This window comes from Sesamum indicum, linkage group LG5 (assembly GCF_026168435.1).
Source record: "Sesamum indicum cultivar Baizhima isolate 11 linkage group LG5, ASM2616843v1, whole genome shotgun sequence".
NCBI classification, from domain to species: domain Eukaryota; kingdom Viridiplantae; phylum Streptophyta; class Magnoliopsida; order Lamiales; family Pedaliaceae; genus Sesamum; species Sesamum indicum.
In genome coordinates this window covers 4947241-5019329 of record NC_142661.1, presented here as the reverse complement: position 1 = coordinate 5019329, position 72089 = coordinate 4947241, and the positions used below count along the sequence as shown (strand labels likewise).

Here is a 72089-nt window from a genome sequence, read left to right as displayed (position 1 = left end):
CTGTACTATGTCTTCGATTTGGTTATTACAAGCCTTATCCAGTGTAGTCGAATTATGGATTGAGAATGGTGGATTTCAAGATAGAATCTATCCCCTATCAGTATATGATGGATATATCTTCTACACGCTCTGAGATGGTTTAAACTCTCTAAGTCTATGGCCATAATAATTGGTTAAATAGGAAATAATTTCCTTTGTCGATCAATAGAGTATACATATCTCAAGTATTCTGCATAGTTTCTTAATCCAACATGAGAACCAATCCCCAATTCCATACCCTATACTAAGGTTCGGAGATGGTTGACGGAAGGACCGTACCTGTATGAAACTCGAGAGCCTAAATGTTCACGCCAACATTCACCTAGTCTCTAGTGCCATGGACCATTGCTAGACGACCAACCATGGTGACGGGCGTTTCTGATTAATTGTTAATCGAAAATAATTAATGAAATTAGATTTAGTTAATTAATTATGTTGGACACAATGCCCAAGTCTAGTTGATGGTGAATCTAAAGAGTCAGACACAAATCAATATGGAATTGGTGGAATTAATTTAGAATTAATTCGAGAAGAAATTAATTAATTTAATTGGATTAAATTAATTCAAGGAGAATATATAAACGATTGGATCATTTATTTAATAATCTATTTGATAGGTTGCTAAAAAATTAATTAATTGGATTAACTAATTTTGGCTCAATTTATTAGGTTTGGCTTAATTAATTAATTGGATTAACTAATTTTGGATCAATTTATTAGGTTTAGCTTAATTAATTAATTGGATCAATTAATTAGTGTTTGGATTTAAATTTATTTAATTAGATTAAATAAATCTTTGGACTTTGTTGGGCTAAAATTAGTTTAATTAATTATTATCCAATGAACATTAGTTGAGCTTGATTTAATTTGATATAATTAAGCTTCGTGCATACTTGAAGTCCAACCCCATTTGAGGGAGGTTGGAGGAAGTTAAGGAGTTGAAACTCCTCACCATGATGAACATAATTGAGTGGTTAGTTCTTCATACTTGAAAGTTATATGCATGCGTGTGCATAGGTTGCATTGGAGGCAAAATTGATAGTTATTGAATTTTCAATTCAATTATATGTAATATAGAAAACTACACACAGATCAAGTATAACCATGAGATGAGCCACGAAATCTGCTCCTTTTCTCTCTCAAAGATATTCTCCTTTTTATTTTATATTGAATTGGTTTCATGTTAGAACATAAACAATCAGAAAACACTAAACAATAGTGTTAGTTTGGAGTTATTTTTGTTCTTGTTTTTTGTTCTATCTAGCATTAGAAAAGAACTACATCTTTTCCATTTTTTGGTGTGGGCAACTTAGAGGAATTCTAGTTTGAATTCTAAAGTGAACGGAATGGGAGAACGTAAAGGGAACAACGCATGTTGCTGCTCAACTATAGAAATAAAAAGGTAAAGTTTCATGTTTTGTTTCTATGCTTTTTGTTTCATCCTCTAGCCACTTTTCCAGTATGTTTATTTTTCATTATTATGCTTTTGACAAACACCAAACACCACAGAATTTCAAAGGGAACATCCTTTTGAACCGTTTTAATTTTTTTTATTTCACCCTTCCGCCGCATTCCCGAGCCATACTCATTTATTCAATCAAAGCACAGTTCGATGCGGGGGCTGATGGTTATGTGATATTTGCATGTTAACATGCTTTCACGAATTTTGAAGCATGTTTTAACGCTTTTCGTTAAGTAATTTTGAAGCATGTGTTTTCTTTGTAAAATTAAGTTTTGTGATTGGATATCCTGGAGTATAATATTACATGGGATGTATATTAGGTGATGTATGGATGTTGATCATGGAGCCCACGACATCTTGTAAGTTTAAGTTTATGGTTGGGCTTGTATGCCCTTGTAATGTTTCTTCTTTCTCCCTCTCGTTTTTAACCTTAGAATAATGGGGCCTGCTATCTCCCTCCTTATGCACTCCCCGAAACTTCTGATTGGGGTTTCTTTTCATTTGTAATGGGAGTAGTATCGGAATTTTTTTTGTGAGGGTTTTTATTTTAAAGCTAGCCCATGGAGAAGAAGGTCCAAGTATAAGGAGGCCCACGAAGAAATTACAAGGCCCATCTACATGTTGATGGGTAAATTGCTTTGTAATAGCATAGGGCCACCTTAGACACACCATGGATTCACGGGCTCAGTAAGTCGCATAGGTAGCACTTGTGATCATCCCACAGGAGTATGCTTAATTATGTAGCATGTGGCGATTCCTTTATTGCTCTTTAGCATTTGATGTTCTGCATGCAATCAAATTATGTGATGAGGTCTCAGTCAAAACACTCAAACATTAACTCTTACTTGGTTGGACCAAGTTAAATATTAGGCCTAAAATGGACTTGGATCAAAATTGTCCTGATCTGACCAAGCCTTCCATCCACAAAATATGGTGAGGAAGCTACCGTTACGCAAGTGTGGTCTCATGAGTCCTGGCACAGTTGGAATAGAGGAAAGCTACAACATTGTTGTGAACAAACAACACGTCCATCATTTTCCTATCTCAGGAGTTGTGGGGGGCGACGACTGAGGTGTAATTTGGTCGATGGGTCGAGCCTAACATTGAGTAACATGATTCACTTGCAGTCCTCAAGATCATGTGAAGAGGTGAGGCAAAATATCTTGGGAATCTCATGGAATGAGAATAGCATAAGTTGAATCCCATGGGGCTTTTTCCATGTGAATAGTAAAAGCAGAGCATGGTAAACTGTTCTTGTGGATACCAAGCCCACTAGGAAATGACTTCCGAAAATCCTAATTGAGAGTGGTGGGCTTTAATATACATAGTGAGAGACTCAAAGACTAAAACACCATGTCTTGAACTTATTAATAATACTACTATCATAAGTCGAAATCTGTTTCACTTTTTATCGTATAACATGTTTAAGAACCCCTTAACACTAATAATGAAGACTAATAAATTTAATGGCATGAACTACGACAACTAGCTGGAAAATCTAACGATTATCCTAGGCTTCAAGAACCAGGCTATGTCCTCGACAAATCGCTTCCGGCGATGTTGCAGGAAGGGTCTTCGCCAGAAGAACGTGTGACGTTCGAGAAGTAGCATGAGGACAACAACAAGGTCGCAGTATCATATTAGCTTCGATGACCAATGACATCCAAAAGCAATATGTTAGGCTGGAAAACGTTCCCTCGATAATGCTTCACATGATCGAAATTTGTACAATTCCTGATAGGAATAATAGATATTAAAATATATTTTAGGACAAGTTGACTGAAGGATCTTCTATGCAAAGTCATGCAATCAAGATGCTATCTCTCGTGTAGAAGCAAGAAGACCTCAAAACTGGGCTTGATAATGACACGTAAATCAATGTAGTTCTCCAATCACTTCCTGCCTCCTATGACCCGCTTATCATAAACTACAACATGAATTGAAATAAAAAGTCTATTAATGAGTTAATTAATATGCGGGTCTAATATGAGGCAATGACCTACAAGTCTGCACGAATATTACTAATAGGAGAGGCTTCGAAAGGCAAGAGGGCCGAGCGCTGGAAGAGGAAGAAGGAAAAGCAAAAGCTGTCGCAGCCACTGCTAGCGCTCCAAGCGCCCCTGTTGCTCTGGTCGAAAAGAATAAAGGGAAAGGGAAGAACGGCGATTCACAGCGGGTCGAGGGCAAATCATGTTTCCATTCATTGCCGAGAAAAGGGGCATTGCAAGAGGGAGTACCCATAACTTCTCTCCAACACAGGTATGTTTGTATTGAAGTAAATTTGATAACTAATTCTGCTTCTTGGGTATTGCATACTAGCTGTGGAGCTCACATCTGCAATGATTTGCAGGTGTTGGAAAGAACCAGAAGACTAAATAAGGTTGAGATGATCCAAGGCTCGGTGATGACAAGGTCGTTGCTGCAGAATCGGTGGGATCTCTCAACTTAGGTATTAGTGATCATATTAGGATAGTATTAAAGAATCGTTATTATGTACCAATCATGATCAAAAATATTATTTTCGTTCTTGTTTGAGACAATGATGGTTATGCATTTAAGATTAATAAAAATAGTTTTTTATTTGATGATTGATAATAACCATCATCTGCACGGTACATTAACGAACGGTTTTAACATTTTCCAACAGATAAATTGTATTATAACTGCCTAACACAAACAAAAATTAGATAATCATGAAAATGCATAGAGTTTGCATGTAAGGTTAGGTCATATAAACATAGAAAGGATGAGGAAGTTGGTGGAATCAAGGAGTCTAGAGGTAGATGACTTGGGTAAACTATCAACTTGCGAGTCTTGTCTAAAAGGGAAAATGACCATGAAAATTTTTGCTTGTCATGCCTGCCACTGGTCTGTTGGGCTTAATCCACACAGACATCTGTGGAACAATAAATACTCCGGCTAAAAGAGGATAGTCGTACTTCATAACCTTTACCTATAATCACTCACGGTATGGTTATGTTTAGCTGATGAGATACAAGATAAAGGCATTTGGAATATTTAAGTAATTCAGACTTGAAGTAGATAATCAAACTAGCCATAAGATCAAAGCCTTTCAGTCAAACTGAGGTGGGGAATATTCAAGTGGTGAGTTCATGAATTATTTAACAAAGAATGGAATTCTCTCTCAATGGACTCCTCCTAGAACGCCACAGCTTAACGGCGTGGCCGAAAGGAGAAGTTGAACCCTGTTGGACATGGTTCAATATATGAAGAGTTTTACTGAATTGCCCCTATCCTTTTGGGGATACGCTTTTGAGACAGCGGCCAAGTTCCTCAACATGGCACCGTCCAAAGCTGTACCCCAGACGCTATATAAGATATGGCACAGTTATGGTAAGAAAATATATCAAAACATAAGGTAAAAAAGAAAAAGACAAGTTTTGCTGAGCATGATTTTTACAGCCTCAACAAGGAGTTCGACATAAATTTATTTTAAAATATTTATCAAATAAATAAAACTGAATCTCTTGTTGAACCCTAATTACGGAAATTTTTTTTTAATATATTCAAATTTAAATATTTATTTTTTAAAACTTAGACAGAAAAGAAAATTAATTAAAAACAAATTGGAGAAATAAAAAGAAAAATAATTCAATATGTACCTGAGGCTCCACTAAACTTGCCCACAGAGCACAAGAGATGGGATCCGGCGATAGCACACTGGAATCTTCACAAGGCGAATTCGAATTTGGGTCAGATGAATAATCCAGCCAAAATCTTCAGTGTATGTTCTTGAAGAATTCTGTTGGCAAATTATACACGATGATGAATTAACAAATCGATTCACAAAAGGAATTAAAGAAGGAAAAAGAAAGAATCAAATGCTTGAGAAAAGGATTTGCCTGCATAGAATTCATCTTACACTGGAATCAAATGCTTGAGAAAAGGAAAAAGGAGTTGTCTCCATAGAATTCATCTTACATTTCTGGAGTTTTCCGCCATTTTTTGGCTACCGAAGGATTCAGATGTAACGTTCGTAGGGCTCTCTAACTGTAGTACTTTATGGACTTGAACAGTGTTCTATAGTGAGTGTGTTGAGGGAGAAAAGGCGTGAGCAAATGTAAAGTGTGAGTGGTTGAGTGAGATAGTGTGCATAAATGTTGTATGCGTATGTGTGAGTGTTTCAAAAAACAAAGCTCGACGGGATGTAGCAGAAGCCTCGAAAGTTACGTTCTGTCTTTTTCTGATAATATTTTCCTATTAATTTCTTCTTTTTTGGTTTGCCTTTACTTAATATTATGTAATAATTAGACAGAAAGCATTTTTAGAAAGAAATGTATATATTGATGCTAGAATACAATACAATTAATTATTCTCTATATTAGATTCCTCCAATAAAGGCAAAAAAAAAAAAAGAGATAATATTTATGAAAATCAATTAAAGAGTTCATCAATATGTACATATTATTATATTGTAATCAACCATTTGTCTTTACAAAATTCTTTATATACAACTCCAGTTTTTGAGTAAAATTGAAAAACTTAAAGTAGGATGAAGTAAAAATTGACACTCAAAAATGAAAAACTAATCATGTATACCTTTCTTGCAAGTTCAATCATTTTTTGCGTTCATTGAAATTTGACAATACTTTTAACTAAGGATCTATTGAAATTTGGTTTCAGAGGCTGGATATATTGAAAGAAATATATGTGGTGGGGTGTTTTAATCTGAAAAATGTAATTAATGGTTTGGTATATAAAGATAGGTACAGATTAATGTCACTTGATTCATAATTTTAGTGACTTTGAGAATTGGATTTCATTGATGAACTGTAGTCTAGTAATTTATGTTTGGAATTGAATTGCAATTATATTAACGTTATGCAGATAAACGAATGTGTGTAAGAATTTTTTGCACCAATTTATTTGGTTCTTTGCCACCACAGAACATATCACTTTCAAATATTTTGAAAAGAAAAATCAATTGACACTTTTGAATCCATTAATCACAATATATATATATATATACATATATATAATAGAAACTTCAAAAAACAAAAAGAAAAATAAAGACTAGAGGGTTGGATATTACAAAAAATAAAGCACCTTCTAGAATATCTAACCATCTAGGGTTGACCATCCTCTAGCAGCTTTTGGAACGTCTTCTGCAAAACAAACAAAACTATTAACACTTTTAAGCAAGAACTAATTTTTTTTTAAAAATAATAATATTAATACTGTAGCTACTTACCTCCACCTCCAATGCCCTCCGCCCGTTCCAGCCACTATTCACTTTTTTCTTGTAGCACCTCTCCAATAATTCCTTCTGCTTTGCTTCCTACAGAAGTAAAAACATTTAGCATCTTATTTATAAAATAATGGTAAAGCATTTAAAATACTATTATTTACTTACCAACTTTCTCTTGTGCATGCCGATAGAGGAAGATCCTCCCCCCCTCCCAAGATACACAATTGAGGACACCATGGAGTTTGGCGCCCGGTTCGCCTTCTATAAGGACTCCCGCTAGAAGTCGACTCTGGCCCAGTACGTCTGGAGCTGGAGCCAAACTTTGTTGGCCAGTCAGAGTGGCCTGACCAGGCTTGACAGGGCAATGGAAAGTATCTTCCAGATTTACTTATTGGTCAACATGTGGGACACACAGAACATGGACTCATCCTTGCAGTCCCACCAGTAGGTCATCTACAATAATAAAATTAAAGAAAATGTTAGAAAATTTCATTAAATAATTAGATTATTGCATAAAACCAAATTAATTAAAAATTGATTACCTTCATGCTCTCAAACCACAAATTCTGGTAGTATTCCGGCACCTACCTCAGATATGACGACGGGTGGGGAAAGTGTCCCCATCACCACTTGATGAGCTCGTAAAATCGGGGGTAAGATCTAAAAGGACATGCTATATTAGACATTTTCAATATAAAATAATACTAAAAAAAATTGATAAACAAATTTACCTTGCGTCATCGAGGTTGATGTACTGTGTGCGCTGATGGTGGGGGGACTGATAGTAGTGGTGGAGCAGTCGGGGTGGCAGACTGGTGTATCGTCTCATCAGCTGCCGGTGCAACTCTAGATGCTCCAGCATCATCTGGAGTCTGCGAGGCGGGAGACGGTGTGATCGTGTCAGGTGGTGTGGGTGGTCGAAGAACTGCTTCCCCAACTTGGTAAGCATCGGACAAAACTTGTAGAAGTGGCGGGCCACGACCATGACCTCTTGCTCGACCACGTCGTATAGGAGGCGTACCACTAAACATGATCCAAATAAATTATTGAGAAGTATTAGTCTAATTTTTACGATTATTCACATTAATATGTAAATAAAAAAGAATATACTAATTCTTACACATCGAAAAAATTATCATGAAGTTATGATTATTGTACTCTCAGTTATTTAAAAATATATAATTCTCTTGTGCACATATACAAATGGGCCAAGTATTGCTTTAAGCTTATTTAGCCTATCACATGAACTTTTTATTGTAGTATTCGTTATATTTATCCATTTAAATCTATCAACACTATCTTTTGTTGACAGATGAAGATGGATAAACATAACAAATTTTATTGCCAAAATTGAATTGATGGGCTAACAAGATTAAAGGCATGCGTGATCTGTTTGTACACTGTTTCCAAAGAAATATACATTTTTGAATAATTATTAATTATTGAAAATATTGTTCCCAATTTGTTTTCTATTTCTAATGATTATGTAATTGTACTTTAATTTGAAATATTACCTTAATATTGTTATTGTTGACATTATTTTGTAAATAATATTATTATCGGGATTATTGGTCTAATTTTGTGATTATTGAGATAGTTGACATTGTTATGAAAATAATGTTATTACTGGGAATATTAGCCTATCTTTTGTGATTGTTGACAATATTATGTAAAAGTATTATTATTGGAAAAATTGGTCTAATTTTTTTATTATTGACATTATTATGTAAAAATGTTATTATTATCAGGAATATTGGTGTAATTTTTGTGATTATTTACATTACTATTTAAAAAGATTATTATTGGAAATATTGATCTATTTTTTTTATTATTTACATTATTATTTAAATAATTTTATTATTGGGATTTACTATTGGTCTAATTTTTGTGATTGTTTACATTATGATGTAAAAATTATTTTATTGGAAATATTAGTCCAATATTTTTGATTATTTACATTATTATTTAAATAACTTTACTATTCGGATTATATATTGGTCCAATTTTTTTTTTGGTTATTTACATTATAATGTAAAAAATTAGCCTATTTATAAAATAAATTACACATGTATACAATAAATTTGGCAAAAAATTTAAGCAATATAATATAATACACATAAGAATTGCATAAAGGGAAAAATTTTCAAATTCAAAGGAGACTAGTAATTAATCTCTTTCTTTCATATGATTTGACCAATTATAAATTCTTAATTTGAATATTTGAAGTATTTAACAACAAAGAAAAAGTAAAAGAAGGAAAAATTAAAAAATTCTACTTATTGAAATTAGTTAGTGCATATCTTCATATAGAATGTTACAGTAAATTGCACAAATAATTACACTATACAATTACTAAATTACACAATAATTGCATAAATTACATAACTATACAATTAATTTTGGAAAATTACACAAAATTTCTACAATTGCAGAAATTACATAAAATAAATTTCTATAATTGCAGAAATCTTATACAACTAAATATTTCTATATTTGCAAAACTTACATAAAATAACTTTTTTACAGAATTTTTTTAAAAATAAAAAAAAATTGACAGAGAATTTTTAAAAATAAAAAAAAATTAAGAGAAAATTATGAAAATAACAAAAAATATACAAAAATTTGGAGAATTACATAAAATTTACAAATTTTTTTTAGATTTTCAAAAATCAATAGAAAATTATTAAAATTACCAAAAATTATGAAATTTTTTATAATTTCATAACTGTATAAATTTTTTTAAAAATTACAGCAAAATTAGGTAATTATTTTAAAATTTCGGAAAGTTTTTTAAAATATTTTATTTTACACCAAAAAATTAAGAAAATAAAAAATATATGAAAAATTGTCCCAAACATGTTAATGATCAGAAAAAGTAGACTATAAATTAGTTATGGTCATTGGAACATATAATGCTATGAATTAAATTGATACATGTTCAGAAGATCAAATATATTTATATATATAAGACTGTTAATCTTACGTAGATTTAAGTAACATCTTATATTGTTGTATTGGATTGTCTAATCAGACCGTTAAAATTTTTGTCAAACTGCTGGATAGTATTAAATCGATAAAATGCTACATTCTATGAAGCTTTTTACATTTTTGTTATATGGATACTAAGATATCGTATCTAATACACAATCGATGAGGTTGAAAAAATGATGGAACTGTCCATCAGATAATTTGATTTTAGATCAGACCACTAGATATGTTCACATATGAAAAGTATTGTTATGAGTTTAAATTTGGAATTAATCAAGGTCCTTGATATTGAGACATTGTAATTGGGAAGTGAAAGAGCAATCTATGGGCATATTTAGGGACGATGATTGGAACACATTTCGAAACGTTTTTTTAATAATTTAAGAAAAAGATATTTTATACATTTACGAACGGTTTTATTTAAATTTCGTATTTCGCAACGGTCAAATATTAAATAACCGTTCCTAGGTTTGATTTTTCCTCCAGTTTTCTTTTGGTGCGAAACTCAATTTGTTGTAACTTATTTTGGAACGGTCAAAATAAATTAACGGGTCTTATATGTTAATTTTTCTTCCATTTTATTTAGGACATTGTAATATATTGAATGGTTAATTTTATTAATGTCGGTTCAAAGTTGGAAATGGCTTTGGATCGACTTCCCAATTTTTTGACCGTTCCTAAACAGAAAAAAATGTGTTTTGTTTTTTAACAAAAAAATTATTGGTATGGACAAATAGTTTGGAAATTGTACTTCTAAATTAGCTGGTAAACTATTTTTATAAATTATTATCAATAATTTTTTAATTGATACAGAAAACAGTAAATGTCAATCAGAATAATTGTCTTTTTCAGTCTCGTAATCCTCATCAAAGCTATCCTCGTCAGACTCGTCATCCAATTTAAAGTTCCCCGATCGGGATGTGCCTGCTCCCTTTTGATTAGCAATAGAATGGTCAATGGCTAATTGTATACCATTTGTGCATGCAGGTCATAATTATAATTGTCTGTCACAAATTGTGGAGTAAGTATTGTCTCAACGTATTTAAGTGCAATGTCGGTCCCATCGAGAGTCAGGTTATATATGTCTTTGCGCATCACGTTCGGCCTCCTTTCGTCCAGCTCAAGCTCCGGTCAATTACATATGATATTCAGATCCTTCCGTGTATTTAGAGTATCCTTCGTTGTTCCTTTTATATCCATCACGATATTGAATATATTGTCAGCATGTTCTTCTCAATGTGTATGACATCAAGATTGTGTCGTACCAGATGCATTGACCAATACATCGAGCTCCCAAAAGATGCTTTTCATTGTCCACTTATGCTTGCTACCATACCCATCCGGGAGTGACAACGATACTCCAACAGAAGGACCAAACTCTTCAACCTATTTGCGGATCTATTCTCCCATTAATCTTGGCCGTGCAACATTCCTTGTCACTCAGTTCTTAGTGAACACTTTCTTCCTACCGTGCAGATGGTCCAAGGGAAGGAACTGTCTATGGCAGTCAAAGCAGCACGCCTTCCTACCGTTTTGCAGGTAAAATGAACATATGTCTTTCATACAAACTGGACATCGCATAACACCAGTGGAACTCCATCTAGACGCCATTCCACAAGCGAGTAGGTGCTTACACTCCACATCAACACGGCGTGCATTGGGAATATCTCGCTTCTCAGTGTCGCATGTCAGTATACCTACATGTCGCAGATTCTGCAACTCCCCAATCAGTGGCTCCAGGTAAACATCGATGAGATGTTTTGAATTGGAACGACTGGGGATCACCATCATCACGACATATACTCAGCACTCATGCACATTCCCAATGGGAGATTGTACGGTGTAAGTATAACGGGCCAACATGAGTACGTATGACCGTACTCTCCGTGCGTTGCGAGCCCATCCGTGCACAAACCTAGTCTACAATTACGGAGCTCTACTGCAAAATGAGGAAATGTCCGGTAAAAATGCCTCAATGCATCTGAATCGGACGGATGGCACATGGTTCCCTTTTCCGTTTGATTGTTGGCATGCCATGTTATTTGCTCGGCAGTCGCTTCTGAAACGTACAACCTATGCAGCCAAGGGGTAACCAGCAGGTACATAAGAATGGTATACGATGTCTTTTTGTGATTAGGATTTTGCTCCCTGGTTGACTTGTACCTAGCTTCTCTCCAAACCTTGCAATAGTCCAGATCAATGTTGTCCTTCTTTTACAACATGTAGCCATTTTTACACACATCAATATTCTGAATAGGTAAACCCAAGTTTCTTAACAATTTCTTCATACTATAGTAATCTTGGGGCAGGGTGTGGTTGCGGGTCACTATATGATTAGCCCATTGGGATATTTGGTCACATATATGCTGAGAAAATGGCCAATGACCTTGATATTCAACAACTCAGCCACAACCTCAATTGAGATTGGGTGCAACCATTCCACAATGGTTGCTCAACTGCATGCACTACATTGTGAAACTGATCTGCCAACCCAAACACATAATCGTACCACCTACCATAATATAAACTAGGCCCTATATTAGTAGGACACGACCTTGTACCTTTATGAGGCACACCATCCCGATTATACTTAGAAGACCAGACAGCGGGCTTGGCGGCATAAAAAACCATTCTCTTTGTCGAATCCATCTCCACGGCATCACCACCAAGGCATACTGGTACCCTCCATAACATTAGAAATGGGAGTTTGCTCCTCCTACAACTAGGCCGCGGTGATGGCCTCAAAATACTCCTACACCCTCTCCCACCATGAGAAGTCCAATTATAATACTCCGGCATAAAATCTTACATAAATAAGTCAAAATTTACGTCGTCCGTGCTTTTGAAAATTTCATTTTTGCACTTCCAAAAAGGACACTTAATTTTCTCACCATCCATATATGCATGTTGACTTGGGTCATTCTATAAATGTAGCAACACCATCCTCAACGGAGTAAGACCCGCCCTATTTCAAAGATTCTTCTCACACATGCCTATACTCAACTGTCTTAACATGAAGATGAGTCCTACACAAACACAGAAACACACACACATATATATATATATTATAACATTAAATTTAATTGATAAAATTATAACAAATATAATAAATTGACAAACAAAGTGTTAAAGTTGTTACCTGATCAAAATAACTTCAAATATCAATAAACTTTGAGATAGGTTGACGAACAAGAGTAGAAAAATATTTGTGGGATAGTGAGAGATCAAAAAAATTCGAGAGAGATTGAGGAAATAGAGAGAAATTAAGAATTGAAGAACATAGTGACCTTAAATGGAAAGAGCACACATATTTAGATGTTAAAAATAGCCGTTGATTTAGATTTTGAAACGGTCCTTTCGACAAGTATAGGAACATTTTTTTTAACCGTTGAAATCTAGCCATTGTATTTCATTTGGAACAGTCTCAGTAATACTAAATAAATAATACAAGAAAATAGTTCCAATTTGCACCGAATTTTGGAACGATTGTTGAAACACATTACTTCTTAAATAAAACTAATAATTTGGAATGGTTTTTCGCATAATTGATTAAGGGTGTTTAAAAATCGTTCCAAATTGTATCTCATTTTCGAATACATTTTCTAACTATAATCTTTGGACATCCTTTGTCACACATATAGGAACGGTCAACTCAAGACCGTCCCTAATTCTAATATTATGTTCAAATAGAGTTCCAACCATTTACCGTTTCTATTTTATAATGGTATTTGAATCGAATTTTGTAACTGTTTGTTCGGAACTCATGTTGGAATGGTATGCCTGTTCCAAAATTATAACAAAAAAAAATATAGATCATGACATCATCTTTCAATATCCGTTCATTATGTGTTCCAAAAATCGTTCCAAGATGGAATGGTTTTAGGAACGTGACCATGCCAAATCTTACCTTTTTTTATAGTGTGGTGATGTGCTCTAGCCAAATCCCATCCATAAAAGTGGTTGGCGGAGCACAAGATCTACGATCCGATCATAGCACAAGAAATGGGGTCCGCAAGTTTTTTAGTTTTACAAGCTAGCTTAAGGTACTATCACTTTAAAAAGGTGGAATTTGGAGCGAGTTTAGGAACAGTTTTTTTGGGTTTGGAATGGTTTGCAGGACATCGAACTTATTTGGGGCGATTTTTGGAACGGTTGGAAATTCATCCTTACAAATGGCGTTACAAAATTTTAGGAACGGTTCTGGCAAGACCATTCCTATTTGTGAAGGAAACTGTAACACACTACGAAAAACGTTCCTAATATTAAATTTGTAAAGAAAAATTTTATTTTCAATTGGAAAGATTTTAGGAATCATCAGTCGTATTTAGGAACACATATATAAAACCGTTTTAGTAATGATATTAGCAACGGTCTTTCTGATAACACATACTTAAAATCGAAATAGCAATGGTATTAGGAACAGTCAACCACTATTTAGGAACACTTATTAGAAATGATTTTAGCAATGGTATTTGGAACAATCAATGCAGTTTAGGAACAGGGGTTTGGAACTATTTTAGTAATGGTATTTGGAACAATCATTTATTTAGATTTATAACACACTACTAAAATCGTTCCTAATTTTTTAATTTTTTAATTATATTTTATAATGAATTCATATATTTAATAAATCGTAATAAATAAATAAAATTATATACTTTAATATATAATAAAATTAAGTTAATAATTTTTTAATTAATTATATTTACAAATTTCATTAATTAACTAAAATTGAAATATAGAAAACACATTATATCAATATAAAAATTATCTAACTAAAAAAATGAAAAAAAATTAAAACCAAATCTAAACCCTCCTTTTCAACGACATCAATATTGTCTTGATTTGAGGCTGAGGGGTCTGTTGAAGGCAATTCTGGAACGTCTCCTGCAAAACATACAAAATTATTAGTACTTCTAACCAAGAATTATTTTTTCTAAAACAAAGAATATGAGTAATCTACATACCGCTACCTCAGCCGCTCTCAGCCCCCTCAAGTGGCCGTCCTCCTTTTTTGTGTAGCACCTTTCAAATAACTCCATTCGCTTGGGTAGCAGATCGAGCTCTGCCTCTCGTAAAAGAAAAAAATAGTTAACATCTTATTTATCAACATTGTCTTCAGTTGACAAATGAAGATGGATAAACCTAAATAATTCTACCGACAAAATTCACTTGATAGGCTAAACAAGCTTAAAGGCATGTGTATCTGTTTGTACATGGTTACAAAGGAACTATATATTTTTAAATAATTATTAATTTTTAATTGTATTTTAATTTGAAATATTACCTCAATATTGTTATTGTTGATATTATTTTCTAAATAATATTATTATTGGAATTATTGATCCAATTTTGTGATTACTGGCATTATTATCTAAAACTATAATTATTAGGAATATTTTCTAATTTTTGATTATTGACATTGTTATGTAAATAATGATATTATTGGGAATATTAGCCAAATTTATGTTAATGTGATTATTATGTAAAAAATTATTAATGGAAATATTGGTCTAATTTTTGTGATTATTTACATTTATTATGTAAAAATGCTAGTATTGGGGAAATTGGTCAAAACAAATTTATTTATGTGATTATGATGTAAAAATTTATTAATTGGAATCAATTCTCAATTGTTTTAATTATTATATTTATTATGTAAAAATGTAATATTGGTGAAATTGGTCAAATCTTTTGTATAAATTAAATATAAATTGCATAAATTACACAATAAATTACATATAAATTGCATAAATTACACAAATTGTAGAAATGACCAAAAATTAGAAAAAAAATAACAAAAAAAAGTTAAAATTAACAAATGTTTTTTGTCAATTTTGAAAAATAAAAAAAATATTAAAAAAGTACCAAAAATTTACAGAAATTTTTTAAAAATTACTTAATAAATTTACAAAAAATTAGAAAAATTACAAAAACATTACCAAAAATTAGGAAAATTAAAAAAAATTACAAAAAAATCAGAAAATTTTCAGAAAACCGTAATTCGTTTTTTCAAAAAACAGAAATTTTATATAGTTAAATGGCCAATTTTTTTTTCGAAAACTAGCCAAAATGTTTTAAAAAAATTGGTGTTTTACTTTATATGAAAGTGGGGGAAAAATGGAAGAAAAGTGTGGTAAAAAAAAAAAGAAGAAAAATGGTTGAGGGGAGGGTACAAAAAAAAAAAAAAAGGAAACCCAACCATTTCATTTGATTCCACTTACCTCTAGACGGCGGCGGTGGATGCCTGACGGTAGTGGAGCTAAGTACCAGATGAGGGAGGTAGTCGGTCGAGGAGAGTGAGGGAGGGCGAGTGAAGGAGGAACAGGGAGGGAGAAATGAAAAAATCTTCTAAGTTTTGTACGTATACCGATTTTTGGAGCGGGCTTTGGAACCGGCAATTTTTTAAAAACCATTCCTAAGACCTCTCCTAGAAAAAAAAATCATTTTTATTGACAAGCTATATTTAAAAACTCGTTCCTATTGTTTAACCATTCCAAATAACCGTTTCAAAATAAAAAAACAATGTCGTTTTGTTACGAAATGACGTCATTTTGGTATAATATTAATACTACCACTCCTAATGCTTACAAACAGTTCCTAATTCTGTCTCAAAATTATTTTCCCAAAAAATTCAGAAAAGTTAAAAATAGAAGAAAGCTGCCCTAGATATGTTAATGATCAGAAAAAAAATAGACCATAAATTAATAAGGCCATTGGAAACATATAATGCATTGAATTAAATTGAACTATGTTCGAAGATCATGTGTATTTGTATATATAAGATTGGTAGTCTTACATAAATGCAAGTAACATCTTATACTGTTGTATTGGATAGCTAATTAGACCATTGGATATTATTAAACTGACAAATACTGCATTCGTTGAAGTTTTGGACATTTTTGTTATACAGATACTGAGATATCGTATCTAATACACAATTAACGATGATAAAAACGACACAACTGGCCATCAAACCATGTAATTTTAGTCAGACTGCTAGGTATGTTCACCTATGGAAAGTATTGGTATGCGTTTAAATTTGGGATTAATCAGGGTCACGAATTGCATATCGAACCGAGAAGTGAATTAGGAGTCTGTGGACGTATTTTGGAATGGATAGTTTATAAATTGGAATTAATTTCATAAGATGTAAGTAATTCGATTACTCACACATGAGGGTACATTGGATGGATATCCCAAGTTTAAACTAATTTCATTAATTAAAATTGTGCATGTCTTTATTAATTTAATGAATTGGATTCCACTAATTAATAAGAGACAATTTGATCTTGAATATTTAATTGGATTAAATACCTAGTGGGATGAATTAAATGAATTTTTTTAAATTAGATTTAATTAAAATTCATTGGGCTTGAATTTACTTTACATAAAATCGGCCCAATGATTAAGGCCCACTAGCAAAATTGATGGAGGAAAAGTTGACCAAAGAATTGCATTTTGGAAAGTGTTAGTTTGGTCATAATTAGCTCTTCTCTATATGGAAATGATTGAAGAGTCGCCTTGTAGATAATAGAATGTATCTAAACACATTTTATTTATCTATTCAAGGTATATAAATATATTTTGTGTATGATTATTACGGTAATAATTCATTACACAATACAACACAAAAATTCCCTCTTCTTCTCCATCATAATTCGACTGCCCCCTTCATCTCACCTTGGGTGAGTTTTTTGATCCTGATTCCTTCCAACAAAGGAATCGAGGTCTCATTTTTCGGTGTGATGTGGATCATCTTTAGAGGATTCCTATGTTGGAATCTCTTGTGAACGTTAAACGATTTCATGTCAAATAAACATGTAAACATGTTTTAATATTTTTAAATCATGTTTTATTAATTATTTTATTGATAATTATGTGTAGAAATGAACTTGTTTAATTATGTGATTAATTGGATGATTTTAGTATTTAAGAAAATTTGAATATTTCTGTAAATACTTGAACTTTTTTTATTTTTTTAGTTTTATGTGTGGAATCAAAAAAATAATTTAAGCACTGTAGCAGCAACTGTCGGCCGGTGCTGCACAGTCGCCCGTTCGCATAGGCAGGATAAAATTAAATTTCTTTCTTAATGTAGTTTATTTTTGTGCATTGGATGCACATATATTTATCATCCTTTTGATTACAATTTTAAACTTGTGTTTTCTGCATATAATTATTTTTTGTAATGTTGGATATCATGATTTTTCTTATGCATGGAATGTTGGATTATTTTGCTAGTTGGATAAAAATAAATGATCATGGAGCCCTTGACAATTTGAATTTATTTATTTATTTTGTTTATGTTTGGTGGGCCAATGTGCCTTTTTATTATCTTCCTCCTTCTCTCGTTTTTTCCTTGGAAATAAGACTTGCTTTCCTCCCTATTGTGTACTCCCCTGGACAATTGATCAGGATTTCTTTTTAAATTGTAATGAGACTAGAATATATTTTACGTGAGAATTTTTAGTTTTAAATGGAGAAGAAGGTCCACGGAGGAGGAGGCCAACGGAGAAGGAGCCCCATGGAGGACTTACAAGGCCCATCTATTGTTAATGAGTAAATTAGATTTCTAATAGCTTAAGAACACCTTAGATATCCTTAGACTCACTGCGGTCTTAGTGGGTCGCATAGGTTGGGCTCGTGATCATCCAACAGGGGTATGCTTAATTTTGTTGCATGTGATGTGTTTAATATTTTTATTTAAATTAGTTTAAATATTTGATATTTGTGCATGCAAACTTTAATGTGATGAGGTCTCAGTCAAACACTAAAAAATTTAACTCTCACTTGGTTGGACCAAATTAAATTATTGGGACCCAAAAAGGACTTGGATCAAAATGGATTGATCTTTGATTAGTGCAAGGTTTTCATCCACAATAATGTGGTGAGGAAACTACCACTACCCAAGTATGGTCTCGCGAGTCGTGGCACATTCTGATTAGAGGGAAGTTCCACCATTATTGTGAACAAAGGAACACGTTCACTGTTTTTCAGTCACACGAGTCGTGAGGAGTGAAAATTGAGGTGTGATTTGGTTGATGGGTTGAGCACGATACTAATTAAATTTTAAGCCTATTGTGCTCTTGGATCAAAATGGCATTTCAATCTGTCCAGGCCTTCCATCCATAATAATGTCGTAAGGAAGTTACCACTTGTTACAATAGGTGACCTGAAAGCTAATTGATTGTCATTCTCGTAATCTATTCTGATAATAACTCAATATTATGTAATATTATTCAGTAAATAAAATGAGTATTCGCTATTGGAATTTCATTGTTGTGCTCATTACATTTATGTTTGCATTTCTTTCAAACATCACAACAAGACCCACAGACCACCACGAACAACCGTGCAACAGTTGGACTGCGCATTGGAAGGCAATCATGAAACTAACTGTTTAGGGTTTGGCCTGAAATGTTTCAAGTTGAGGACTTCAAAAATGGGCATCGAAGTGTCCTATGGAGACTTGCATTAAGAGTCTCATTCATTTGATGAGTGTCGTGTTTCATTTGCGACAGGCGTGGGACGTTTATGCGAACTTAATGGCTCGATTGACTTGGTGTCAAGTCAACTGAGCTAACTCACGTGGATCGTCATATGGAAGCCTTTGAGGCTTGATCGGTATGACTTGAGTCCCTGGCTCTGATAGTACGGGAGTAGTTCTCAGACTTGAAGAAATACAACAGTCACGTATATGCAATGATTCTATCTTAGATTTGTGTGAGAGGTGTTTGTGTCTTAGACATGGTCATCATAAACTTTGTTTAATCCATTCAAACTATATTGCAAGAACGGTGAGTTCCAAAATGAGGATCCGTCCCCTGTCTAAATGTGATAGAGGTATCTCCTATGCACGTGAGATACGATAGCGCTCTATAAACCTGTGGCCATAGTAATTGGTCGGATAGGAAAAAGAGGTTACTAGGTCGAGCAATTTGGTCTAACGCGATCTAAAGTATTAAGAATAGACATATAGTCCAGGATGGGAACTGACACCCAATTCCATGTCCAAAACTAAGGCCGAGAGACAGTAGATGGAAGGACCATACCCGTATAGACTCAGATCTAATGCTGCAGATTTAGAGCTCTGTACTCTAAAGGCATGTTTTGGGTCATGCTCCCTCAACTCGTGAGTCATCCTCGAAGGTGGCCTTCCGAATATGTTCTCATAGGTCGTTCCATAGCGAGGTGGATGCCAATAAGGAGCTACTTATTGCGACCTGGACATTATCTAGATTAACTCTTCGGAGTCCGACAACTTGGGCATTAACCGCTAGCTGTCCAAACTTTCTGTCAGGCCACTCGAGGTTTTCTCGAAGGTGCCTGAGTCTCAACATGATGGAGTTTGCTTCAGATGCCTCCATCTCTTGTCAGGAAATCTGCAAGAACGTTTTCATGAGATTTTATAGCGACAATAATATAACAATAATATTGGTATTCAGCTTGCTATCTGATAATATGAGGATTTTCTATTTTCTATTCTAATTTATTCTTTAAGAAAGCTTTGACATTAGTATTATCAACTTTTAAAGTAAATTCTTTGACAAGTAAAAATAAAGGCCATATTTTAAAAGCCTTCCAAATCCGCAAAGAATTCTTTGTCGTTGTTGTGCCAAACTTTGGCTTCTTGTTTTGAGAACAACCCTTCTGTATATCTACTAGGTTCTTCCCCTGTAGTTGTCTTCTTCATGAGTACTGATGCCCATCTGTAATCATTTGCATTTGTTTAGACTACCAATTCATCCTCGTTCTGCGGTATAGCAAGCTTTGGCAGGGTACTGCAAACCTGTTTCAGCTCACGAACCGTTTTTGTGTGGCTTTCTTCCCATTTCCACTTTGAACTTTCCGTTGTTTCAGAAGTGGTCGGAAATCCTTCTTGTATCATGCAAGATCTTTAATGAAGATACCTGCAAAATTAACAACTCCCAAGTAGCTCTGTAAGTGCTTCTTATCCTTGATTACAACTGGAAAATTATGGATTTTCTCCCCAATATGGTCCTGAAACTTAATTCCTGTCTCGTCAATAGAAACTCCTAGAAATTCAACTATATTGACAATAATAGTAGCTTTCTTTTCAAAAAGTACGAAACCTTCTTTGAGGCATGCATCAGAAAATATTTCAAGATGTTTAATATGTTCTTTTATATTTTTAGATGCAATCAATATGTCGTCAATATAAACAAACATGAATTCGAAATAATCTTAAAAAAGATTATCTATTTTTCTTTGAAATATCTGGGGTGCATTAGCTAAACCAATTGGAAGCACAATCCAGATATATTGTCCCTGTGGTGTGGAGAATGCAGTAAATTTCTATGATTCATTCTCCATCTTAATCTAATAAAACCCAGATTTGCAATTAAATTTAGAAAACACTCTTGCCCCTTTAATTAAATCAACTAAGTGTTCTCTACTAGGAATGTAATAACCATCAAACTCTAATATCTTATTAATGCGTTGATAGTTAATTACCAACCTGGGTTTACCTCTCTTAATCTCGGCATGGTTCCTTACCAGAAAACCAGGGCTGCTGTAGCTAGAGATTCCAGGTTCGATGAGTCCAAGATCGATATGCTCTTTGATAATCATCTACATATCTTTCTTGTCTTTCATGCTCGTCTGGATAGGTTTGTATCGAACGTACACGTACTTGCACTCTTCCTTGAGCTTTAGAGTAGCTTTGATCTTGTTCCTATCCCACCATGCCAGAGGGTTTTCACTGAAGTTCCTCTAGATAAACCTCTTGACATTCTCAAGAGAAATCCTGCTTTCCTCACTAATATCTAGCGATTTCATTTTTATTAGTGCTTCTTTAAGGTTCACAATCTCCTCCTTGGATTTCTTATAGAAGCTATCATTGTCTATGAGTCCTTGTTGTGAGTCCTTGTTGCCTGAAAGTCAAAAGGACCTTACCAAATTTCCTCTTATCCTGCATTTTTGGATGAGTTAATCTGACATCAAAATGACCACGTTTGCTGCAAAAATTTATTGGCATTATCCTTTTAAATGCCCTTTCTCTTCGCAACACCTGTATCTCACTACCACAGTTAGTGGTAAAAGATTAACAGATTCCTCTAGTTATCTTGCATATATCGTGCAAATGTTTGAATGAAATTGTTACCTAGCAAGACATCAGCACCTATATCATGAAAGTAAATAGGAGGTGTTCGAAGTGTCCTATTGAGACTTGCATTATGAGTCACATTCATTTGATGAGTTCCGTGTTTCATTATGGCCAGACATGGGATGTTAATTGTGATCTTAATGGGTCAATTGACTCGCGGAAATCGTCATATGGAAGCCTTGGAGGCTTGGTCGGTATGACTTGAGTCCCTAGTTCCGATTGTACGGGACCAGTCCTCAAACTTGAGGAATTACGGCAGTCACGTACGTGCGATACCTGTATCATACATTTGTGTGAGAGGTGATCGTATCTCAGACGTGGTCATCATAGGCCTTGTCTTGTACTTTCAAAGTATGTAGAGAGGACGGTTAGTTCCAAGAAGAGGATCCATCCCCTGTCAAAACGTGACAGAGGCATCTCCTATGCACTTGGAGATGCGTTAACGCTCTAGAAACCTGTGGCCACAGTCATTGGTCGAATAGAAAAAATAGGTTCCTCGTTTGAGCAAATTTGGCATGACGCGACCTTAAGTATTAAGCAAAGACGCCTAGTCCAGGATGGGAACTGACATCCAATTCCATGTTGTAGACTATGGCTAGGAGACAGTAGATGGAATGACTGTACTCGTATAGACTCGGGGCCTAAAAGTTCACATGGATTTTCGCCTAGTCTCTAGTGCCATGGACCGTTACTAGAAGGTCACCATGATGATAGGCTTTCTTGCTCAAGGATTGATCAATAATTATTAATTAAATTTGATTTAGTTAATAATAGTGGTGGACACTAGCTCAAGTCTAGCTGAAATGTGAACCTATATAGTCATACATAAATCACTAAGAAGGGACGAGTAATTAATTGAGAATTAATTTTATAAGTAATTGGAATACTTATATATGAGATGGATCCATTGGATGGATAAGCCTAAGGATGAATTATTTGGATTAATTTAAATTAGGCTTGCCCTTAGCATTTAATAAGTTGGACTTATTATTTAATAAAGGCTTATTGGGTTCATATATTTAAATGGATTAACTTTATGATGGACTTAATTAAGTAGGATTTAATTAAATTAGATTTAATTAAGATTGACTTTTGGAAAGTGTCATGTTAGTGATTCTTTATTTCGAATAAAAGATCTTATTAACTTATGGATGGTTAAATGAACCTAAACATATTTTATTTCATCCATAAAAGGTATATTTATGTATATTAGTTATTTGGAATAACTAATGAATACATAAAAAGGCAAGAAAATAATTTTCTTCTCTCCAATTCCACCTCTCGGCCTAACCCCCTCTTGTACACACTGGGTGTGTTTTTCGTCGTCAATTCTTTTCTAGCAAATTAAGTTGAGGAATCTCAAGTTCAAGTGTGGTGTGGACGTAGCTTTAGAAGGTTTCTACACAGAAGCCTTGCGTGAACGGATTAAATGAACGAGGTTCAAAATAAACAAATGAAAGGTTATTCTTGAGTTACATTTATGTACCTCTCGTTTTCATTCAACCAATAGCTCTGTTAATTTTATTATTGTCGTTTATTTTATTAACTACATCGAACTCCCTGCAACTCCAAGGGTACACCCCTTGGAATTATGGTCTCATTGCGATTTCGTTTTATTTACACAATTTATTTTAACCGCTTCCACTTGCGCGTTCCTGGGCCGATGCACTCGCAGTTTCCGGTGCCCTTTCACCACTATCCAAAATATGGTCTCGCGAGTCGTGGCACATTTGGAAAAGAAGGCAAGCTGCATTATTGTTATGAAAAGAGGTGACAGTTGTTTCCCTATCTCATGATTCATGGGGGGTGACAGTTGAGGTGTGATTTGGTAGATGGGTCGGGCTTAACACCGGGAAGCATGGTTCATTTGGAGTCGTCGGGATCATGTAAAGAGGTGAGACAAAGTATCTTGGGAATCTCACAGAATGAGAATCGCATTGGTTGCCTCCCAGAATGCTTTTTCCATGTGAATCATAAAAGTGGGCATGGTAAATTGTTCTTGTGGATCCCAAGCCCACTAGGAAGGGATGTACCAAAACCCCACTCGAGAGTGGTGGGATTTTGTTGAAATAGTGGGACAACTGAATGACTAAAAGATCAAGTCTTAACACAAAATAATATTGGAATAATCTACTTATTCTTTCTACTCTGCGTTTAGAACGCATTTCTTAGAAACGTTTTCCAATTCATTTTTTGATATTTATTTCATTATATGGAATGCAAAGAATTAAATTGGCTGAAAAATCGAAGGATTGTCCTCGATTTTCAAACCTGGATAATGTCATGGTTAAGCCACTTCCATCAGACTTGTGAATGGAGTCCTTACTAAAAAAGAATGTTAACTGAAGGACCGTACCAGTATGGACTCAGAAAATCTAAATGCTTATACGGGAATTCAGCTAGTCTCTAATGCCATAGATCGTTGCTACACGGCCACCTATGATGACGGGCTTCTTGATTAAAGGTTAATCAAGAAATACTAATTAATAATAGTGTTAGACACTATCCCAAGTCTAACTGAAATGTGAACCTAAAGAATCACGCACAAATCACTGAAAATGAGCATAGAATTAATTTGGAATTAATTCCATAAATAATTTGATTACTTACAAAGAGGGATCCATTGAGCAGAAAAAGGCCCAAGAATAAATTAATGGCATTAATATATATTTGGTTTGTCCTTATAATTTAATAAGTTGGATCTTATTAAAGAAGAAGGATAATTTGGGTATAAGTATTTAATTAGATTAAATAGAAATTGAGCTCAATGTAAATTGGATTTTTATTAAAGATTTAATAAAAATTCATTGGCTTGTATTTTTATAAGGGTAAGAATTGTTTAAGCTCAATTATTTTGAGCCAAGGAAAATTCCATGGAAGGAAATAAATGGCTAGCAAATTGCAGTTCTAGAAAGTTCAATTCTAGCCATTTTTGGGGATCTTTTTATTCGTAATAAAGAGAAATATACCTTGTAGATAATAGAATATGTTTAGAAACATTCTTAATTATCTAAACAACATATATATATATATATGAAATATAGTTATTTGGAAAATAATTATGATGATTATTACACAAAAAAAAAATAAAATCTCCTCCTTCCCCTAAAAACCATTTGGCCACCCCCTTCTCTCTTTGTGCACTTGGTGTAATTTTCTTCTCTCATTCTCATCTAGGAAGAGGACGTAGAGATCCCGACTACAGTGTGATGTGGAAGAATTGGAAGATTCCTATGTTGAAGACTCAAATGAGGAGCATTTCAAGGTATCATTTTTCACCCTTTAAGTTTTTTCGGTTTTGGTAATTCAACATCGGCCCAATGTACGTTTTATGTTTAGTACATCGAACGCCCAGGAACTCCAAGGGTACACCACTTGAACTCATTTATTTTCTGTATTTAATATTTGCTATTATGCGTTTTATTTATCGCTCCCGCTAGCACGTTCCCGGGCCGTACCACGCGATTCCCTTGAAGACCATGTCTTGAGCTTATCAATAATATTACTATCGTCTACATATTTCTGTTTAATTCTATCATGTAGAAAATGTCTAAGAATCCCTTAACCCTGATAATGGAGACTAATAAATTTAATGGCACAAACTACAACGGTTGGCTGCAAAATCTAAAGATTGTCCTAAATTTCGAGAATTAGGGCCATGTCTTCGGCAAGCCGCTCCCGACGACATTATTGAAAGGCTCCTTACCCGAGGAACGTGTGACATTCGAGAGGTGGCATGAGAACAATTGCGAGGTCCGCAGTATCATATTAGCTTTGATGATCAATGACTTCAAATAGCAATATGATAGGTTGGAAGACGTTCCATCGATAATGCTTCGCATATTAGATGTGCCGCTACAAAAGTATTTTTCGGGACAAAGATGACTAAAGGATTTTATGTGCAAAGACATGGGGTCAAAATGCTTCCCTCGCGGGCTCGAAGACCTCAAAGATGGGCTTGACAATGTCAAGTACATCAATGTGATCCTCCAATTACTTCCTCCCTCTTATGACCCGTTTATATTAACTACAACATGAATGGACTTGAGAAGTCTAGTCATGAGTTAATTAATATGTTCGTCCAATACGAGCCATCGATCCACAAGTTTGTGCCATCAGTACTGATAGGAGAAACTTTAACCTCCAATGCAAAAGGCAAGAAGGCCGAAAGCTGGAAGAGGAAGAAGGGAAAAGGAAAAGTCCAAGCACCCCTGTTGCTCCAGTGTAAAAGGAACAAGGGAAAGGGAAGAACGGCAGTTCACAACGATCAAGGAAAAATGATGTTTCCATTTATTGTCAAGTAAAGGAGCATTGGAAGAGGGAGTGCCCACAACTCCTCTGTAATCAAGGCACTCTGTGATTTAAGTAAATATGATAACTAATTCTGCTTTTTAGGTATTGGATACCGGCTGTAGAGCTCACATCTGCAATGATTTGCAAGTGCTGGAAAGAAGCAGAAGGCTACGTAAGGAAGAAATGGTCCTAAGGCCTGGTGATGGCAAGGCCGTAGCAGCTGAAACTGTCGGATCACTCAAGTTAGCTATTAGTAATCGTATTCGGATAGAATTAAAAGAACTGTTATTATATATTGAGCACAATAAAAAATAATATTTTCATTCTTGTTTTAGACAATGGTTATGCGTTTTAAGATCAAGAAAAATAGTTATTATTTGATGATTGATGATAACCTTCATCTGCTTAATACATTAAGAAACGGTCTTTATATTCTCCAACAGTTAAATTGAATTATTATTGCTCAATACAAATAAAAATTAGATAATCATGAAAACACACAGATTTGGCATGCAAGGTTAGGTCATATCTCCATAGAAAGGATGAGGAAGTTGGCAGAATTAAGGAATCTAGAGGTAGAGGACTTGGATAAAAATAAACTTTCGAATCTTGTCCAAAAGAGAAAATGACGAAGAAACCTTTTGGTTGACAAAGTACGCTTGCCACTGGTCCGTTGGACTTAATCCACACAGATGTCTGTGGACCACTAAAGACTTTGGCTAAAGGAGGATACTCGTATTTAATAACCTTTACTGATGATCAATCACTATATGGTTATGTTTACCTCATGAGGTTCAAGTTTGATCCCTTTGGAAGATTTAAAGTATTCAAACTTGAAGTAGAGAATCAAACAAGTTGTAAGATCAAAACCCTTATGTTCAGACCGAGGTGGGGAATATTTAAGTAATGAGTTCATTGATTACCTAAAAGAGAATGGAATTATCTATCAGTGGACTCCTCCTGGAATGCTGCAGCTTAACAGCGTGGCCGAAAAGACAAATGAGTTTTAGCCAACTACCCTTGTCTTTTGGGTATACGCTCTAGAGACAGCGGCCAAGTTGCTCAACATGGCTCCATCTAAAGCTGTGCCCCCAAACGCCATATGAGATATGGCACAGCAAGCCAGCATTCTACAAGTACTTGAGAGTATATGGTCGCCAACACACAACAAGAGGCTAGTAGGAGACAAACTAGAATCAAGGTCCAGTCTGTCCAGGTTTGCCGGTTATCCAAAAAAAGCTACTGGGTATTATTTCTATGACCCATCATGAAAAAAAGATTTTTATCTCGAGAAACACAATATTCTTGGAAAAGGGTTTTACCAATGGATAGCCAATGTGATGAGGAACTGCTTGAAGATTCATGTGAGATACCTCATCAAGATAATGCAACACCATCTGTACCTCCGATTCCTAGTATTAGTGCTCTAGTTCTCTGTAGGTCAACTAGAATATCTCAACATCCTGATAGGTATGGATTCTTAGGCTTGACTAGCCAATTAGACGATTATCCAACAACATACAGAGAAGCGATATATGACATCAACTCGAATAAGTGGCTTGAGGCCATGAAAATCCGAAATGGACTCGATGGTTCGAATCAACTTTGGAGCCACCCAGCTAAAGGTGTTAAGCCAACAGGTTGCAAATGGGTATACAAACATAAGCTTCAAGCTAGCGGGTGGTTACCGCCTTCAAGGCTAGGTTCGTGGTTAATAGATACACACAACGACCCGAGGTCAACTTTGAGAAAATCGATTTGCCCGTGGCAATGACTAAGTCCGTTAGGATACTGCTTGCCACAACAACATGGTATGACTATGAAATATGGCAGATGGATATTAAAATGTTTTTCTTGAACGATTTCATCGAGTAAGTGATCTACATGGATCAGCCAGAAGGTTTCACCTCTTTTGTAGAAAAATAAAAAGTTTGTCATCTCTAGAGGTCCATCTTTGGCCTCAAACAAGCTTCCCGTTGCTGGAACATGAAGATCAGAGGGAGCTCGGTTACGTACCCTCTACTTTATGTTGACAATTTGTTGCTTATTGGGAATGATGTCAAGATATTAGGAAACATAAAAGCATGGTTGTCCAGTCCATTTTCCATGAAGCATATGGATGAGGCTTCCTTCATCTTGGCATCGAGATCTACAGGGATAGAACCAAAAGGATGTTAGGATTAACTCAATCTTTGTACATTGAGAAGGTCTTGAAGAGATTCAAGATGGAAAACTCAAAATGAGGATTTCTTCCAATGAGGCATGGGATTAAACTGTCCAAGAAACAGTCTCCCAAGATTGATGAGGAACTTAAATGGATGTCAGACATTCTCTATGATTTAGCTGTGGGCAGTATTCAGTATGATGTTTAATGCAGTAGGCCCAATTCGCATACACTATAAGCGTAACTACCAAATATCTGGTGTGTGCTGGTGAAGCACACTGGAGTGTGGTCAAGACCATACTTATGTACCTGAAAAGGACTAAAGATATGTTCTTAATATATACATGGGTGGATAATTTATAATGGAATACGATAGCGATGCTAACTTTCAGTTGGACATAATGATGCCAACTCTCAATCTGGTTTTGTAATCAAGGTAAATGGTAGTGTGGTTACATAAAAAGTTACAAGCAAGCTACCACAGCAGATTCCTGTTGGAACAAGTGACCTAAAAGCAAATTAGATTGGTTGTTTTCAGAACCATTCAAGCAATATTTATTAAAACAATGTTGTCCCGACGAATATGAAAAGTATTCGTCCTGGCATATGTATCTGTTGTGCTTACCAAATTACATCAAGCATTGTGTTCACATCACAACAGATGTTCACATACCACTTTGTAACCCCTGTAGTTGGCGTATATGAAATTTATGTGGGTTAGTTGACAAGGTCATCATATGAAAGCCTTAGAGACTTGATCGGTATGACTTAAGTCCTTGGCTTCGATAGTATGGGAGTAGTCCTCAGACTTGAGGAATCACAATAGTCACTTACAGGCAATGACTGTATCTTTGATTTGCCCGAGAGGTGATCGTGTCAGAGGCATGGTCATCACAAGCCATGTCCAGTGCAGTTAAAGCATGTAGAGAGGACGGTGAGGTCTAAGAAGAGGATTTGTCACCTTCAAAACGTGGCAGAGGTATTTCTGATGCACTTGGAGATGTGTTTATGTTCTATAAACCTGTGATCATAGTCATTGGTCGAATAGGAAACGAGATTTCTATGTTGAGCAATTTGGTGTAACGAAATTGAAGAATTAAGCATAAATGCCTAGTCCAAAATTGGAGTCGACCCCAATTTCATGCCCTATACTAAGGCCAGCAGATGGTAAATGGAAGGACAGTACCCGTATGGACTCGAGTGCCTAAAAGTTCACATGGATATTCGCCTACTGTCTAGTGCCATGGACCGTTACTAGACGACAACCTATGGTGATGGGTTTTCTAGATGAAGAATTGATCGAAAATTATTAATTAAATTTGGTTAGTAATAGGCTTTGATACTAGCCCAAGTCTAGCTGAAAGGTGAACCTAAAGAGTCAAACACAAATCACCGAGAAGGGACGAGAAATTAATTGAGAATTAATTTCATAATTAATTGGATAACTTATAGATAAGAGGGATCCATTGGATGGAATAGCCTAAAAATAAATTAATAGGATTAATTTATATTAGGCTTGCCCTTATTATTTAATAAGTTGAACTTATTAATTAATAAAAGCTTATTGGGCTCATGTATGTAATTGGCTTAAATATATGATGGGCTTAATTAGATGAATTTTAATTAAATTAGATTTATTAAAAAATAATTGAGCCTGGTATTTTATTTTTAATAAAATTATCCATTGCAACCCTAATTAAGTTGTCGGAAAATTAAGGAAAGGAAATTATTGACTAACAATTTCACATCTGAAAAGTGCTATGCTAGTCATCCTTTATTTGGAATGAGGGATTTATTACCTTATGAATTGTAGAATGAACCTAGACACATACTAGTACATCCATACAAGGTATATATCTATATATTAGTTATTTGGGAAAACAAAATCCTACCCTAGAAGCTCCTAATCGGCCGCCTCTCTCACAAGCACACTTGGTGTGTTTTTTCTTCCTAATTTTCTTCTAGCAAAGACAAATGAGGGATTCCATATTTCGGTGTGGTGTGGACGTGTCTTTAGAGAGCTTCTACCTTGAATCTCATGTGAATGGATCAATGAAATGGAGTTCGAAACAAATCAAGAAAAAGGTAATCCTTGGAATCATGATTTTATTATGTTTAGATTTTAATTTACGAATTTTATAGTATTGCTTCCACTTGCTGGTTTTCAGGCCAATCCACTCGCATTTTTTTGGCTTTCAAGTGGTATCAGAGCCTGCTTCGGTGTAGGGGCTATATATTTATGTGAATAAGCATGATAATATGATTTTATTGTTTTTGAACCATGATATTATTTATGTTTATTCTTGAATGATTATATGAGAAAATCAACATGTTTAGTTTTTGCAATTTTGAATGATTTAAATATTTTAAGAAAATTGAATTTTCTGGTAAAAATACTTGGTTTTAGTTTTAGTTTAATGTGTGAAAAGAAATATAGTGTTATAGCAGTGGACTGCAGACCGGCAGTGCATAACGCATGAGCGCGGGCAAGAGCTTGCACGCAACCTGGATAGCGCAGGCCCTGCGGGTGCAGGCAGTGCGACTATTGTTCCAGTTGACGGCCGACGTCTGGGTTACTTTTTGTCGTTTCTCTAATTTCAGCACATTTTTTGAAAAATATTATTTTTTGCTGATTTAATTTTGGAAAAAATTATATTATATTTAGAATTAAATTGCTTTAATTAATATGGTTGATTTACGTGCATTAGATGCATGGGGCTTTATCATCCCTTTGAATTAAAACTTTTAAATTTTTTGTTTTCTGTATATAATTTTTTATCATGATATTGGATATCACGGTATTTTCTTGGGATTTTTATTTTCTTATCTAGCATGCTTAATTGATAGTATGTGCTAGTTGAATATGGTAGATGATCACGGAGCCCTAGACCGCATGTACGTCTTATAATTTTATTGGGTGGACCTGTGTGCCCTTGTACCCTTGTGCCCTTGTGATTTATTTTCTCTCTCATTTTCGTTTCTAGTCTTGGAATAATAAAGCTTGCTATCTCCCTCCTAATGTACTCCCTCCGACCTGATCGGAGTTTCTTGTTAAATTGTAATAAGAGTAGTATAGATTATATTGGTGAGGTTTTTATTTTAATTGAGCCCATGGAAGAAGGTCCACGGAGGAGGAGGCCTATGGATAAGGCGGCCCACGATGATATTACAAGGTACATCTATATGTTGAAGGGTAAAACATTTTTTGTAATAGCATAGGGCTACCTTAGACAGTTTTTAGACTCACTACAGGCTTAGTGGATCGCATAGGCTGGGCTTGTGATCATCCAACAGAGGTATGCTAGGTTTCATTGCAAACAATGTGTTTACCTAATGCTTTAAATATTGGATATTTATGCATTCAAAGCTATTCTTTGAATTGGTCTCGATCAAACAACTCAATATTAACTCTCACTTGGTTGGACCAAGTTAATGTTTTAGGATCCAAAATGGACTTGCATCAAAATTATTTGATCTGTCCAACATTTCCATCCACAATAATGTGGTGAGGAAGCTGCCACTACCTAAATGTGTTCTCACAAGTTGTGGCACATTTGGACTAGAGGCAACCTGCACCATTATTGTGAACAAAGGAACACGGTTACTATTTTCCTGTCTCACAAGTCATTGGGGGGACAGTTGAGGTGTGACATGATTGATGGGTTGAAAGTAACACGAAATAAAATATTACGCTCATAAATAGACTTGGATCAAAATCGCATTTCGATCTGTCTAATCCAGCCATAGCAATATCATGAAGAAGCTACCACTATCAAAATATGGTCTCATAAGTCGTTACACATTTGGATTATAAGGCAAGCTGTATTATTATTATGATCAAAGGAATACGCTGGTTGTTTCCCCATCTCACGGGTCGTGGGGGCGATAATTGAGGTATGATTTGGTTGATGGGTCGGGTTTAACACAGAATAACATGATTCGCTTGGTGTCCTCAAGATCATGTAAAGAGGTGCGAAAAAAAATCTTGGGAATCTCATGGAATTAGAATGCCTCAGTTGCCTCTGACAAGGCTTTTTCCATGTGAATTATAAAACTGGGGCATGGTAAATAGTTCTTGTAGATCCCAAGCTCACTACGAAAGGATTTTTTGGAACCCCACTTGAGAGTGCTGGGATTTTGTAGAAATAGTGGGAGAAGTTAACGACTAAAAGACTGAGTCTTTACTCAAACTCAACATTGCTATAATCTACTTATTTTCTACTTTTGTATTTTGAATGCATATCATAGATACCATTTTCCATTTTCTTTATTTTTGAGACTTATTTAATGGAATACATAATCGATTAAAGTTTAATGTGAAAATCGAAGGATTGTCCTCGATTTCCGAACCTAGGCATATATCATGAAAAAGCCACTTCCATCGGACTTGCGAAAGGAGTACTTGGTTAAGGAATGCTTGACGCTCAGGATTAAAGTATAAGGACAATAGCAAGGTCCGCAACATCGTACATGCTTCTTTCATCCATGAATAGTATGATAGGCGAGACATTGTTGGTTCAATAGATGCTCCACATAAATCATATTTATGTGGCACCGAACAGGCATATTGGATATGCCACGACAAAAGTATTTTTGTGAAGCCTAAATGACTGAAGGTTGTCTGTACACAAACATTGGGCTAAGATGCAATGCCTTGTGGAGAAGCTCTAAGACCCCAATGTTGATCTTAAAAGGAATGTACTTCATCACTCCTTTGTCCTACTTATCATAAACTCTAAATGGGCTTGAGAAGACCATTTCAACAGTTGATAAAATGGTTGGACCAATATGACGCAACGATTAAAGAATCTGCACAGACGGTATTGGATTTGGAGGCTTCAACCTCAAACGCAAAACGCAAGGGAGCTGGACGTTGAATGAGAAAAAAAGATGAAACAAAGTTAGCCGCTTCAGGCGCGTTGAGTGCTCCTGTCACCTTATTGAGCGAATGTAAAAGGAAAAATGGGATAATGGTTCAATAGTCAAAATTGACTTATGATGTTTACATATAATTGTCAAAGGGCATTAGAAGAGGGAGTATCGGAAATCCCCTTCACCCAAACTATGGCATTTCTCCGGCAAACATGATTACTGTTCGTATTCCTAAGTGTTAGACACTTGCTCCTAAAATGCATTTATGGAAATGGTTTACAGAAATGAATGGAATAGAACTCTAAGACAACTAATCTTAAAGCTAAGCAATGGCTAGGCCATTAGTGCAAAAGCAATAAGACTAAATAAACTTAGCTATTAGTATTCATGTTGAAGTAGTTTACGTTTATGTAACCTAGCATGATCAAGTCGTTAGTCAATTGTTGGACCAATTAGACTACAAAATTGATCAATAAAAGATTTTTTCGAGTCTGCTGAGTTATTAAATTGACGTACTACATAATTAGATTACGCATAATCAAAACAAATGACTAAAATGGATGATCAAGAATATAACTTACAAAAAATGACATACATGAACTAGGCCATATCCCTCTAGTTAGAATAAATAGGTTGGCAGATTGAAAGAGTCTAGCAATAGATGATTTGAGTTTACTAACTTATGAATCCTTTCTCAGAAGGAAGAAAACCATTAAAGCACTTTGTGGGACAAAGAATGATTTTAAAAAACAATCAATTGGATAGATCCACAATAGACATTTGTAAGTTAGTAAATACAAAAATACCAGTAGAGGGTTCACAAGTCTAAGGACTTGTGGAAAGTTCGGAGAAATTCAATTTGAGGTGGAGAACCAAACTGGTTACGGAGATAATCCATTCGGTGGGATTGAGGTAGTGTATATTTACTGGAATTTTTTGTAACATCCTAAATGAGAATGGAATTCTCATTCAGTGAAATTCCACTGAAAGAGACGATGTTGAACTTTCTTTGGTAAGGAAGTAATTGAACCTTGATTGAAGATGGTTCGATGGTGCTTCACTAGATGTGGAGTTTTGAAAAACTGTCGAGTTGTAAAACATTGTGGTTTCTTAAAGTCGTAATCCAGACAGTATACTTGATATGGTTAGGCAAACCTGTCTCGAACAAAAGTCTTGGCTATGAGAAATGGTCCTGCAACGTTAAAGGACTAGTAGGAGGAAAATTTGACTCAGAATCTAATTTATACAAGTTCGTTATGGAATAAAACAAACATCAATTGTAATCGAAACTTAACTTAACATGTCTATATTCTCCAAAGGATAGTCAGAACAATCCAATTACCTGAAAGGTTCGAGTTTTTGAAATCGGACAAGAGGAAGCGATGTAGCACATCTATCCAAATAACTGGCTTGGAGCCATAAAATACGCTATGGAGTTCAAACTAGGTTTGGATGCCCTACATACTTATTATGAGAAGTTGATGAGGTACATGACTTGGTCAAAAACAAGGTGGAAAGTTAATGGGAGCCCAATTGTGTTCCAAGTATTTTAGAGGTTCAGAATGTCTCGATCATTTGGAATGATATAAAGACATCTTGAAAGTCTAAAACTAGAACATTGTTTATCAAATTTTCTATAATAGGAATTGGACCCTATCTAAGGATAAGCTATGAAAGATTCAGTCATGGTAGACTAATGAGGAGCTTAGATATTTGATATCCCCTACGTCTTTGTTGTAAGCTGCATGGAATGTTATTCGGTGTATTAAGCCCGATGTTGCTCATGCTTTTTAAGCATAAAAATGTATATCGAGTGTGCACCGATGAGGCAACAGACAGCTATTGAAGGGCTATCTTTAATACCTGAATAAGGATTAGACAAGAGCTCTTGAAGCATATTAATGGAGGTTGGTTTTGGAAGGCCATAGCAATAGTAGCTTCCAGCATCATATGAATAATATTTAATCTAAAAAATGAATGCACATTTGAGGTTTAATGATAATGTGGTAATATTGGAAAGATTCGAACTGAAACATCACAAAGAACCTAATCATGAAAAATTGAATGTATGGCAAACTTTGAAAGTTATATTGGAAAAAGGTTAGGATTGAAAAACAACGCTCAATTATTGGGTGTTCTACCTAGCATAGTCGCGCTAGTAGTCAGCTTGGAGGATGACATCTGGGCTATGACACAATATAAAAGGCCCGAGATCTCATGACAGGTCTAAGAAAAAATCTTAGACACCATCATCTGCTAGGAGCGATGATAGAAAGATGTAACGTGCGGTTGGACCGCAGAACATTGACAAAAACGAGAGTAGACCCATAAGACCTAGCCGGTATACCAGACTAGTCATAATCAGATTAATCTAAAAACATGAGCAATTCTCTTTAAGGTCAAGTGGGAAATTGTTGGAATAGGTAACAAAAAAGCCAATTAGATTGGCGGTTTTGAGAACCATTCAAGCAATCTTTATTTAAGCAATATTTTACTGACGAATATAATAAGTATTCATCTTTGGTGCATGTAACTATCGTGCTTACCAAATTACATCAACTACAACTTTGACATCACAACACATGCCCATAGACCACTTTGTAACCCATGTAGTTGGGTTGCGCATTGGATGGTGGCTATGAAGGCAACTTCTGTAGGTTGGTCTAAAATGTTCTAAGTCGAAGACCTCGAATCTGGGCATTGAGAGTTCTACTGAGACCTGCACTGAGTAATAGCATTCATTGGATGAGTGTTGTGTTTCATCGGCGAGAGGCGTTGGACGTCTATGAAATTTCAGTGGGTTGGTTGACAAGGTGGTCAGCAGACTGCACTAACACCCGGGGATCATCATATGGAAGCCTTAGATGCTTGGTCGGAATAACTTAAATCCCTAGCTCCGATAGTAAGCGAGTATTCCTTAGAATTGAGAAATCGCGGCAATCACGTGTATGTGATGATTGCATCTTGGATTAGTACATCCATACAAGGTATATATATGTATATTAGTTATTTGGAATAACTAATGAAAACATAACACAAAAATGATCCTACCCTAGAAGCTTCTAATTCGGCCACCTCTCTCACAAGCACACTTGGTGTGTTCTTTCTACCTAATTTTCTTCTAACAGAGATATCTTGGGGATGTCATATTTTGGTGTGAAGTATACGTGTCTTGAGAGGGCTACTACGTTGAAGTCTTATGTGAACTTCAAAACAAATCAAGAGAAGGGTAATCATTGATTTTTGTTTTTTGCATTTCTTGTTTTAATTTCACCATAAGCCCCATTTAGTTTTATTGTTGTTATTATTAACTACATCGAACGCTCGGGAACTCCAAGAGTACACCCCTTGGAATCATAGTTTTATTACGTTTTGATTTTAATTTACTAATTTTATATTACCGATTCTACTTGCGCATTCCAAGCGGATCCACTCGCATTTTTGTTGCTTTCAGTTCCACCACGTAATTTGAAAACAATGCAACTTTAGAAGCAACTAAGGAAGCAGTTTGGATGAAACACTACATCCGAGACTTGGTTGTATCGTCTAGCATTACTGACATAGTTATCTTCTGTGATAACAACAGGGCAGTAGCATAAACAAAGGAACCGAGATGTCATCACCGTTGCAAACACGTTCTTAGACACTACTATCTACTTTGAGAGATGGTGAGCAGAGGTGGCGTGCGGATGGACCAAGTCAACCCAGCACAAAACAATGTAGATCCACTAACTAAATCAATGTCGCAAATTGCTCATATTCAACATCTTGATAAGATACATTTGAGGCCGATGGGTGATTGGCCTTAGGTCAACTGGGAGATTGTTAGAATAAATGACAAAAAATCCAATTAGCTTGGCCTAGATGTATTTTATTCTATCAATTAATCGACATTATGTAATTATTATTTTTAAGAAAATAAAATGAGTATTCTCTTATTTTGGCATCTACTTTTTTTTTCTCATTTTGTATGTTTGCATTTTCTTGGACGTCACGATAAAGCCCATAGACCAATTGACAACCATGTTAACATGCATTTTCTTTTGAACATCATTTAACATGATTTCACGGCTTTTGAAGTATGTTTTAACGCATTTCGATAAGTAATTGTATGATGAAAATAGCTCGTTTCATTTTTGAAATTAATTGGATGATTGAAGCATGTGAAAAGTTGAAATTTTATATTTTTGTGCTTTTTTTTGCGTTTTATGTTAAACAAACAAAATATAGGAAAAAATTTGCAGCAGCACTGCCGCTGTTGGGGCACAGTGTTCACCCGACCAGACTTACGCAAGCAAGGGAGCCTGCATGCGCGGAAGCTGGCAGGGAGCAAGCGCGCGTGTGAGCAACCTGCAATGCATCCACGCGCGTGAATGTTGGGAGAGGGCCAGAGTGCATGCGCAGGCAACGAGGACAGTGCGTGCTACAGGGCTGACAGCCAATGGCTGGGATGTTTTTTGCCCGTAATTCAAAGATTTGATTTTTTGGAATTTTCTTTAGTATTAGTTAACTGTTTTAATTTTTTGGGACAAAATTGAATTGTTTCTAAAATTAAAATTGCTAATTGGCCTATTCACCTATTTTTTTAACCTTGGAATAATGAGGCCTGCTATCTCCCTCCTTATGCATGCCCCCCAACTTCTGATTAGGATTTCTTTTCAGTTGTAATGAGAGTATTATAGGAATATTTTTATGAGGTTTTTTGTTTTAAAGCTAGCTCATGGAGAAAAAGGTCCAAGGATAAGGAGGCCCACGAAGAAATTACAAGGCCCATCTACATTTTGATGGGTAAATTACTTTGTAATAGCATAGGGCCACCTTAGACTGACCATAGACTCACTTCGGGCACAGTAAAGTCGCATAGGTAGCGCTTGTGATCATCCCACAGGGGTATGCTTAATTATGTTGCATGCGGTGATTTCTTTATTGCTTTAGCATTTGATGTTTTGCATGTAATAAAATTGTGTGATGAGGTCTCGGTCAAACACCAAAATATTAACTCTTACTTGGTTGGACCAAGTTAAATATTAGGCCCAAAATGGACTTAGATTGATATTGTCTTGATTTGACCAAGCCTTCCATCCACAAAAATGTGGTGAGGAAGCTACCGTTATCCAAGTGTGGTCTCATGAGTCTTGGCATAGTTGGAATGAAGGAAAGATACACCATCGTTGTGAACAAAGAACACGTTCAGCATTGTCCTATCTCACAAGTCATGGGGGGCGACGACTGGGGTGTGATTTGGTTGATGGGTAGAACCTAACATTGAGTAACATGATTCTCTTGTAGTTCTCAGAATCATGTGAAGATGTGAGGCAAAATATCTTGGAAATCTCATGGAATGAGAATAGCATCGATTGCCTCCCACAGGACTTTTTCCATGGGACTAGTAAAAGCAGGCATGGTAAACTGTTTTTTTGGATATCAAGCCCACTAGGAAATGACTTCCCAAAACTCCACTCGAGAATGGTGGGATTCATATAAATAGTGAGAGAGTTAAAGACTAAAAGACCATGTCTTGAACTTATCAATAATATTACTATCATATGTTGAAATCTGTTTAATTCTATATTGTAGAACATGTCTAAGAACCTCTTAACCCTAATAATGGAGATTAATAGATTCAATGGCACGAACTGGAACAACTAGCTGCAAAATGTAACGATCGTTCGAGGTTTCAAGAACCAGGCTATGTCTTGGAAAAGCCGCTCCTGGCGACTTTACCAGAAGGGTTTTCGCCCGAAGAACGTGTGATGTTCGAGAAGTAGCATGAGAACAACAACAAGGTCGTAGTATCATATTAGCTTCAGTGACCCATGACATCCAAAAGCAATATGATAGGCTGGAAAGCATTCCCTCAATAATGCTTCACATGATCCAAGTTTGTACAATTCATGATAGGAATATTAGATATACTGGTACAAAAATATTTTTTAGGACAAAGATGACTGAAAGATCTTCTATGCAAAGTCATGCGATCAAGATGCTATCCCTCGTGCAGAAGACCTCAAGGCTGGGCTGTTGGGCTTGATAATGAGACGTACATCAATGTGATCCTCCAATCATTCCTCCCTCCTATGACCCGTTTATCATAAACTACAGCATGAATTGACTTAAAAAGTCTATTCATGAGTTAAATAATATGTTGGTCTAATACGAGGCAATGACATACAAGTCTGCACCTATGCTACTAATAGGAGAGGCTTCAACCTCCAAGGTGAAAGGCAAGAGGGCCGAGCGCTAGAAGAGGAAGAAGGAAAAGGAAAAGCTGTCGTAGCCACTACTAGTGCTCCAAGCTCCCCTGTTGCTCTGGTGGGAAAGAGCAAAGGGAAAGGGAAGAACGGCGGTTCACAGCGGTCGAGGGCAAATGATGTTTGTATTCATTGCTGTGAAAAGGGACATTCGAAGAGGGAGTACCCACAACTTCTCTCCAACCCAGGTACGTTTGTATTGAAGTAAATATGACAAGTAATTGTTCTTCTTGGGTATTGCATATTGGCTATGGAGCTCACATTTGCAATGATTTGCAGGTAGTGGAAAGAAGCAGAAGGATAAGTAAAGACAAGATGATCCAAGGGTCGGTGATGACAAGGTCGTTGCTGTGGATCATAAAATTACTTTTTTCTTCTCATTTTGTATGTTTGCATTTTCTTGGATGTCACGACAAAGCCCATAGACCACTTGACAACCATGTTAACGTGCATTTTCTTTTGAACATCATTTAACATGCTTTCACGGCTTTTGAAGTATGTTTTAACGCATTTCGATAAGTAATTGTATGATGAAAATAGCTCGTTTGATTTTTGAAATTAATTGGATGATTGAAGCATGTGAAAAGTTGAAATTTTATATATTTATGCTTTTTTTTGCATTTTATGTTAAACACACAAAATATAGGAAAAAAATTGCAGCAGCACTGCCGCTGTTGGGGCACAGTGTTCAACCGACCAGACTTGCGCAAGCAAGGGAGCCTGCATGCGCGGAAGCTGGTAGGGAGCAAGCGCGCGTGTGAGCAACCTGCAATGCAGCCACGCGCGTGAATGTTGGGAGAGGGCCAGAGTGCATGCGCAGGCAACGAGGACAGTGCGTGCTACAGGGCTGACAGCCAATGGCTGGGATGTTTTTATGAGGTTTTTTGTTTTAAAGCTAGCTCATGGAGAAAAAGGTCCAAGGATAAGGAGGCCCACGAAGAAATTACAAGGCCATAGTAAGGTTAGGTCATATCTCCATAGAAAGGATGAGAAAGTTGGTAGAATCAAGGAGTCAAGAGGTAGATGACTTGGGTAAACTATCAACTTGCGAGTCCTGTCTAAAAGGGAAAATGATCAACTTTTTGTTTGTCACGCTTGTCACTGGTCTGTTGGACTTAATCCACACAGACCTCTGTGGACCACTAAATACTCCAGCTAAAAGAGGATATTCATACTTCATAACCTTTATCTGTAATCACTCATAGTATGGTTATGTTTAGCTCATGAGGTACAAGTTTAAGGCATTTCGAATATTTAAGGAATTCAAACTTGAAGTAGATATCAAACTAGCCATAAGATCAAAGGCTTTCAGTCAGATCGAGGCGGGGAATATTGAAGTGGTGAGTTCATGGATTACTTAACAAAGAATAGAATTCTCTCTCAATGGACTCCTCCTAGAATGCCACAACGTAACGGCGTGGCCGAATGGAGAAGTTGAACCATGTTGGACATGGTTAAATCCATTAAGAGTTTTACTGAATTACCCCTGTCCTTTTGGGGATACGCTCTTAAGACAGCGGCCAAGTTCCTCAACATGGCGCCATCCAAAGCTGTACCCCTAATGCTATATATGATATGGCACGGTTATGGTAACAAAATATATCCAAACATAAGGTGAGACAGAAAAAGACAAGTTTTAATAAGCATGATTTCTATTGCCTCAACAAGGAGTTCCACATGAATTTATTTTAAAATATTTATCAAATAAATAAAAAGTAGGATCTCTTGTTGAACCCTAATTACGGAAAGAAAATTCTTAATATATTCAAATTTAAATACTTATTTTTTAAAACTCTGATAGGAAAGAAAAATAATTTAAAACAAATTGGAGAAACAAAAAGAAAAATAATCAAATATGTACCTGTGACTCAATTAAACTTGCCCGCAGAGCACAAGAGATGGGATCCGGCGATAGCACACCAGAATCTTCACAAGATGAATTTGAATTTGGGTCGGATGAAATAATCCGGCCAAAATCTTTAGTGTATGTTCTTGAAGAATTCTGTTGGCAAATTATACACGATGACGAATTAACAAATCGATTTAGAAAAAGGAATTAAAGAAGGAAAAAGAAAGAATCAAATGCTTGAGAAAAGGAATAATGGAGTTGCCTGCATAGAAATCATCTTCGATTTCTAGAGTTTTCTACCATTTCTTGGATACCGAAGGAATCAAATGTAACGTTCCTAGGGCTCTTGAGTGTAGTACTTTATGGACTTGACCAGTGATTTGCAGTGAGTGTGTTGAGGGAGAAAAGGCGTGAGCAAATGTGAAGTGTGAGTGGTTGAGTGAGAGAGTGTGAGTAAATGTTGTGTGTGTTTGTGTGAGTGTTTCAAATAACAAAGCTTGATTGCGTTTAGCGGAAGCCTTGGAATTGACGTTCTGTCTTTTTCTCATAATATTTATCTACTAATTTCTTCTTTTTTGGTTTGTCTTTATTTAATGTTATTATAATAATTAGACAAGAATCAATTTTTGAACGAAAGTATATATTCATGCTATCTATGAATGCAATACAATAAATTATATTCTACATCAGATTCCTCCAGAGGCCAAAAAAAGCAGAGATAACATCTACGAAAATTAATTAGAGAGTTCATCAATATGTACATATTGTTGTATTGTAATCAACCATTTTTCTTTACAAAATTCTTTATATACAACTCAAGTTTTTAGTAAGATGAAAAACCTAAAGTAGTGATGAAGTTAAAATCGATACTCAAAAATGAAAAATTAATCATGTATACCTTTCTTTATATACAACTCAAGTTTTTAATAAGATTGAAATTCGACAATATTTTTATCTAAGGATCTTTTGAAATTCGGTTTCAGACGATGAAAATTTTGAAAGAAATATATGTGGCAGATGTGTCTGAATTTGAAAATATAATTAATGATTTGGTATATAAAAGATAGGTATAAATTAATGTCACTTACCTAATTTAGAATTTTAGTGATTGGATTTCATTCATGAACTTGATTCAAGAAATTTAATTGCAATTATATTGAAGTTATTTACACCAATGTATTTGGTTCTTTGCCACCATAAAACATATCATTTTAAAATATTTTGAAAAGAAAAATCAATCAACACTTTTGAATCCATTAATCGCAATATATATATAATATATATATATATATATATATATACTTAAAAAAAGCTAAAACAATAACGAAGATTCAATTACTACAATTTTTTTATTGGAACACACAAGAAAAACTTGGGCTAATGTATGTCTACTTTTATAGCAGTTTCTTGCGTTCAGTAATTTTTATTTAATGTATGCTTTAATTTAAAATTATTTATCTATATATATCGATAATTTAATACACTATTTTCAATAAAAATAAATCACTTATATTTAGGTTTTCATGAATCACAAGTATTTATTAATTAATGAATGAATTTTAGAATATTGAATCATACTTTTAATATAGTAAAAAAAAATACCCCTTAACATAAGAAAAGAAAAAAAAAAGTGGACGTAGATGTTCAAATTTTTCATTGGACAACCATATCAGAAGCTTTTGGAAAGGAAAAAGATGTTCGAATTTGAATTTCCTTTTTAATTATAAATGTTGACAAAATAATAAGAAAAGAATAAAGAGTAAATCAATTGGCTATAAATCAATTATTGGATTGTTTAAAGCGCAAGCAAAGATCTCCAATTCTCGATCATCCATTTTATTTTAATTTTCATTGCCCGGATCTGATGGAATGCCTAATAAGATAAGAGCATATAACAAAGATAAGAGTTAAAATTCAACCAAGCCAAAACCAATTATTTGGTAAGAAATGAATATAATTTAAAGTAAAACATTCTACATACCTTCTATTTTCTTTTCTATCTCAGTAATATTTCTTGTATGACTTCCACTTCCATCCCCAACCTGAATGTTGTGGAAGTTTTAATATGCGTCATGAACAAATGACATAATAGTTCATTCATTTTCTATAATCTTCTATAGTTGAAAAGTTAGAAAATAAAACATATCCACATAAATTTTGGTCAAAGATAAAACGGATTTATGGATTTTGAGTTTACCTGTTCCAACACTAGATCACTCCTCCGACAGCTATAGAGTATAAAAGTTGCAACCTCCTTTAAAGAGCGGAAGTTTTGAGAGACTCTATCATGAATATAGTACTATTGCTTGAAAATTTGGTTGAAGAATGTTAGTTATATTACATTAGTTTTACATAACTCAAAAATTTACAGATTATTTATGTAAAGTATTAAAAAATTATTACCTTATCACTTGCATTTAAGGCGTTTCGCTTTCTCTTTTGTAATATCCAACCCTCTAGTCGTTCCTGTAGGGATAACTTATATCTTGGTTGGATTTTTATTGTCTCAATAATTTTCGGTAGAGGGTCCACCTCTTGTTGGAGACGGACTTTTTTCACTCTTACGTCCAACTTGCTTTTATTATCTGGTACATGTCCAATTATGTGATACATGTCCCGTTCCCATACTTCAACCTGCCATACATATATATGTTAGTAGAATAGACAAGTTTATTTTATAAATTATAATATCACATTTTTTACATAAAGAAACATAAGAGTGCATAATAGCAAAAATGCACGTGATTACACACTAATATCTAATTTTGTGTCCATTTTTTAGTGGATGAGTAAGTGAATGCATAAGCTTTCTATAAACAAAGTGTTATATATAGATTAAAGAATAAATAAATAATTACCAAGAAAATAATTAAATTTTAGAATAAAAAGTAATAAGATAAGGATTACTCAGTACTCGAAATCAGTAAATCAAATAGCCAACGGATTTCTATTCTTAATATGATTTGGATATATAAACCTGGCTTGCATTACGTGGAGTATTTGGTTCAAATATGTATAGATATAAATTCAAATTGACAAGTGGACATACCTTATGCATTTCCAGAATATAATTGCGGCCTCGTTGATGATGTCGGAAAAGTCCAAAAGAGACCTTCCAAGTGCCTTGAACTACACACCTGTCTTGACTTCTCTTTTTAATTGAATATCTATTGTTTGATTCAGGTTGATCCTGCACTAAAATACAAGCACATTAGAATAAAAAAAGTATAAATTAAGCCACAGATAAAGTAAAAAGTCTAAGCATATTATATTAAAGAGATAAACAAACTCCATTAACCAATCAGTAGGAAGTGGCCGTGTATGAAGGAAAGCTTATAAACTTCAACTGAAACTTTTAACAAAAAATTAAAGTGAGACATATTTCCTTATATTGCAAAGTACATACCTTCACCACCAAATTTCAATGGATAAATAATTTTCTTGATGCATTGTTATGTTTTTCTATTACAGGAGCTTTTTTTATATTAGAATACCAAAATTAATGAACAACTCCCTTTTCTCAAGCAGAATTAATGAGATCAAGTAACTACATAGACATTGTTTTATAATTTAATGTACTTGTATATTTTTCAAAACATTCAAGGGAAAACCAATTTGAAAACAAGATCGCTAAAAATATGCAAAGTAAGAAGCCTTATCATTTAGTTCCACAATAGTTACATGTCCACCATTATATGTGCATGTGAAAATTAAGATGGTTATAATATGCAAAATAAAAGGCATGTAAATATGTAGAAAATATGTTGTCTTAATACATAGAATTTATAGGACAACAATGCGTAAAGTTGAAAAGAGTAGATGTGTTTTATGCTAGCCCGTCCCACATGGACTATGAATTAAAAAGATAAGCAATATATAAATATTGGCGAAAAACTCTAGTGCATCCATTCGATATCCCTTTTCGGTTTGCTGTCATAATCAAATTCCAAAATGCACTCGGTGGGTTTGAGATAATTCTAGGGCCCAACAGGCTTGTGGGCCCAGGGCATGACATAATAGTATGAAAATCAATCACCAAGTTGAGTAGGAATCTAAGTATATGGGAGACAAAGTGGAATGCGCGTGGGGAGCCACGTCTTGAACATGCGGGACAAAATACTACATACATGGGAATCACCTCTAGAATCTTGATACATAACGACCAATCATGGGATAAGTCACTCCACGTTGAGATTGTCACATTTTTATGAACGGTGATTGTAATATCACATGCCATATACATTAGAAACTAATAAGATAAGCAACATATAAGCATTGGGCAAAGAAAAATTTATTTTCAGTGTGAGAGTCATTTTCGTAACTTATTGTATGTAACTTATTTTCAGTGTGAGAGTCATTTTCGTAATCTCAATGGTAATTGAAATATAAATCACCAGGAGAAGAATCATTACTGAGGAAAAAATCTTAATTTTCTTAATATCTCTTAAATTGTGCATGCAAATTGGTGATACTGTTAGAAGATCTATGAAGATTTTTGTGAGTAAAGATTCTAAAGACTCTAATATTTTATTGTATTTATAAGGTAATAGTAACAAGCTTTATTTACTGAGAAGTGATTGAACACTCAACATTAATTATTAGTGCCTAGGCCACTTCTATCTAGGCAGGGGTTTAGGCAAGATAGGTTTCCATTTATTGATGATCGGGAAAAAGATATCAAAACTTTTGAGTGGATAGATCTTTTGAGTGGCATGGATATCTCACTCCCATGAAATATTTAATTTATCTTTCTGTAACACGCTTCATTTATTAGGAGGTCCACCACATTATCCCTTTCTCTGAATGTGTACACAAAATTACATTTCAAACTGCTTTTCATAGCATGAATTTAAGCCAAAATGTGCCGCAACCACTAGTTGCCTCTGTGTTGTGACATTGTCAGTAAAGAAATATTTTTAGCATCGATTTCTATCTAGATTCTTTCGAAAGCATATTTTTCAACCTATTTAAAACATTAATAAAATGATCATTTGATAATGTAAATCCTCAAAACTAGAAATACTACATCTCCTTGGTTATTATGCACAGCTTTGCATGCTCCCACATCTTAGGATTCTCTTAAGCCGCACTATGGAAGGAAGTTCGTTTGGGAAGTGAATCCATGTGTCATCAACATTTGAATCACTTATCCTTCGTTGTCATTTAAATACACTTCATTTGGCAACAACTATAACTGGTGATGCACCCTCAAGATGATCGTTCAAGCTCAAAAACAATGACTGAGGTGTTTGGATTGTTTCATGTCGTCCCAGTAAATCATAGAACAAGCTACGGTAGAAGGATATGTATATGTCCCTCAGTCAAGGAGGTTTTTGTCGGCTTCCGTTAATGATGAACTGTCATTATTGCCAAATCCGCTATTAGAAGCTACAACTAGAAAAAACTAGCAAGGAATTCCATCACCTTCGCACTTTAAAACTTCGAAAGAACATATGTGCAATGGTCTTAATATGGGAACAACACTAACAATTAAATGCCACTGCTATCATTTGTTGACCTGAAATCAGTCATTCAGCAATTGCCATGAAAATGTTGATATTGAACGTATAATAGTAGGTTGTTGGAAACTATAATAAATGTTGAAGAACAGTTGCATCACAAACTAAATGCAAAGTGACATTAATCAAAAGATCCCTATCATATGAGGACGCTAAGCCACTTGTCTGTAGAATTCTCATTTAGCATTACTGCGACATAAAATGTTTGTTTTGGAAAAGAGTTTACATGGGTCACCAGTATGTTATTTTTGTATTTATACCATCTTCTCACCAATGGTTATAACTATTAGAATTGACATAGATGACATCACCCTGATTCAAAAACCATTGTACTGTATAGCCCTATGCAAAATATACCTGTATTTGGTATATCATGGAACCCACCACCATCAATATGAATTTTTTTTGTGGTCATTTAATCGTCTTAGCTTCCCCAAAACCACTTTTGTAGTTTCTTTACCACCCTATGTGCATGCCCAAATAGAGTGTTTTCAATATTGTCACTCTCTAAGTTGGCCACTTTAGATTTTGGTCACTAACACCTTCATCACAAATTGCATCATCACCACGCTACATGGATATAGCATTGTTCTTGACGCATAATGACAGGTTGCACCACCATTTGTATCTGCAGGTAGTGATCGATTTGTTGCCTTTCTTACCCGATATCTTTCATTCATAATCCACATGAAATACTTCATGACAGCAGTCCTCTACCTAGTATTATAAATGGTCTTTCAACTTGCAACAGCTCCAATCTTGGTCATGGATTATTTCTTTATTGACAGACTTCAGTGCTAACTAAACCCTTCTAAAAATTTGAATTTCTTGTCAACTTGTTATGAAGTGATTAAAAATCAAGCGTATTGAGATGCTACTTTATCTCATGCTTAGTGTAAAGTATTACTAGCTTATCTACATGAGCAAATTTGAAAGGAAAATAAGTTACATTGATCAAATTTCCGTTGTTGGAGTATATTATTTGTATAGAGTAATTTGGATCTATATATCAACAAAAATTGGTTACGTTGAAAGGTTCAAAAATGTAGTTATAAGTAAGATATCCTGATTGGGAGGTTTTAAAGAAAATATACTTTGGATATCAAAAATATTGGCAAATTGAGAAAGATGTATAGAACACTAAATAGACAGATGGATCAGAGAGCCGAGACCAAAAATACTAAATGTAACATTTATTGTCCTAAGTATGAAAAACGACATACCAAGAGATCCAATTTTGTGCCAAGTAGGATAATGTAAGGGAATTAATGCCTTCTAAATTATTGTATGGAAAACCAATGTTGTGAACTAAAAGACTTATTACAAAAAAGTAATATATGTATGGGGATGAAGAGAGAATATATAATAATTGCAACAATTAATACCTTATGGGGCTTCCAAACATGACACAATGAGAAACTTTTTTATCAACAAATCATACTACATAAGAAAAACTTTAAATAATTATGGAAGATACCCTAATTAATGTCTTCTCCTCTCCATTAATGTAATTAAAGATATTATACCGTGAGCCATGGTAGTTAGTACTCTAAGTTGAGGTCGCAATCTTTTCTTGTGGTTTTATTTTTTTTTTCAATTTTAATTTTATTTATTTATTTACTATTCTTTTTGTTCCTTTGGTACTCTTTTCATTACCACAAAATATTTCGACATTTGTGATATTCTATTTTTCTCCATAATACCCTCAAACGTTTATATTTTCTCAAAAAGAAAGTTGGTCAAGTAGATATTTATATTTGGGATGTTCTCCCTAAGTTTTAAATTTGAATTATTTAATTAATCAAATCTTCAGGTTTCGAGTCAAAGAGATGCAATAATCATTTGGTTTCTTAATCATATTATCATCATTCAACAATCAATTATAATGGATATTGATGTATAAAATGAGCTCAACTATTTTTTTTCTTTATTTTTGTTCATTGAGCATAGAGAATTAATATTCGTGCTTCCCAAAATAAAAATTACTATTATTTTTATTTTATTGGTCATAAGGATCTCACATTATATCTTGTAATTGAGAAACTTCCACCAAACTAATGTTAATTCAACGATCATGGACTAAACACATGGTTGCTAGTCGCAGATCAAGATGCCTTAAGAGTCCGGCTTAAGAGGGACTCAACCTAGGATGTGATTGACCTAATAAAGAAAAGTTGGTTGATCCAATCTAGGCCAATCTTGGGCTAATTCCAAGTATCAATACTTTGGATAGGCCCAACCCAATGACCCAGGACCTCTTAACCCTGAGTCAAGTTAGCGAGCCGACCTAATCGAGCCACTTCTTTTTTTAAATAATACATGACATATAAATTTTATTTTATTTTTGTAGCTTAACTATTCTATATTTATTATACTTATGAAACTCTAAAAATTTTACCTTTATTCTTCTACTTCTATATCAGTACAACAATTCAATAAAATTCAGTGTCATTTTTTTAAAAATGTATTTTAAATCTTTTTTGGTCTTTATGTGGTCTTAGCTACTTCTATTTGTAGTTTTGATTGTTTGATTTAATTTATAATTTATTATTTAAAATAAAAGCATAAATTATTTAAGTTTGTTAAAAAAGTATCTCATCTTCATTAAAAAAAAAAAAAAAAGAACAGAAAACAGGCACAATCAGGTTTGGTTTGAGCTTAGGCCAGGTCATTACCACTGCTTTTACACTTTCTCTTCATCTCCCGTTTTGTGCTTCATTTAAGGTAAAATTAGTGAAATAAAAATTACTGTTTTCAAATATGAGTTTAGTCACTGCAGCTACTGGTCATGGTAAGAAAATATATCAAAAAATAAGGAAAAAGAAAAGACAAGTTTTATTGAGCATAATTTCTATAGCCTCCAGAATGGATTCCACAAAAATTTATTTGAAAACATTTATCAAATAAGTAAAGTTGAATTTCTTAACCTTAATTATGGAAAAAAAATTCTTAATATATTAAAAAATTAAATATTTATTTTTTAAATTTTGACAGGAAAGGAAATTAAATACAAACAAATTGGAAAAACAAAAAGAAAAATAATTAAATATGTACCTGAGGCTACATTAATCTTGTCGGCAGAGCACAAGAGATGGGAACCGGCAATAGCACATCACCGGAATCTTCACAAGATGAATTTGAATTTGGGTCGGATTAGTGTATGTTCCTAAAGAATTTTGTTGCCAAATTATACGGCAATGACGAATTAACAAATCGATTCAGTAAAAAAAATTAAAGAAGGAAAAAGAAAGAATCAAATGATTGAGAAAAGCAATAATGGAGTTGCTTACATAAAATTCATCTTACATTTCTGGATTTTTCCGCCATTTTTGGCTACCGAATGATTCAAATGTAATGTTCCTAGGGCTCTCTAAGCGTATTACTTTATGTACTTGAACAATGTTCTATAGTGAGAGTGTTGAGGGAGAAAAGGCATGAGCAAATGTGAAGTGTGAGTGGTTGAGTGAGAAAATGTGCGTAAATGTTGTTTGCGTATGTGTGAGTGTTTCAAAAAATAAAGCTCGACAGGAGGTAGCAGAAGCATCGGAAGTTATATTCTGTCTTTTTTTGATAATATTTTCCTATTAGTTTCTTCTTTTTTGGTTTGTCTTTACTTAATATTATGTAATAATTAGACAGAAAGCATTTTTAGAAAGAAATGTATATATTGATGCTATCTATGAATATAATACAATAAATTATTTTCTATATTAGATTCCTCAATAATAGGCAAAAAAAAAAAAAGAGATAATATTTATGAAAATTGATTAGAGAGTTCAATAATATGTACGTATTGTTATATTGTAATCAACCATTTGTCTTTACAAAATTCTTTATATTCAACTCCAGTTATTGAGTAAAATTGAAAAACTTGATGAAGTTAAAATTCACACTCAAAAGTTAAAATTGGAATTGAATTGCAATTATATTAAAGTTATACAGATATACAAATGTGTGAAAGAATTTTTTGCACCAATTTATTTGGTTCTTTGCCACCACAGAACATATCACTTTCAAATATTTTGAAAAGAAAAATGAATTGACACTTTTGAATCCATTAATCCCAATATATATATATATAGACACTTAAAAAAAACAAAAAGAATAACAAAGACTAGAAGGTTGGATATTACAAAAAATAAAGCACCTTCTGGAATATCCAACCCTCTAAGGCTGACCATCCTCTAGCAGCTTTTGGAACGTTTCCTGCAAAACAAACAAAATTATTAACACTTTAAAACAAGAATTTATTTTTTTAAAAAAAATAATATTAATACTGTAGCTACTTACCTCCACCTCCAATGCCCTCGGCCCGCTCCAGCCGCCGTCCACTTTTTTCTTGCAGCACCCTCCAATAATTCCATCTGCTTGGGGGCTGGCCGAGCTTTGCTTCCTGTAGAAGAAAAAACATTTAGCATCTTATTCTATAAGAATCTGGCCCAATACGTCTGGAGCTGGAGCCAGATCCAAACCCTGTTGGCCAGCCAGAGTGGCCTGACCAGGCTGGACAGGGCGACGGAAAGTATCTTCCGGATTTACTTATCGGATAACATGTGGAACACCCAGAACATCGACTCATCATTACAGTCCCACCAGTAGGTCATCTACAATAATAAAATTAAATAAAATATTAGTAAATTTCATTAAATAAATAGATTATTAGATAAAATCAAATTAATTTAAAATTGGTTACCTTCATGCTCTCAAACCACAAATGCTGGTACTCTTCCGGCACCTGCCTCAAACATGGGGACGGGTAGGGAAAGTGTCCCCGTCACGACTGCATTGATGGGCTCGTGAAAGCGGTGGTCAGATCTAAAAGGACATGCTATTAGACATTTTCAATATAAAATAATACTAAAAAAATTGATAAACAAATTTACTTTGCGTCATCGAGGCTAATGTACTGGGCGCGCTTATGGTGGGGGAAGTGATAGTAGTGGTGGAGCAGCCGCCGGGGTGGCAGACTGTTGTATCATCTCATCAGCTGTCGGTACAGCTCTAGATGCTCCAGCATCATCTGGAGTCTGCGAGGCGGGGGACGGTGTGGTCGTGTCAGGTGGTGTGGGTTGTCGAAGAACTGCTTCCCCAACTTGGGAAGCATCCGACGAAACTAGTAGAACTGGCGTGCCACGACCATGACCACGTCGTCGACCACGTGGTATAGGAGGCTTACAACTAAACATGATCTAAACAAATTATTGAGAAGTATTAGTTTAAATTTTACGATTATTCACATTAATATGTAAATAAAAAAGAATTTACTAACTCTTACAAATCAGAAAAATTATAATGAAGTTATGATTATTGTACTCATTAATTATTTAAAAATGTATAATTCTCTTGTGCACATATACAAACGGGTCAAGTATTGCTTTAAGCTTATTTAGCCTATCACATGAACTTTTTATAGTATTCGTTATATTTATCCATTTTAATCTATCAATTGATGGGCTAAACAAGATTTAAGGCATGCGTGATCTGTTTGTATGTTGTTACTAAACAAATATATATTTTTAAATAATTATTAATTATTGAAAATATTGTTCTCAATTTGTTTTCTATTTCTAATGATTATATAATTGTATTTTAATTTGAAATATTACCTTAATATTGTAATTTTTGATATTATTTTGTAAATAGTATTATTATTGGGATTATTGGTCTAATTTTGTGATTATTGACTTTATTATGTAAAAATGTTATTGTTGGGAATATTTTCTAATTTTACAATAATTGACAATGTTATGTAAATAATGTTATTACTGGGGATATTAGCCTATATTTTGTGATTATTGACATTATTATGTAAAAATGTTATAATTGGAAAAATTGGTCTAATTTTTTTTATTATTGATATTATTATGTAAAAATGTTATTTTTTTTCCGGTAAACTATGTAATAATGTTATTATTATTAGGAATATTGGTGTAATTTTTGTGATTATTTACATTAGTATTTGAAAATATTATAATTGGAAATATTGATCTAATATTTTTGATTGTTTACATTATTATTTAAATAATGTTATTATTGGGATTAACTATTGGTCTAATTTTTGTGATTGTTTACATTATGATGTAAAAATTATTTTATTGGAAATATTGGTCCAATATTTTGATTATTTACATTATTATTTAAATAACTTTACTATTGGGATTATATGTTGGTCTAATTTTTTTTTGGGTTATTTACATTATGATGTAAAAAGCTAGTCTATTTTTGAAATAAATTGACAATATATTTCACAAAAAAACTAAGCAATATAATATAATACACATAAGAATTGCATAAAGGGAAAAATAGGCCTCATTTGACTTGAATTTTCAAATTCGGAGGAGACTAGTAATTAATCTCTTTCTTTCATATGATTTGACCAATTGTCACTTCTTGATTTGTATATTTGAAGTATTTAACAAGAAAGAAAAAAGTAAAAAGATTGAGAAATGCAAAAATTCTATTTATTGAAATTAGTTAGTGCATATCTTCATATTGAAAAAATTGGTCTAATTTTTTTTATTATTGACATTATTATGAAAAAATGTTATTATTAGAAATTTTTGTGTAATCTTTGTAATTATTTACATTACTATTTAAAATTGTTATTATTGGAAATATTGATCTAATTTTTTTATTATTTACATTATTATTTAAATAATGTTATTATTGGGATTAACTATTGGTCTAATTTTTGTGATTGTTTACATTATGATGTAAAGATTATTTTATTTAAAAATATTCATCCAATACTTTTTATAATTTACATTATTATTTAAATCATGTTACTATTGAGATTATATATTCATCTAATTTTTTTTGCTTATTTACATTCTGATGTAAAAATTAGCCTATTTATAAAATAAATTGCACATCTATACAATAAATTTCACAAAATAATTAAGCAATATGATATAATACATATAGGAATTGCATTAATTATAGAACGTTACATGACTAAATTGCACAAATACACACTATACAATTACTAAATTTCACAATAATTGCATAAATTACACAACTATACATTTAATTCTGAAAACTTATACAAACTTTCTATAATTACATAGATTACATAAAATAAGTTTCTATAATTGCAGAAATTCTCATACAACTATATATTTCTATAAATGCAAAAATTGCATAAAATAATTTTTTTACAGAATTTTTTAAAAATAACTAATAGACAGAATTTTTTTAAAAATAACCCAAAATTAAGATAAAATTTTTAAAATTACCAAAAAATTTACGAATTTTGGAGAATTACATAAAATTTACAAAAAAAATTAAAATTTTCAAAAATTTAAAGAAAATTATTAAAATTACCAAAAATTATGAAATTTTTTAACAATTTCAGAAATGTATAAAATTTTTTAAAAAATTACATAAAAATTAAGAATTTTTTTTTAAATTTCCGAAAGTTTTGAATTAACCTGTTCCAGCACTAGATCATTCCTCCGACAACTATATAGTATAAAAGTTGCAATGTCCTTTTAAAGAGCGGAAGTTTTGAGAGACTGTATCATGAATATAGTATTACCAAATAATGTTAGTTATATTACAATAATTTTGTATAACTCAAAAATTTACAAATTATTTAGGTAAAGTAATAAACAATTATTACCTTATCACTTGCATTTGAGGCATTGCGCTTTCTCTTTTGTAATATGCAACCCTCTAGTCATTTTCTTGTACAATTTTATGATATATGTCCTTTCCCCCTATTTCAACCTGCCATACATATGTAAGCTACTAGAATAGATGATTTTATTTTATAAATTATAATATCACATTTTTTAGATAAAGAAACGTAAAAGTGCATAATAGCAAAAGTGGACGTGATTGCACACTAATATGTAATCTTGTTTCCTTTTTTTAGTGCGTGAGGGGCTAGAGATAAGTAAAATGATTGCATAAGCTTTCTACAAACAAAGTGTTATATGTAGATTAAAGAACAAATAAAAAATTACCTAGAAAATTAATTAAATTTTAGAATACAAATTAATAAGATGAGATAAAGATTACTTCAGTACTTGGAATCAATAAATCGTAATAGCAAATGGATTTCTAATCTTCAAATGATTTGCATATATAAGGAATTACTATTATTTTAGTTTTATTGGTTATAGGAATTTCACATTATATCTTGTAAATGAGAAACTTCCACCAAATTAATGCTAATTCAATGGTCATGGACTAAACACATGGCTTCTAGTCACTGATCAAGATGCCTAAAGAATCGGGCTCAAGAGGAACACGACCTAGGATCTGATTTACCCATTGAAAAAAAGCTGGTTCGTCCAATCCAGGCCAATTCTGGACCGATTCCAAGTATCAATACTTGGGATAGGCCCAACCCAATGACTTAAGAACTCCTAACCCTAGGTCGAGTTAGCGGGCGACCTAATCGAGCCACTTCTTTTTGTTTAATAATATATAACATATAAGTTTTATTTTATTCTTGTAGCTTAACTATTCCATATTTTTTATAGTTTTGAAGCTCTAAAAAGTTTTACCTTTATTCTTCTACTTCTATATTAGTACAACAATTCACTAAAACTCATTGTTAATTTTTTAAAATGTATTTTAAATCTTTTTTAGGCTTGCCATTATTTAAGTTTATTATTTGTAGCTGGTTGGTTAAATTGTTATTAAGTTCTTTATGCGGTCTTAGCAACTTTATTTTCTTTAAGTTTTGATTTTTTGTTTGGTTTAATTTATGATATTTATTTAAAATAAGCATAAATTTTTTAAGTTTGTTCAAAAAAGTATCTCATCTTCATTAAAAAAGAAAGAAAAAAAAACAGGCATAATCAGGTTTGGTTTGAGCCTAAGCCAGGTCATCACCACTGCTATTGCACTTTCTCTTCATCCCCCGTTTTGTGCTAAATTTAAGGTATCAAAATTAGTGTTTTCAAAAATGAGTTTAGTCACTACAGCTACTGGTCATGGTAAGAAAATATATCAAAATTTAAGGTAATAAAGAAAAGACAAGCTTTCTTGAGCACAATTTCTATAGCCTCAAGAATAGGTTTCACATGAATTTATTTTAAAACATTTATCAAATAACAAAGTTGAATTTCTTGTTGAACCCTAATTATGGAAAAAAGTTTCTTAATATATTCAAAAATTAAATATTTCGTTTTTGAAACTTTGACAGGAAAAGAAATTAATTAAAAGCAAAAAGAAAAATAATTAAATCTGTACCTAAGGCTCCATTAATCTTGCCGGCAGAGCACAAGAGATGGGATCTGACGATCACACATCATCGGAATCTTCACAAAATGAATTTGAATTTGGGTCGGATGAAATAATCTGGCCAAAATCTTTGGTGTATGTTCTTGAAGAATTTTGTTGGCAAATTATACAACGATGAAGAATAACAAATCATTCAAAAAAAAAGGAATTAAAGTAGGAAAAAGATAGAATCAAATGCTTGAGAAAAGGAATAATTGAGTTGCCCGGACAGAATTCATCTTACATTCATGGAGTTTTCTGCCATTTCTTGGCTAACGAAGGAATCAAATGTAACGTTCCTAGGGCTCCCTAAGCGTAGTACTTTATGGACGTGAACAGTGTTCTGCAGTGAGTGTGTTGAGGGAGAAAAGGAGTGAGCAAATCTGAAGTGTGAGTGGTTGAGTGAGAGAGTGTGAGTAAATGTTGTGTGTATATATGTGAGTGTTTCAAACAACAAAGCTCGACAGGGGATAGCAAAAGCCTCGAAAGTTACGTTCTGTCTTTTTCTCATAATATTTTCCTATTAATTTCTTTTTTGTTGGTTTGTCTTTACTTAATATTATTGTAATAATTAGACAGAAAGCATTTTTAGAAAGAAATGTATATATTGATGCTATCCATGATACAATAAAACAATAAATTATTTTCTAAAAAACAAAGAGATAGTATTTATGAAAATTAATTAAAGAGTTCATCAATCTGTAAATATTTTTGTATTGTAATCAACCATTTTTCTTTACAAAATTCTTTATATACAACTCCAGTTTTTGATTAAAAATGAAAAGCTTAAAGTAGTGATGAAGCTAAAATTGATACTCAAAACTGAAAAATTAATAAGCAATTTGTCTGGGACTCATGTTGGAACAGTTTGCCTGTTAAAAAATTATAACCCAAACAAAATATAGATCATGACATCATCTTTTAATATCCATTCATTATGTGTTCCAAAGACCGTTTCATGATGGAAGGGGTTTAGGAACGGTTGTCCTGACGGTGCCAAATCCTGCCTTTTTTATGTTGTGATGATGTGCTCTACCAAAACTCCTTTACAAGAACTAGGATCCGATAATAGCACAAGAGATGGGATCCGCATGATTTTTGGTTTTACAGGCTAGCTTAAGATACTAGTTAGGGCCTTTCCAATTTCTTTCCATTTGTTACAATTTTCTCATATTGTACCCCATTACAATTCTCAGTGGCAAGGAGCATTGTTTTCTTGATAGTGCCACTACACATACCATTCTAAGACACAAGAGTTTTTACCAATTGTGAATACTATTTCAAGAGTTAGTAATTTTATTGAGCGATTCGGAAGAACGACTATATTATTACCTAAAGGAACAAGGTTACACATAATATTCGAGTAAATCACAAAGCGTGTTAGAACACTTGGCTCTAAAGAAGCAAATCCTCGAAAGAGAAAGGAGCATGCCGCCTCTATTAATCACAATGCTAATGTGACCACCAGTGATGATTTATCTAAATGTAACGACCAAGATCTCGAGATCAATTACGAGATGTCTATTAATTATGCTTACACAGTTTAGGTTGTTACCGAAAAGAGGGTAAATTGCATTTTTGATTTTCATAAATGGACCTATTTTTAATTTTGGACCCATACTATAGATGATTTACACATTCCATCCAATATGTGCATTTCTTTTCCAATGTCAGGACACAAGAGGGGCAATCATTAAGTTGCTAATGTCAGATTATTTTTTCGTTAGGTGGGTACAAATTTGGAGGGAAAATGTAATGATAAATGAAAATTTGGTGGGAAAGGTTTATTTCTTCTTCTACCGTATCCAAATAGCTAATTTCTTTTCTTATCTCTTCCATTTAGTAGGAAAAAAGTAAAAAACACGGATGCAAATGGAGAAGTTCTTTGTCACTGTGGAAGGATTGAAAGTTTGAGAACCTTATGGACCAAAATTGAAAATGAGTCCACTTATTTGACCAAAAATGAAATTTACCCTCGAATGGAAATTGAAATGAATGATATTTTTGCCTATTTTGTAGCAATCGAAATCATGGATGAAAATGAAAATGATCCTCAAACTATAGAGGAATATTAACACTTAAATAATTGAAAAAATTAAAAATAAGCGAGAAGTATTTGAACATATTACTCCAGCACCACAAGATGTTCAATCCAGTTGGCTATAAGTGGTTGTTTGTACGAAAGAGAAATGAATGAAATGAAGTTGTAAGGTACAAAGCAAGACTTGTAGACCAAGGCTTTATCCGTGTCATATTACGTCAACCACTACTTTGACGTCACAACATATGCCCACAGACCACTCAATAACCCATGTAGTTAGGTTGCGCATTGGGCGGCTATGAAACTAACTTTTGAGGGTTGGTCTGAAACGTTCCAAGTCAAGGACCTCAAGACTAGGCATCGAGAGTCCTACAGAGACTTGCACTCAGTATTGCATTCATTTGATGAGTGTTGCATTTCATCGGCGACAGACTTTGGACGTCTACGCAATTTCAGTGGATTAGTTGACAAGACGATCAACTGACTGAACTGACTTAACTGACTCGTGGGGATCGTCATATGGAAGCCTTAGAGGCTTGGTCAGTATACTTGAGTAGTCCTCAAACTTGAGGAATCACGGTAGTCACGTACATACGATGACTGTATCTTTGATCTGTGCAAGAGGTGATTGTGTCACAAACGTGATGATCATAAGCTTTATCAAGTGTAGTCGAAGTATGTGAGTTCCAAGAAGAGGATCCATCCCCTATCACTATGTGATAGAGGTATCTCCTATTCACTTGAAGATGCATTCCTGTCTTATGAATCTCTAGCCACAATCGTTGATCGAATAGGAAAAGGAGGTTCCTATGTCAAGAAACTTGGCGTAATTCAATCTCAAGTATTAAGCATAGATGCCTAGTCCAAGATGGGAACTGACACCTAATCCCATGCCCTCAACTAAGCCTAGGAGATGATAGACGAAAGGACCATACCCGTACGGACTTGGGAACATAAATGTTCGCACGAAAATTCATCTAGTCTCTAGTGCCATGGACCGTTGCTAGACGACCATCCATGGTAACTGACTTTCTTGAAAGAATAACCAAGAAAGAATAAGGAACTAATTTGGAATTAATTCGATAAGATGTAAGTAATTCGATTACTCACACATGAGGGTACGTTGGATGGATAGCCCAATTTTAAACTAATTACATTAATTGAAATTGTGCTTGTCTTTATTAATTTAATGAATTGGATTCCATTAATTAATAAGAGACAATTTGATTTTGAATATTTTAGTTGGATTAAATACCTAGTGGGATGAATTAAATGAATTTTTTTAAATTAGAATTAATAAAAATTCATTGGGCTTGAATTTACTTTACATAAAATCGGCCCAATGATTAAAGCCCACTAGCAAAATTGATGGAGGAAAAGTTGACCAAAGAACTACATTTTAGAAAGTGTTAATTTGCTCATAATTAGCTCTTCTCTATTTGGAACGGATTGAAGAGTTACCTTATATATAATAGAATGTATCTAGACACATTCTTATTTATCTATTCCAGGTATATAAAATATTTTGTGTATGATTATTAGGATAATAATTTATTACACAATATAATACAAAAATTCCCTCTCCTTCTCCATCATAATTCGACTGCCCCCTTTATCTCACCTGGGGTGAGTTTTTTTATCCTGATTCCTTCTAACAAACGAATCAAGGTCTATTTTTTGGTGTGATGTGGATCATCTTTAGAGGATTCCTATGTTGGAATCTCTTGTGAACGTTCAATGATTTTATTTCAAATAAACATGTCAACGTCTTTTAATATTTTTAAAGCATGTTTTATTGATTATTTTATTGATAATTATGTGTAGAAATTAACTTGTTTAATTTTGTGATTAATTGGATGAATTTAGTATTTAAGAAAATTTGAATTTTTCTGTAAATACTTGGTTTTTATTTTTATAGTTTAATGCGTGGAATCAAAAAAATAATTTAAGCACTGTAGCAGCAACTCTATGTCGGCACTGCACAGCACCCCGTTCGCATAGGCAGGATAAAATTAAATTTCTTTCTTAATATGGTTTATTTTTTAGCATTGGATACACATACTTTTATCATCCTTTGGATTGCAATTTTAAACTTGTGTTTTCTGCATATAATTATTTTTTGTAATGTTGGATATCATGATTTTTCTTCGGCAAAATATCACTTTTGGTCCCACTAGATAGCGCCCTTCTCACTTGCAGTCCCACGCTTTACGTGTTCAACATATTTAGTCCCAAAATCCTATTATTTTAACAGAAATGGTCATACTCCGTTAACACTAACGGAAACGGCAGGCGACAAGTCACGTGCCGTTAGTCTACTGGGGCCAAATATCACTTTTGGTTCCACTAGATAGGGCCCTTCTCACTTGCAGTCCCACGGTTTGAGTGTTCAACACCTTTAGTCCCAAAACTCTATTTTTTAATAGAAATGATCATGTTCTAACAACTAATGGAAACGGCACGTGACTCAACTGGCAGCTAGCGAAAAAAACAGAAGACCATGCTTGTATTTAGTTTTTGGAGTGAAAAAAAGGCGCCAAAAAAATATTTTTTCTCTATTATATATGTAAATAACCCACAATAACCAAACAACATTTTTATCTTTCTTTCATCACTTAATCTTGACAGCAATAGGCTAAACGATGTCACAAACATCTCAAAATACTTCCAATATTGAGTGATGTTTTAAGGAACAAAATATTGCAAGGTATTATAAGATTTTTGGGGGATGTTTTGGCACATTTTGGGTTTGTAAAGTGGTAATATTTGGCAGATTTAAAGCATGCAAAGTTGCACTTTACAACACATTTCAATAATGATCAAAATCAGTGGATTTCAGTATATTTTTTGTTTTTTTGCAATTTAGTGTTTTTGTGCAATTTTAGTTTCCATTTTTATTGCTTTCAAGATTTATGCTTACACATTTAAACACAACATAAAATATAATTACTTGCAAAAAAGGCATATCCATTAGTCCTTTTGCACATAACTAAAAGGTCATCTAGTAATATATAAGAACATCCTTTTACACATAATTCACCATTACAATAGCATTCAATATTTGAAGTATTTTGAGATGTTGGTGCCATCTTTTAGCCTATTGCTCTCAAGAATAAGTGATGAAAATGTTGTGTGGTGTTTGTGGGTTATTTACATATATAAATAGGAAAAAGATATTTTTTTGGCGCCTTTTTTCCCCTCCAAAAACTGAACACAAGCCTGGTCTTTGTTTTTTCGCCAGCTGCCAGTTGACTAACGGCACGTGATAGCTTACATGCCGTTTTCGTTAGTTCTTAGCGGAACAGAACTATTTCTGTTAAAAAAATAGGGTTTTAGGACTAAAGGTGTTGAACACGTAAAGCATGGGACTACAAATGAGAAGGACTCGATCTAATGGGACCAAAAGTGATATTTTGACCCAGTTGACTAACGGGTCACGTGCCATTTTCGTTAGTTGTTAACGGAATAGGACCATTTCAGTTAAAAAAGTAGGATTTTGGGACTGAAGGTGTTGAACACGTAAAGCATGGGACTGCAAGTGAGAAGGGCCATATCTAGTGGGACCAAAAGTGATATTTAGCCTTTTTCTTATGCTTGGAATGTATTATTTTATGTCAAGCGTGTTTAATTGGATTATTTTGCTAGTTGGATAAAAATGGATGATCATGGAGCCCTTGACCGTTTGAGTGTACTTATTATTTTGTTTATGTTTGGTGGGCCCAAGTGCCTTTTTATTATCTTCCTCCCTCTCTCGTTTTTGCCTTGGAAATAAGACTTGCTTTCCTCCCCTATGTGTACTCCCCTGTACAATTGATCAGGATTTCTTTTTAAATTGTAATGGGACTAGAATATATTTTTGGTGAGAATTTTTAGTTTTATAGAAGCAAATCAATGGAGAAGAAGGTCCACGAAGAAGGAGGCCGGCGGAGAAGGAGCCTAATGGAGGACTTACAAGGCCCATCTGTATGTTAATGACTAAATTACATTTCTAATAGCTTACGGCCACCTTAAATATACCTTAGACTCACTGCGGTCTTAGTGCGTCGCATAGGTTGGGCTCGTGATCATCCAATAGGGGTATACTTAATTTTGTTGCATGTGATGCATTTAATATTTTTATTTAAATTCGTTTAAATATTTGATATTTGTGTACGCAAACTTTAATGTGATGAGGACTCAATGAAACACTAAAAATTTAACTCTCACTTGGTTGGACCAAATTAAAGTGTTGGGACTCAAAATGGACTTGGATCAAAATGATTTGACCTGTTCAAGGTTTTCATCCACAATAACGTGGTGTGGAAACTACCACTACCGAAGTGTGGTCTCGCGAGTCGTGGCACATTCTGATTAGAGGCAAGCTCCATCATTATTGTGAACAAAGAAACACGCTCACTGTTTTTTGGTCACACGAGTCGTGGGGGCGAAAGTTGAGGTATGATTTGGTTGATGGGTTGAGCATGATACTAATTAAATATTAAGCCCATAATGAACTTGGATCGAAATGGAATTACAATCTGTCCAGGCCTTCCATCCATAATAATATCATAAGGAAGCTACCACTTGTTACAATAGGTGACCTGAAAGCTAATTGGATTGGCAATCTTGTAATCTATTCTGACAATAACTCGATATTGTGTAATATTATTCAGTGAATAAAATGAGTTTTTTCGCTATTGGCATTTCATTGTTGAGCTCATTACATTTATACTTGCATTTCTTTCAAACATCACAACAAAACCCACAGACCACCTTGAAAAATCGTGCAACAGTTGGACTGCGCATTGGAAAGCGGTCATGAAACTAACTATTTAGGGTAGGATCTGAAATGTTCCAAATTGAGGAGTGTCATGTTTCATTTGCGACAGACGTGGGACGTTTATGCGATCTTAATGGGTTGATTGACTAGGTGTCAAATCGAATGAACTAAGTCACGAGGATCGTCATATGGAAGCCTTTGAGGCTTGGTCAGTATGACTTGAGTCCCTAGCTCTGATAGTATGGGAGTAGTCCTCAGACTTGAAAAAATACGGCAGTCACGGGTATGCATTGATTGTATCTTAGATTTGTGTGAGAGGTGATTGTGTCTCAGACATGGCCATCATAAACATTGTTTAGTGCATTCAAACTATGTTTCCAGGATGGTGAGTTCCAAAATGAGGATCCGTCCCCTGTCTAAATGTGACAGAGGTATGTCCTATGCACTTGGAGATATGTTAACGCTCTATAAACCTATGGCCAGAGTAATTGGTCGGATAGGAAAAAGAGGTTCCTACGTCGAGCAATTTGACGTAATGCGATCTAAAGTATTAAGCATAGACGCATAGTCCAGGATGGGAACTGACACCCAATTCCATGTCCAAGACTAAGGCCGAGAGACGGTAGATGGAAGGACCATACACGTGTGGACTCGAATCCGATGCAAAAGGTCTAGAGCTCTGTACTCTAAAGGTATGTTTTGGGTCATGCTCCCTCAACTCGTGAGTCATCCCAGAAGGTGACGCCTTCTGAATATGTTGTCATAGGTCGTTCCGTAGCGAGGTGGATGCTAATAAGGAACGCCTTATTGCGACTTGGACAGTGTCTAGATCAGCTCTTTGGATTTGTCCGACAATTTGGGCATTAACCGCTAGCTGTCCCAACTTTCTGTCAAGCTATTCCAGGTTTTCCTGAAGGTGCCTGATTCTCAACATGATAAAGTTTGCTTCAGATGCCTCCATCTGTCGTCAGGAAATCTGCAAGAACGTTTTCATGAGATTTTATAACGGCAATATTAATAGAATAATATTGGCATTCAACTTGTCATCTAATAATACTAGTTTTCTCTATTTTTTATTCTAATTTATTCTTTAAGAAAGCTTTGACATTGGTATTATCAACTTCTAAAGTAAATTCTTTGGCAAGTAAAAATAAAGGCCATTTTTTAAAAGTCTTCCAAATCGCAAGGAATTATTTCTCGTTGATGTGCCAAACTTTGACTCGTTGTTCTGAGAACAACCCTCCTGTATATCTACAAGGTTCTTCCCCTGTAGTTATCTTCTATATGAGCACTGCTGCCCATCTGTAATCATTGGCGTCTTTATAGACTAACAGTTCATTCTCGTCCTGCGGTATAGCAAGCTTTGGCAGGTTACTGCAAACCTATTTCAGCTCACGATCCCTTTTTGTGTGGCTTTCTTCCCATTTCCACTTTGAACTTTCCATTCTTTTAGAAGTGGTCGGAAATCCTTCCTGTATAATGCAAGATCCTAATGAAGATACCTGCAAAATTAACAACTCCCGAGAAGCTCAGTAAGTGCCTCTTGTCCTTGAGTACATCTGGAAAATTGTGGATTTTCTCCACAATATGGTCTTGAAAGTTAATTCCTGTCTCGTCAATAAAATCTCCTAGAAATTCAATAATAATAGTAGCTTTCTTTTCAGAAAGTACTAAACCTTCTTTGTGGCATGCATCAGAAAACATTTCAAGATGTTTAGTATGTTCTTTCATATTTTTAGATGCAATCAATATGTCGTCAATATAGACAAACATTAATTTGAAACAATCTTTAAAAAGATTAACCACTTTTCTTTGAAATATCTATGGTGCATTAGCTAAACCCATTGGAAGCACAATCCAGATATACTGTTCTTGTGGTGTGGAGAATGTAGTCAATTTCTTTGATTTATTCTCTATCTTAATCTGATTAAAGCCAGATTTGAAATCGAATTTAGAAACACTTTTTCCCCTTTAATGCAATCGACTAAGTGTTCTCTACTAGGAATGTAATAACCATCAAACTCTAATATCTAATTAATGCCTTGATAGTTAATTACCAATCTGAGTTTACCTCTCTTAATCTCGCCATGGTTCCTTACCAAAAGACAAGGGCTGCTGTAGGTAGAGACTCCAGGTTCGATGAGTCCAAGACCGATATGCTCTTTGATAATCATCTGCATATCTTTATTGTCTTTCATGTTCGTCTGGATAGGTTTGTATCGAACGTACTCATACTTGCACTCTTCCTTGAGATTTAGAGTAGCTTTGATCTTCTTCTTATCCCACCATGCCAGAGGGTTTTCACTAAAGTTACTCTAGATAAGCCTCTTGACATTCTTAAGAGTAATCCTGCTTTCCTCGCTAATATCTAGTGAATTCATTTTCATTAGTGCTTCTTTAAGGTTCACAATCTCCTCCTCGGATTCCTTATAGAAGCTATCGCTGTCTATGAGTCCCTGTTGCCTGAAAGTCAAAAGGACCTTACCAAATTTCCTCTTATCCTGCTTTTTTGGATGAGTTAATCTGGAATCAAAATCACCACGTTTGTTGCAAAAATTTATTGGCATTATCATGTTAAATGTCTTTTCTCTTTGCAACACCTGTATCTCACTACCATAGTTAGTGGTAAAGATTAACAGATTCCTCTAGTTATCTTGCATATATCTTCCAAATGTTTCAATGAAATTGTTACCTAGCAAGATATCACCGCATGTATCATGAAAGTAAATAGAATGTGTTTTTACCCTAAACCCGGGGGATCCGAATGCTCCTCCGATCATGATCTTGCCTTCTCGTATTCCCTTATTAAGTATTAGGATTTTTTTGTGAAAAATCTCTTCCTGCTATAACGGGTAAGGTTTTCCTTGCTTCTTTAGGGAAAACTCCAGGTTTTTCTGTGCAAATTTCTGATCCTGAATCAATATAAGATGCAAAATACTCTGTCTATATTGGGTATCCTAATAGGATCTCGTGTCATTACCATGGCGAATTCTTTGAAAATTCTAGAAATCTCAATATACTCCTTCCTAAGAAACAAATATGAATGATGCGTAATGGAAAGGGCATAAGCTATTCTATAAGTTATAGAATATGGTCTGTTACCTTCTTTCATTAGATTTTTTCTCTTAAAATCTTGATGAAGGGTAAAAAGTCTACTGAAATCTTGGTCTGCTAGGTTGTATGCAATCCTAGGATGAATGTCAAACATCAATTTTCCTGCATACAGATTTCCTATTATTGTTCCAAGACAACCATCTCTTAAGTTATTGATTCTTCTATCCATTTTCGATAAATGTTTCTGAATCAATTCCTTCCTTAAAAGTTTCTTTTATTAATACTTCAATAGTTTCTATGTGGATCCAGTTCATAATAACAGCTACGTCTTCTTTAAGCTTATTTAATTCTTCAAGAATTTCTTCTTTAGGAATTAATTGCATCTCCATCACATTACAAGTAAGCTCCATATGTATAGAAAACTCACAATAACTTACTTTGAAGATTATGTGATGCTTCATTTGGTTCATTCCTATCTGGCTCAGGACTTTCCCAATTCCTCCAATCCTAAATCCATCATATGGGTTGAGATTGGAATCTTGTCGCATGATTCTTTCCATGATTTTGTTTGACACCGTCATTCTGAAAAAGAATCCTCATAGGCTTTCGAAAGTTTAAAGCCTATCTCCCTCGTTGTAATTATTCAGACTCGGTTGAAGATCCATCCGAATCAGTCCGTATTTCCTCCTCATAGACGTTTTCGTCTGAAGGAAGATCTTCGAATCGGTAGATGGGCACCGAATCGCCATAGTAAACTGCATATAGAATATCATCCGTGGCTTCAAATTTTCGCAATTCACCACATTTCTGCTGGCAATCGAGGGATATATGTCCTTTTGCTCCGTAGGTCCAGCAATTACAGTGTTTGAAACCTTCATTGGCTCCGGTATGTGCTCGTCTGAATGTTCTTCTTATAGGGGTTCTTCCAGTGGATCTTGTTCGTCTAGATCCTTGGGATGAAACCCTTGTTGGTCCTGTTCGTTGTCCAGATTTATATTTTCTGGCTTTGGACTTGGATCACCATGATCTCCGTCGGGAAAATGTTCTCCTAGAACTCCTGCGGTAGGAGTTACTACTTTGTTTCCTCCTTTTCCTTGGCTCGCTTGATTCTCCTGTAACAGTTGGAAAATCATTGTTATCTCAACAAAGAGGAGTTCGTTTCATTTTACCATTTAGTCTTTTCATGTTCTTTTGGATGGATGCTTGATAACACCAATCCTTCAGTTTGTCTTTAAGGAAAGACATTCTTTGCGCCACTGAATCTAGCTGTCCTTCAGGTACTTTCTATGACTGAATCAACATTTCCCTCCATGGACTGCATATTTTTGCGAAGAACATTAGAGCTGCTACCTCTGTTGCTACTCCACTTTGGACAAAATACTTGCGGAACAAATAGATATATTCATCTACTGCGCAAATACTTGTTAATTCAAGGCTGAAGAGAGCCTGTGAATATTTTCTAGCCTTTTCTGCTTTACTTCCTTCGAAGTATCCATCTCCGATGAAGTGTATCTTAATAAGCCTTCCTAGCCGGTCTGCTATGGCGCCTTTCGAATCTCCGGCAAGGATACTGGCTTTGGTATCATCTAGGGTATTATCCCATCCGATTTTCGCAGATCCCTCCAAGCTCAACTCAACAAGCTTTATAAAGTTTTCCTTGTTGAGCTCTGAGGTAGTTGTTGCTATCTTGATGGCTGCAACCCATTCGTCTATCAATATCTCGGTATTTCGAAAATCGATAATATTCAGGTTCAGTCAAGCGCCAGATAGATGTAAGGGCAAGGCGTTTATTCAGGCACTCTTTTTGGATTTCTTCCTGGATTTTCATTTAGCCATGTTCCCACAAACGTCGGAGTGACATTAGTGTGCAAATCCGCACTTTCTCTCATCGGTTGATTCTGTGGAGGATCATTAGAATATGTACTTCCCTCCGGCTGTGGTGTGCTGAAGTGAATTCATTAGTTTCGATATTGACTAAATCCACAATCCCAAGTTAGGAAAAGGATTCTGCCAATTCTTGTAGATCTAATAGATCTGCTCTTGTTACGTCCATTTTTTATAGATCTGATAAATGCGATAATTAGATCTTCTCTAGACTTAAACTTTGAAATCTCCGTGGCTTTTCCCATCTAGTGTAGAAAAGGTACTGTTCCAAGGGCGTCCCTGATTCAGTCCTGTCTGAATTTTGATGTCTCATGGTTCTCCCTTTGATTTCTCATCAGATCTATAATTTCTGCCCTAAAATCTCTAAGGCCCTTGTGTAGATCGGGAAAGATCTTAAGGACCTCATCCACCTTTTGACTCAATGATTCTATTTTCATAGGTATATGGATTAACCGATGTACATAGTCTTGAACCGTCTTTTGGATCTCCCTCATATCTTGAGAGATCTTTGGTGTATCCGGCTCGAGTTCCTTCCAATCAGTCATAATTTTTAGAACTGAAATTATATAGGAATTTACCCGTTTAACTTCTCCTGGCTCGGATTCTATCATGAACTTCAGTGGACTATAGACGCCTCACTGCATTTCCTAGTAGTACTTGTCGAACCAAAAATTTTTCAACCACTCTTGTTCTTCTTCTAGCGTGAGAATTTTTGGACCAATCATCTTGGGACCGTTGTAACACTAGTCAAGAATTTCCATGAGAAATTCTCTTCTTTGTATTTCTAGAATCTGAAAATATTCCCTATTTTCAGAGTAACTCGAACTTTTGTTCGGTTTCATTTTCTCTTAAAGAGTCTCCTCGCTTAGTGGATAAATAATACCAAAATATAATATAATCATATATTTTTTCAATAAACCTAGGCTCTGATACCATTTTGTCGAGTATGGATGAAAAATTAGAATTTTACTGTAAATGGACTAAAACAGCTCTTTTAAATCTGCACAGGGGTAAAAATGTCCTAAAATTATCCAAAAACCCGTATGTGGTTCTAATTTAAGCGACTCTACAAGTTACTGGACTTAATTGAAAATACGTAAACATAATGGACTAAAATTGAACGCCGAGAAACTTATTGGACAAAATTAATCTTTTTCCCTATATTTAATTGGAGTAAATATATGATGGACTTAATTAAGTGGACTTTAATTAAGTTAGATTTAATTAAGATTGATTGGACCATGTATTTGAATTAACTAAAATCGGTCAAGCCCATTAATTAAGTTAGTGGAAATGATTTGAATAGGAAATTATTGACTAACAAATTCACTTTTGAAAAATGTCATCTTACTAATCCTTTATTTGGAATAAAGGATCTTATTACCTAGTGGATGGTTAAATGAACCTAGATATATTGTAATGCATCCATACAAGGTATATATATGTATATTAGTTATTTAGAATAACTAGTGAATACAAAGCAAGAAAATAAATTCCTTCTCTCCAGTTCCACCTCTCGGCCGAACCCCCTCTTGTGCATACTTGGTGTGGTTTTGCTCCTCAATTATTTTCTAGCAAATAGAGTTGTGGAATCCCAACTTCTAGTGTGCTGTGGACATACCTTTAGAGAGTTTCTACATTGAAGCATTGCGTGAACGGATCAAACGAATGAGGTTCGAAATAAATCAAATCAAAGGTGACTCTTGATTTATATTTATATACCTCTCGTTTTTCATTCAACTAACTGCCTTGTTAATTTTATTATTTTTGTTTATTTTATTAACCACATCAAACGCCCGGAAACTCCAAGGGTACACCCCACGATTTTATGGTTTACTTGCTATTTCATTTTATTTAAGCAATTTATTTTAACCGCTTCAGCTTGCGCGTTGTCAGGCTGATCCACTCGCACTTTCCGGTGCCCTTCCAAGTTGTATCAGAGCCCAGTTACCATGTAGGGGCTATGGTACTGTGTGAATAAGCATGAAAATGTGTTCTTTATTTCTTTTGAAGCATGATATATTTTTTTACTTATTCTTTGATAATTATATGAGAAAAGTAATTCGTTTAATTTTTGTGATTTGGATGATTTAAGTATTTTATGAAAATTGAATTTTCTGATAAAATACTTATTTTAATTTTAGTTGAATGTGTAAAAATAAAAATAAAAAATTGGTACTATAGCACGTAGTACTGATCTGCAATGCACAGCATGTGCGCAGCCGGGCACGCGCGAGGGCAGTTGTGTGGCCATTGCGCTGCTGCTGCTGACGATTGACTGCTAGGCCGTTTTTCACCGATTTTGCAGAAAATTGAATTTTCTAATTTCTGCATATTTTTTGAAAAATATTTATCGTCGCTGATTTAATTTTTAAAAAAATTGGAATTTTTTGAGAATGAAATTGATTTAATTAATTTAGTTTAATTATGTCCATTGGATGTACAAGGCTTAATCATCCATACGAATTGCAAATTTGAAGCTTATGTTTTCTGCATATAATTGTTTGTCGTGATATTGGATATCGCGATATTTTTCGGATGTTCATTTTCTTGTATGGCATGATTAATTGTTATTCTATGTCAAAACGAATGTGAAAGGATCATCACGGAGCCCTAGACCGCATATATGTCTTTTAATTTTTGTTGGGTGGGCCCATGTGCCCTTGTGATTTTATTTTGTCCCCCCTTCTCGTTTTTAGCCTTGGAATAATAAGGTTTGCTATCTCCCTCTTAAATACTCCCTCCAACTTCCGATCGGGGTTTGTTATTAAAATTGTAATGAGAGTAGTATAGGACCTTTGGAGATACTTTTTTATTTCTAGCAAGCCTATGGAGAATAAGACCCATGAAGGAGGAGGTCCACGGAGAAGACGGCTCATGGAGAAATCACAAGGCCCATCTATATGTTGATGGGTAATATTACTTTGTAATAGGATTGGACCACCTTAGACAGACCATAGACTCACTGTGGGCTTAATAAGTCACATAGGTTGGGCTCGTGATCATCCAACAAGCGTATGCTAGGTTCATTACATGCGATGCGTTTATATATTGCTTTATATTTACGCATGCAATGTTTACATATGATGAGGTCTCGGTCTAAACTAAAAATAACTCACTTGGTTGGACCAAGTTGAATATTAGGCCCATAATGGGCTTAGATCAAAACAATTTTGATCTAGCCAACTCTTCCATCCAAAGCAATGTGGTGACGAAGCTACCGTTGCTGAAGTATGGTCTCACGAGTTGTGGCACACTTGTGATAAAGGAGAGTTGCACCATAGTTGTGGAAAAAGGAACATTTTCACCATTTTCCTGTCTAACGAGTCATGGGGGGTGATGAATGAAATGCGATTTGGGTGATTGGTTTGGCCTAACACCGAGTCACATGATTCGCTTGGATTCCTAAGAATCATATAAAGAGGTGAGGGAAAAGATCTTGGGAATCTCATGGGATGAGAATGGTCTGGATACCTCCCACGAGGTTTTTGCCTTGTGAATCATAAAAGCGGGGCATGGCAAATTCGCTTGTGGACTCCAAGCCCACTAGGAAAGGCTATTCCTTAAAACCCACTTGAGAGTGGTGAGCTCTCGTATAAATAGTGGGAGAGTTAAAGACTAAAGACCAAATCTTTTAGCTTACTCATAATATTACAATCATTGGCTGATTTCTATTTAATTTTCTATTGTGTAGAAAATGTCTATGAATCTTTTAACCATGAAATTTGAGGATTGCCCTATTTAATTTTAACTACAACGAATAGCTGTAAAATTTGAGGATTGCCCTATATTTCGAGAACTAGGGCTATGTTTTGGACAAGCCATTCCCAACGGCCTTGCTGGAAGGGTCCTCGCTGGAAGAACGTTTCACATTGGTTTCAATGTCCAATGACATATAAAAGCAATATGATAGGCTGGATGATGTTCCATCGATAATGCTCCGAAAGGAAGTTTATGTGGTTCCTGATTCACATATTAGATATGCTACCACGAAAGCATTCTTAGGGACCAAGACGGCCGAAGAATTGTCTGTACAAAGTCATAGGGTAAGATGCTATCCCTAGTGGAGAAGCTCAAAAACCTTAAAGCTGGGCTTGAGAATGACACATACATTGACATGATTTTTCAGGCACTTCCTTCGTCCTACAACCCGTTTATTATTAACTACAACATGAACGGACTTGAGAAGTCTATTCATGACTTATTTAATATGCTGGTCGAATGCGAGGTGACAACTCACAAATCTATACCGTTGGAATTGGTAGGAGAGATTTCAGCCTCCAAAGCGAAAGGCAAGAGAGCCGGACATTGGAAGAGGAAGAAGGGTAAGGGAAAGAGATC

At 34.5% G+C, this 72089-nt stretch overlaps 1 long non-coding RNA gene across 1 annotated transcript; it reads right to left on the bottom strand.

The window, feature by feature from the left end:
- Positions 1 to 14509: 14509 nt before the first annotated feature.
- Positions 14510 to 41691, bottom strand: LOC148788038 (uncharacterized). The gene is made up of 4 exons (XR_016065628.1): positions 41520 to 41691; positions 41270 to 41410; positions 14666 to 14763; positions 14510 to 14585 (listed from the first exon to the last, which is right to left on the bottom strand). It is a non-coding gene; the product is annotated as an uncharacterized LOC148788038 (long non-coding RNA).
- Positions 41692 to 72089: the final 30398 nt, after the last annotated feature.